The sequence below is a fragment of the Acomys russatus genome, chromosome 11 (assembly GCF_903995435.1).
Source record: "Acomys russatus chromosome 11, mAcoRus1.1, whole genome shotgun sequence".
Lineage (NCBI taxonomy): Eukaryota > Metazoa > Chordata > Mammalia > Rodentia > Muridae > Acomys > Acomys russatus.
The window spans coordinates 32,142,582-32,214,670 of NC_067147.1; the positions used below are offsets into that span (position 1 = coordinate 32,142,582).

Consider the following 72,089-nt stretch of genomic DNA (forward strand, 5'->3'; position numbering starts at 1 on the left):
TTCTCCTATGTAGTGTTGGGAGGTTGGGAGGGAGGTTGAGGCCTACAAACCCCAAATAAAGTAGAGTTTAAAATAATGAGCGCTACAGGGGCCGATGGGAGACTGAAGGAAAGTGTGGGCTAAAGGGTGCAAACTTTCCGAACTGCATGACGTCCAGGCAGGGTGGCAACAGACACCGCATTAATTTGATCTTGGTAATAATTACGTAATGTATCGGATCGTTATGCTATTTACCTGAAGTATATAAAACCTTTGTTAGGAATTTAATATTGCTGCACAGAAGGGGCGCATGCCTTCAATCCCAGCACTCAGGAGGTAGAGGCAGGCAGATCTCTGGGTTTAAAGGCAGCCTGGCCAACAGAGTAAATTCCAGGACAGCCAGGGCTACCCAGAGAAACCCTGTCTCAAAACACAGACAAACAAGCAAAAATAAAATAAAGCAACCAAAAAAAAAAAAAAAAAAAAAAAAAGAAAGAAAGAAAGAAAAGAAAAGAAAAGAAAATTAGGTAAACGAGCCTGAGAAAAGCAGCAAAGTTTCTTTTAGTGAGAGAATGGCGTCTAGCAGGCCAAAATGTTCTTGTTCAATTAAATGCTATTGAAAAACTGGAGTCAATGTCTGTCGGTTGGGCAATGGTTGTCAGTGTGCTAACCTGCAAATTCAAACATTGTCCAAGTATGTAAAAATGCATTGCATAAAATTGTGGTCTGGTGTTAGTTGAAAAAAGATGAAAACATTATCCCTAAAACTAAAATAAATTTTAAAAATGATTTAATAAACGTTTAAAAACAAAATTTTTACTTTATTACTAAATTTAAAAAGTAAAATTTATTTTTTAAAATAAAATTTGGACAGAACTTGATTTAAGCAGTTACTAGTAAAAAAATAGGAATGTAAATATTTTTAAAGTCATTAATTTTACTTTGATGGCTTACGGCTGGCTACTTCTAATTACTTTTATGCAGTGACTCAGAAGCTGACAGATGACAGAGGGAACAAAATCGGGTGCTTTTTGAACCACCAGAATATTGAACACATTGGGCAAATGGATCTCTAGATAACGGCCAAGAAAGGCTGCTGGCTCTGGTAGCACAAGTCCGGGACAGCTACAACTCTGAGGCAGAGGGGATTTTAAATCGAAGGCCTGCCTCGTATAAGGCTAGTCTGGGCAACTTAGTAAAACCCTCTTTGGAACGTAAAAGTACAAACAGAGGGGCTAGGGACAGAGCTCAGTGGCGGAGTACAACCCTGGACACTAAGGAAAAGGAGAAATGGAAGAACTAGTCAGCCTTCCCACTAGTCACCACTGCTGTCACTAAAACCCAAAAGCTAGGGCTTGGAGGGTTGGGTCATTGCAGGGAACCTGGGTTCAGTTCCCAATACCTACACTAAGCCATCCATGGTCACCTAAACTCCAGTTTTAGGGCACCCAACACCAACCTCTTGCCTCTGCAGGTACATGAAACCACATTAAATGAAATTACACATTAAATAAAAATATAAAAATAAATCATAGAAGCTGCCTGTTTCTTTAACTTCTCTGAAACCTTTCTATGAGGCCCTTCAAGTGGAGTGCTGAAGTGCAGCCCTAGACAGGACCAGGGATCCCCAGACTGACCGTTCGGTCCCACTAAACTTTACTTACCAGGAACCCCTGACCCCTGACCCCTGCCCTGGCAGTAGCTCCTGCCAGGCAAGAGCTGAAGTCACATCCATGTCCTTTCTGAAGCCTCTGGCATTGGTTAAAGAGTCTACAGCACTCAGGCTGGGCATAGTGGTGCACGCCTTTAATCCCAGCACTCTGGTGGCAGAGGCAGGCAGATTGCTGCTGTGAGTTCGAGGCCAGCTTGGTGTACAAAGCGACTCCAGGGCATCCAAGGATACACAGAGAAACCCTGTCTTGAAAAACCTAAAAAAAAAAAAAAAAAAGAGTCTACAGCACCCTTGGCGTTCAGTCCACAAAGCCTGCTCAGCCCTTTCTCTGTGGCAGACTTCACATAACAATGAACAAAATGTCTGGAAGTATTTTCAAAGACCCGACAGACATGTTGGTGGTGTGGACCCGCAAAGAGCGTGCAGCCACCACCTAATGGTATCTTTTTAGCAGCAAGCATTAAGAATTTTCCTTCTGCCCAGGTGTGGTGGCACACACCTTTAATCCTAGCACCCGAGAGGCAGAGGCAGGGGATCGCTGTGAGTTCGAGGCCAGCCTGGTCTACAAAGTGAGTCCAGGACAGCCAAGGCTACACAGAGAAACCTTGTCTCAAAAAAAAAAAAAAAAAAAAAAAAGAATTTGTCTTCCTTTTTAAAATTTTCATTGTAGAAAAACACAAAGAATTCAGAAAAGGATGGAGGGGGAAAAAACCTCCCTGAAGTACTGTTATTAAGGAATAAGTATAGACAAGTAGTGGTGGCACATGTCTTTAATCCCAACACTTGGGAGGCAGAGGCAGAGGCAGACAAATATCTGTAAGTTCAAGGTCAGCCTGGTCTACAGAGCTAGTTCTAGGACAGCCAGGGCTACATGGAGAAACCCTGTCTCAGAAAGAAAAAAAAAAGAAATAAGTATAATTACAATTTGGGGATAATCCTTCCTTCCTACGTGCTCACGTCACAAACAGGTGAGAGTTGTGCTCTAAAGGATACGGTTCATCTAAGTAGCAGGCAATCTGTACTGGATCTCTTGAGATGGTCCTGTTCAGCTGTAGCATGGAGTTAGCTATTGCTGCCATCAATATATGCCTTCTGTGTTGGGCTCCACCTTTGACGGAAGCGCCCTAAGAAAAAGGAGGGTGACAACAGAGTCTAAGTGGGGATGGTGGGGGGGAGGGGGTGGGCGGCAGCATGTAACATTCCATTCTGTAGAAAACTAATTAAGCTCAGGAAGTAAATAAGGTAGCTTCAGGAAGTCCCTGAAATGGACCAGATTCACTAGGCCTCTTGCTGTCTGCACGTATATAAACAGTAAGGCGTGCGGGGGGGGGGGGGGGGGGGGGGGGGGAGGGGGGGGTGGGGGGGGGGGGGGGCGAGAGGCTCCCAGACAAGTGGGGCCTGCTAGAAGAGAGTTACATTAGCCAAGCTAGCTGGGAAGACCACTCTCTAACCTGGGGAGCTACCCACAGGCCATGCAGTGCTTCCTCAGCCTTCCAGCTCTCCTGAGGCAACACTCATGCCGGGGTGCATGTGCTTATGTGCTTTAGTGCCACAGCTCTCTTTGAGTCACATCTGTTCCTAAAAGGTAACTTATTAGTTCACCAAATTGGACTTTGGTGAGGTGAATAGAAATTTCTTCACATCTTGCCAGAAATAGTGTCACACAACAACCTGTTAAAGAAGTCTGCAGAGTGTAATCCAAGCCAGTGTCTTCATATTCTCTCTCACTCCCTCCTTCCCTCCCCTTCCCTCCCCTCCCTCCTCCCCTCCCTCCTTCCCTCCCCTTCCCTCCCCTTCCTCCATCCCTCCCCTTCCTTCCCTCCCCTTCCTCCATCCCTCCCCTTCCCTCCCCTTCCTCCTTCCCTCCCAGTCCTCCTTCCCTCCCCTTCCCTCCCCTTCCCTCCCCTTCCTCCATCCCTCCCCTTCCCTCCCCTTCCTCCTTCCCTCCCATTCCTCCTTCCCTCCCCTTCCCTCCCCTCCCTCCATCCCTCCCTGACTCCTCTCTCTCTCTCTCTAGGCCAGAGGTTAGTGTGTCAAGTTTCTTAATTAATCAATTGTTCTCTTTATCTTTTTGAAACGGCCTCTCTCATTGACCCTGAAGCTCAGCCCTTTGACTGGGCAGCTGGTTAGCTAGCCCCAAGGATCAGCCCATCTCTGCCTCTCCATTGTGGAATTTTAGATGCACGCTTTATGTGCCTGGCTCCTATTTTGGTGCCGTCATGTTTGGGCAGCAGGCCCGTTACCGAGAGACCCATCTCCCAGCCCTCAGTGCTCTCCTATCTTACAAGTACTACCTGCTTTTCTGTCCAGGGTGGAAGGAGTCTTTGACGTTTAAAGGGGACCCGCACACAGTGGGTGTTCCCTGCTGGACCCTGGATGAGATCCAAACCACATCCAAACACCTGTTTTCATAGAGAGATCCTTTATTAAGTGGGGAAGACAAGTTACAGTGGCAGCTTTTTGGCTCAGGCAGAAACACAGCAGGTCTATTTTGGGGTGTGTGTGTTTCAAGACAGTGTTTCTCTGTGTAGCCTTAGCTTTCCTGGCCTCACTTTGTAGATCAGGCTGGTCTCGAACTCACAGTTATCCACCTGCCTCTGCCTCCCAAGTGCTGAGATTAAAAGTGTGTGCCACCACTGGCCGGCTAGCAGAGCTAATTTTTAAAAAGAGGAAAACCGGAGGTCTGTGTCAAAATGGGCCAGGATACAGCAGTGTATTTTGATTGGGCATGTTAATTGGGCGAACCAAAGGGGGCTTTTGGTTGCTGGACTTCAATACTTTGATGGCTGGACTTTGATGGTAAGCCTCAGGAGAAGGAAGTGGCCAAATAAGGGAATAAATCTTGGTGGCTAGCTTTAGGAATGTATTAATGGTTTTTAGCAAGGCAGGAGGGATAGGGAGAAAGGTAAGGCCTGCCAGAGCCATGCTCACCACACTGGAGCTGACCACACCACACTGGAGCTGACTCTTTCAACAGCGGCATTAAATTGGCCCATTCTAGCTGGGCATGGTGGCGCATGCCTTTAATCCCCACACTCAGGAGGCAGAGGCAGGCAGATCACTGTGAGTTGGGGGCCAGCCTGGTCTACAAAGCGAGTCCAGAACAGCCAAGGATACACAGAGAAACCTTGTCTCAAAAAACCAAACCAAACCAACCAACCAACCAACCAAACAAACAAACAAACAAAATCCCAGTCTGTTCTAGAGCTGACGCATTTCTGACCCCGACCACAATTCAGGTCCTTTAAGTTCTAAGCTTTCATTTTTGCACAGGGTAGTGTTTGCCCTGTCTTCCTTCCTTCAGCAAAGAAATCTTAGGATTTTCTGAGAATATGCTAGAATAGGGCAGACAATAAGCCACTGCTCACATTGAGGAGACTGCAGGCCGGTGGGGAGACACGTAGAAAATATTATAAAACGCTGTCAAGAGTTGCCCTTGCCCTGTGTCCTGACAGTCTGCGGATCCAGAGTGATTCCTTATGTGACTCACAGTGTGGCACTGCTCTGTACTAAAGCACTGTGGTGGCTATGACCACATTCCGAGTAAAGGCCAGATGTTCACTGTGTTGTGACTGTGTTAAAACATTTCATGTGTGTGAACATGTGCATACATAGCAGCACGACCACATTCAGAACCTGCATATGTGTTAACATGCATGCATATACAAACATGTCACTTGGCTCAGAAATTGCATGTGTGTGTGAATATATGAAAGAATGTTGACAAATGACAATGTTTTGAAACTACATGTGTGTGAACATGCCTATGACAGAAGAGCTATGGTTGATGACAATGCTTAGAAACTGCATTATGTATGAACAAGTACACATGAACATGTGACCACACTTGGATTCTGCATGCATGTGAACATGTGTGTACACACTGCCAGCTCTATCATGTGCCCCGTCCCCAACACCCAGATGTCCTTATCTGCCACGGCTCCTACTTCCTCCCTTTATTCAGCCCCATCACACGGCCACATCACTGCTCCTCAAAACCACCAGGGATAGTTTGATTGTGCCCAGCTAGAACGTCCTTCCCTCCACAAGGCAGGACTCCTTCCTGAGTTCTTTCAAGTTGGTGCCTGATTATGAATTCCTGATATCCCTGTTAAGGCTGTTCTTGCTATCCTACTCAAATGGAAACCCCTGCCCTGGAGGAAGACTCAGCCAGAAATCCCAACGCTTGAAAGGTGGCTACACGATCAGGAGTTCAAGAACATTCTGGGCTATAAAGCAAGTTTGAGGCAGTCTGTATGAGACACCATCCCCAAACAAAACAAATGGAAAGCCATCCTACCCACCACCTCGGACAGGTTCGTGCGTTGTTTGAAAAAGTCGTAGGGCTAAAGTCAACAGGACAGTGCTTGAAAGCATGAAGAAGGAAAAGCACTGCAAGCCCGTCAGCCTAATGACAGTCCTCTCCAGTGGCATTTGCTGACTGTTCCTTCAGGCTCCTCTCTGGTGATACATGCGCACGTGAGGATTCATTTTACGTGAGCAGCATCCCAACGCCCATGCTACCCTAACACATTTCCTTTCCCTTAGTATATATGGCGAGCTCTCCGTGTCAACCAGCACAAACCACTATCTCTTTAAGGCAGTCTGCAGACTCCATTCCTTTACACGTTGGAGGCAAAATAAAACAGTTTTTAAAAGAGTATAATCACAGATGATTTTATTTCCCTCTATATGCTGCTTCTGGATTTGAAGATCTTTCAGCATGAATTACTTTATGAAGACATCATTTTAAAAAAAAAAAAAACCAACTGATTCTCTTTCTCTCAGCCTCTCAGCTTAGGACCACCATTGCCCTTGGTTGGTAAAGCATCCTCATGTGCTTGCTGGTAAACTATTTCTCGATGTTACTGAGTTACCATCTTCCCTGTGCAGAGCACCGTTTTAGGTAAGGAACCAAAAAAGCTCATCTTTTTCTCCAGGAAATCAAAGGCACAGGTGAAGTACAGGTGCACGGTTGTAAAAACTCCACTTGTAATTTGTCTCTTATGTGTGAGTTCACCTTGGTGTGCACGCCTGGGTACCCTGGCCTGCGTGTGCGTGTGGTCAGAGGAGAGCTTGCTGGTTAATCAATGGAGCTTGGTCTAGTGCTATGTATTCTAATGTTAATTATTTTGCTCCCCAAGGTCTGCTTGCTGTCTTTTACAAGCAAACTATCGGGTACCCAAAATGATACTGTGCAACTTTGCCTCCAAAATTATCCCTGATTGGCTAAATAAAGTTGCAGGGCATAAGTAAGGTAGGTGGAGCTAAGGTTGGAGGACAAAAAAAGATCACAGGAAGGAGAGATTGGTACCACAGAGGAGGAGGAGAAGGCAGACCCATGGGTTAGCATGAACAACCAACCATGTGGCCAGGAGGATCCTGCTCTAAGGATCGTGATGCAGGAAAGCAGGCCAGATGAGAAACATGTGCAAGAATTTATGGGATATTGGATGGGAAGTAGTCCAGATAGGAATTATTAGAGCAAGTGGCATGGGATATATTAGCTGGGGCCTGATAGCTTAGGGGGGTTGTTTCTGCCCAGCTCCAGTATATATGAATATTAAAAATCTAATAGGTATCTATCTGTGTCTTGTATTGATATGATATGATGTGATGGCAGATTAAGTATAACCACCAAAGTAATTATATGTAATTAATAATAGATAATAATAGGACATTTTCTACCATGGAACCAGGTTTAGTGGCACTTAGTGGCCTTTTCCCACTGAGCCATCTTGCTGTCCCAACCCTATGATTATTATAGGTGCCTCCAAGTATTCTTTGTGTTACTTTGTGTATCAGCCAAACATGACAAGAGATATTTCCAGAAAACAATTTGTAAATGTCTTTTAGAAGTTAAAATGATATGTAATGGAACCTAAGAATTTAACTCCTAGGCGTGAAATGGAAACTTAGACTGGACCAAGCAATGCAAATCTGCAAGTGACCAAGTACAAAACCGGGCCTGTTAAAGCTGTCAAGAATGAAGCTTCCTTTATGAGCAACTTAGTGAAATTTAGGTGATGTAAACTGACTACGATGGTGATCCAGAACAAAATAAGTAGAACACATCCAAAATATAGAAGGACAGAAACGAATGGGTTACCTATGCTTGTATACGCAAGTTGGTGCAGTGTGTGCACGTGAACTACTAAACTATGGTGCAGAAGTCAGACAAATAAGCCATGCACCAGCCTGTTACACTGGCCCATTGCTGCCTCTCTGCCTCCCAGCAGGCATGGCAGAGAGAGAGAGAGAGAGAGAGAGAGAGAGAGAGAGAGAGAGAGAGAGAGAGAGAGAGAGAGAGAGCGAGCGCATCTGTGAAGGCCAAGCAGTAGGAACTAGAGCTGAACAAGATGTGGGAAGCACGGATGGCCAGTTTGGTGCCTCTACCTGTTATAGAGGGGCAGGCCTTGCCTAGTTATACAACCGGCAGCGAAGCTTATGGAGCTGAAGGAAGTCATGGATGGGGACTGTTCTATTCCTTACAGTGTCTGAAGAGCCATGGTTGTGCTTCTGAAAACAAGGAGTATAACGCAGAAGTTCACCATAAGTACACTATGGCTCTGAACTTTACAGAGTGTATGCATTGCCTGAAGACAGATGAAAACGCTTATAAGAAAAAAACATTGCCAGTATCTGACAACAGGGTAGGTCCACGTGTGATAGGGATGCCTAAGGAAGCCCACACTGCTATGCAAGAGAATCCATTCATAGAGAAGCCCAAGAGGGACGTTAAAGAGGTGGAGCCATCCCAGAATGTCCCTTGCCCAGAGGAAAGGTCAGGTAGTTCAAATAAGGCAAGCTTCATTTGAGCCCAGAAGCAGGCTGCTGAGCAAACGCTACCAGGGTTGCTTTTTAGATAAGAGCAACACATTTGGGCTGTGGAACTAGCTCAGTGGGTAAAAAGTGCTGGCTGTGCAAATATAGGACCTGAGTACAGATCCCTAGTGCCAGCTAAAAGCCAGGCTTGGGCACGCATGTCTGTGACCTGGAAACTGTGGGGGCTGGAGAAAGAGGTAGAGATAGGTGGATCCCAGGAACTTGTTGTCCAGCCAGTCTAGCCCAAATGGCCAACTCCAGGAGAGACTGTCTTTAAAGGTGACATCCTGTCAACCTCTAGCTTGCACACCCACATAGGAGAGTGCATTCATGTGCATGTACGTTTAAAAAATCAGGAATTTTGTTATACCAAATATGTATGTATACGTACATATCATAATAAGAGAGACAGCTCCAGAAATAGGAGAAAATGTTCCCCATTATATCTGTAAGGATATAATATCTAAAATATATATGTAAAAGACAACCTATAAAAAAATGAACAAAAGACCAAAAAGATGTTTCTGAAAATATCTGTCCACACACACATACTGTGGCACACAAGTTCCTAAACACGCACACACAAACACCAAATAAACATTGTTAAAATGTTCATAGCTATGTCCTAATAGTGATCTAGAGTATTCAAACATTTTAAATTAAAAACAAGAGAGTCCATTGTGCTGAGAAAAAATAAGCCATAACTATCCAACTACCATACTAAAAAAGAGATAATATCTATTTTTCTAAACAATATCAGTGAGTTCAAGAATATGCAAGCGAGAGAGAGAGGGGGAGGGAGGGAAGGGGGGAGGGAAAGATGGAGTCAGTATAAGTTAAAGTGCAAAATCATGTGAAAAGAAAAAAATTATTTAGTAGAAAATTAAGCACTTTGGGCTTTTGTTGTTATTTAAGATTTTTATGCTTCTGTTTATGTTTATGGGTATTTTTGTCTGCATGTGTGTCTATGCACATTGTGTGCAGGATGCCCAGAGGCCAGAAGAGGGCCTTAGATTCAGATGGCTGAGCTGGGCTTGATGGCACACGCCTTTAATCCCAGCACTCAGGAGGCAAAGGCAGGTGGATTGCTGTGAGTTTGAGGCCAGCCTAGTCTGCAAAGCAAGTCTAGGACAGCCAAGGCTACACAGAGAATGAAAAACAACCCACCAAAAAGAAAAAAAAAAATCTGACAGCTGTCAGCAGCTATGGGGGTGCTAAGAACCAAACCTCGGTCATCTGGAAAAGCGGCCAGCATTCTTAACCACTGGGCCATCTCTCTAGGCCCTAGAGAAGTTATCTTTTAATGGTGAGGAGGAGGAGGAGGAGCAGGAGGAGGAGCAGGAGCAGGAGGAGGAGCAGGAGAAGGAGAAGGAAGCACATTATACTCAGCACTTTTTAATTACAGGCTAGTTCTTATGTGAACTTGGATAGTTTAGTTTATTTTTCTTTGAAGGTATATTTTTATGCACATTTGTGTGAATTGTGCATGAAATTAAAAGAACACAGTGCATTCATGAAATATGATAGACATATGTCCAGGGCTACCTAGGCCTTTAATTTATTTGATACTAACTTAATTGTTAAGGATAGAAGAAATACTAGTTAATTCCAAGGCAGGAGGAATAGCAATATGAGGTCATACCTCTCAAAAAATAAGTAATAAAACTTTAAACTTTTTTCAAGTAGGTCTCAGCAGTCACTTTACCATTTATTTCTTGGCAGTTTTGTTTTTCGGATTTCATTAAATCCATTCATCTGCCTGCTCACGAATCATGCTTGTCCATGAACAAGTGGCAGTCCTGGGCAGGCTTGGCAGGGGAAGAATTAAACCAACAAAGTAGCCTGAGTCTCAGTGAATGTGGCAGGGGTTTTCCAAACCCAGCTATCTTAAACCTAGGGTTAGCCTAACATGGTAATATGGTACGAGAGAATACAGGCATGACCTGGCATCCAGACTGCCTGGAACACTGTGCTTCTAAATCTGAAGCATGGCACACCATGTTCCTGAACATTCCCAGAAGTCAGGACACTGAATTGTGAAATATCATGAGTAGCCGGTAGCTGGCCCGTGGACGAGTGTGCATGTTCCACGTCGCCTTTAAAGTGTCCCGCGCCCCAATAGAGACCCTCATGGTGTGAATGCTCACTGCCCAGTCTGAGATAATATGCTAACCAATTACAGTCAACAGCTAGGCTTCCACTATAAAAATGGTTGCTCGTGTGCAATGAAGCAGACACTGTTTGGGTGTGGCTCATCTCCCCACCCTTTAGCCCTTTGTCTTGTCAGGAGATGTCCAGGTAAGGACAGCACAACACAGCTGAACTTGATCCAGAGCTGTGGCTGCTTGCTGCATGGCTCAATCCCCGAGACACGTTACAGATCTGCAGGCCTGCCTACCTTTCACACCTGTTCCTGAGACCAGAGCTCAGGACTGCATCTCTGCAAACAAACAAACAAACAAACAAACAGGGCAGTTCTGAGGATGGTTCCGGCTTTCCTATTGAGTTGTTGTCATTGACCACCTTGTCACCAAACACTGCTTTGATCTAACTGTGGATACAACCTTAAGTAGATTTTCATTTTGCTCAAAACAGACATGCAATGAGTAGCAGCGAAGTCAAGTTTGGAAAAAGAAGAGCAGAGCTAAACTTTCTTTCAAAGCTGCTGTACTGTATAGCTTTCCCTCACAGTGACCCGGCCCTCACAAAGAGAAAACAGTCTCTGTGTTTTTCAGTTGCTCCTCTCTTCCTTAATGTCCAGCTTGATTTATTGTGGAAAGGAGTAATGGCAGTCTTTCCAGGGCAGAGGGGACAGAGCTGTCATAAACAGCTGGGCTGACTCTTATCAGCACAGACCAATTGTCAGCTCTGCTTTCTTCTACCATAAATATTTCACTCAAGACCGAACTAGAAGAGTGTGTCTCTATCCACTTTATGCTGGGGAAGACAATATATGTGATTGTACTCTTAGTGTAGTTTTGGTAATTTTGTTTTCTGTAAAAAGGAACCAATTAAGGATTATAAAACCTCCAGCTTCCTGAATTGCTTCGATTGCTTAAATTTATAAACGGCTTTCATGACCTGAATATCCCAGTTATTCAGGCATTTGTTCCACTGTTAAAGACCCGGTGAACTGGTATCTGGGAGTTTTATATGGATAGGGGAGGCACATTCCTGGCACACTGCCTTAATGGAGGTACACTTAAGATAAAGTCTTGCCTTGGGAACGCAAGCTAGAGACTAAACTAGAAAAGTTTGTTTCAGACCGGTTAAAAATGTAAAATATAGCTACCATAGAGCTTAATTGTACAATGGTAGCTTCAACTTCTGCTATCAGGAGACAATGTTTTGCATTTTTGTGGGCTTGGCCTACAGCTACAGCCATATTGGACAGATGTTTTTAACTCTAAACGCAATGCAGAATTACCTATCATTCCTTTGCTATGCAGATTGAATATTTTGCATGAGCATTCAAAAACGCATGTTTATAGTTTTAGCTTTTTAAGTCTATTGTTTTCTACCACCAAGTGTACTCTCTACAGATGGAAATTCAAGCCTTTGATGGGTGGTGAGGAATCGCTCAGAAGTATGAGTTACACACAGATAGACATATTACACGTAATGTTGGGAAAGACTAGGTTACAGTTTCCCAAATATGTAAAGGAGGAAGCCGTATCTGAAAGAAACATTTTAGGAATTCCAGACGATAATCCCCAACAGCTGGCCCTGCCTGCCAGACTTGGTCAATGGGACTGCTGCTGCTTCCCTTTGCACAACTCCCCACCCTTCACTGGCATCTTCGTGACAGCAGACTGGCATCCTCATCGATGCTGCTCCTTATTACATTCAAGACAGCAGCAGTAAAAGCAGGCAAAGCAATTAAGCAGTGTGGCATCCCATTTTTAGTTTACCTTCAAAAGCAGCCAAGGAAATCTGAGAATGTGAGGCTTTACAGCTACAGGGAACTGTGGCAGAGGACATGTTTTTTTGGAACTCAACAATTTTCTTGCAGGGAGGGTACCTAACACTGAATGAGCAATTACAAAGAATGTGTCAAATTTTAACACTGAAGACGTGGTTTTGTGTTGAAAAATTTGATACTCCTCAACCATTCTACTTCAAATACCATAAGACAGGTTTAAAGCAAAATTTGAAGGCATATGTAGTGTAGTTTAGGATTTTCATAATATTAAAACTTAGTTTGGTCAGAGGTAACCAAATCGTCTAGGTAACAGTGTTATGAAGAGCCCACCAGACATGACCACTCAGATACTTTATAGCCAATTGAAAGTCTTTATTTCAGCTGGCAGGGATTATACTCAGGTATTTGGAACCTAAGTGTAGCCCTAGCATTTAGAGTAAGGGGCTTTTAAAGGCAAAACCTGAATTCTGGCACTCTGGTATCTTGCTTGGCAGCTGCCTGTGAAAACTGGGGTGGGGGTGCGTAGCAAGCAGTTTAACAGAAGCTAAGCTAAGCAGTTAGCTGGAGGGGAGGTTTGCACAAGCAGGAAATTTAACAGAAACTGAGATAAGCTAGCTGGGGCATCCTGGCCTCAGGTTCCTAGAATAAAGCTGTGTATTTTTCCATGTGATTTTCCATCAAGGAGATCAAATTCTAGTTAAACCTGAGGTCTCAGCAAGGATACAAGATGGAGGAGCCTCTGCGTTGTCTAATCTTGTCACAATCTCCACTGGTTCTATAGGTATGAGTCAAATTGTTGACTTGTCCTGTTCTAGGGGAAATAATGGGTCCTAGGGGACCGGTAGCTTAATTTGTCATGCAGTTGAGGATGCAGGGCGCCACCATTAGCCTGATCAGTACAAGAATCAACGGACAGTAAGGTGGTCAGCCAGGGGTACTAGGTAAACAGACTGACACCAATTATCAGATCTATGTTTCCTTTAACATAGGCCATGGAGAAAGCATATCAATTGTCAATGTATATGGTAATAGCCTTGTTTTCCCCCAACAGAGTGCTTGAGTCCAAGCTAAAAACTCATTTTGTTGAGCTGAGGTTACTCTGCTTAAAGACTGGCCCAGACAGTCCACACTGTCCTTGTACACCTAATCCCATTTTGGGCAAATCTGCCGCCATCTGTGAACCATACCTCGTCTGGTGTCATCAACAAGACTTCAGTCGGATCAAGCCTGACATACTATATCAATATATCAGGTTAGTCATCTCAAGGCAGTCATGCTGGGGTCACACAGGGTCATCACCTGGCAGGAGACTGGTGGGGTTGAGGGCTGATGTCTTGCAGAAACAGATGCAGGGTTGGTGCAGAAGCAGGGCTTGGTATGGAGTCACTTAGGTATCAGACATCCATTGGGTGACCCTCTCAAGTAGGCAACAGAGTAGAGTGTGGGGACGTCTGGAAGTTTGTGCCTTAATCTGTCAGCTTCTTTTATCAGCAGGGCAGTAGCAGCTATGACCAGTACACATTCTGGCCATTCAGCTGGGACTGGACAGGTCTCTTGGGACAGATATACCACTGGTCTTTTCCATGGTCAAGGCTTTGCATGAGGACCCCTGTAGGCAATGCCTCTGGCCTCATTCACATACAAGGGAAATGACTTAGTAACGTCTGGGATGGCCAGGTAAGGGCAGATACCAGGGCCCTTCTCAAGGCCTCAAAGGCCCTCTGCTCAGTCTCAGTCCATTGCAAAGGCTGCATACCATAACCCTGTTGTTGGCATAGTGAGGCTTAGTAATCTCAGCAAACAGCCTACAATATCTAACCAACCCCAGGAATTTCCATTTTTTCCCATGTTGGGGCAGGGATTTGCAGGATGCCTAAAACATGGTCTGGCAAAGTGTCTGCTGTCCTTCCTCTAGGTTGTAGCCTGGCTATGTGACCTAAGGAATGCACAACTGGGCCTTCTTGGCTGAGACCAGAAATAAAACTCCTTGTTGTCTGTTCACATTCCTCCTCGGCGGTCATAACTTTGAGGCCATCTGCACATGCTGGAGCAGGGTGCTTTGAGAATATTTTTTGTCTAAATTCCAACAGATCTGCACTCAGGTCCCCACCAAATAATGCTGGTGAGAGCAGGGCATGGTGGTGCATGCTTTTAATCCCAGAGGCAGGCTATCTCTGACTTTGAGGTCAGCCTGGTTTACAGGTTTATCACAGCCTGGTCTGAAACAGCCAAGGCTACACAAGAGAAACCCTGTCTTGAAAAGCCACGTCACACACACACAGCAAAACCCAAACCAATGCTGGTGAGTCCGAGCCCCTTCTCATGGCCTTATTTGCCTCATTTCTGGTCTGTTTCCCCAAGGACAGAAATCACATGAGCATTTCCTTCCCTGTTTTCAGGTGTATCTCTGTCACAAACTCTCTGAGCAATTTCTCAAAGTTGACTTATTTATCCCTTTAAATTCCTCTATATCTGGAGCTTTCTTATGTCTGGGGTGAATTGCATGACAAAGGTAGAATCAGTGGCTTGCTGGTTTGGGGGAATCTAGGTCTATGGGGGTAAATAGCCAGTATGTGTCAAAAGCCTTCCCAGAAACCCAGTGTGCAATTCATCAAGGTAACTAAGTAAGTGCTATGTTTTCTGGCTGCTACTTTTAACCCTCTCAATGTTTGTTTTAAAAAAGAAAAAGCACATTACCTTAAAAGTTTCCAACAGGTTTTAAAGGACCTGTGGGTTTTGGGGTCTTCCAATTATTTAACTCACTAATAGAGGTCAGAAACATGAACCTGTAAGTTTAACTTCCAGGTCAGGCAACTATTCTCTCTTCCATGCAGTAGGGTTGAGAACAGGCAGAAATTTTGGGTCTCTCTGGGCAACCTGGCTGTACCACAATTTGGGTCACCAACTTGAGAGCAGAGTTTTGTTTTGTTTTTTGTTTTTCTCCTCTGCATAGGTGTCCTGGACTCACTTTATAGACCAGTCTGGCCTCAAACTCACTCAGAGATCCACTGCCTCTGCCTCCCCAGAGCTGGAATTAAAGGTGTGCGCCACCACAACTGGCTCGAAGGCACAGGTCCTAAGCCAGGAAAAATCGTTGGTTATTAAACTGGTGGCTATGTGTTTACACAGGCATCATATATACTCATACAAATGCATATTTAAAATAAATTTTAGACAGGCAGTGATGACACACACCTTTAATGCCAGCACTCAGGAGGTAGAACCAAGTGGATCTCTGAGTTTGAGGCCAGCCTGGTCTACAAAAGTGAGTCCAGGACAGCCAAGGCTGCACAGAGAACCAAAAGGGGAGAAGTTTTAATTTCAGCTATTATACTGTCAACTTCAATCTCTGATGATTCACAAAGCTCATTAGTATCCTGTATAGCCTTGATGTCTTTTCTATTTAAATGAACTATTCAGAGCTTATCAACTACTAAGATGTATGGGTATCTCCAAGAATTCATGCACCTATGGCTTCCTTTGCAGAATTAAAAAATACTAGCATTAGAAATGACGATCTAAAGCCGGGTGTGGTGGCACACACCTTTTAATCCCACCACTGTAAGTTCAAGTCCAGCCTGATCTACAAAGTGAGTCTAAGACAGCCAAGGCCACACAGAGAAACCCAGTCTCAAGGGGGGAAAAAACAGTGATCTATGGTGCAAGTACCGATCTTCTCAATGTACAAGTAAATTTTCAAGCTTCCAGAGCAGTGAATATAACTTTCACTGCATAAATACTGGTATAAATTACCTTGGAAACACTCTTTTAAGTCAGAGATCAGCTCTCCAAATGGGCAACAAGCCAATTCATCTAAAATGGGGGGAGGGGTGTTTCCCAAGTGACTAAAGTCAGGTATACTCCAGCATTTTCAACAGGTACCACTGTTCATGTACTACATTGAAAACTGTAACTATTTTCAGCTTCATATAGTATTTTTCTCATAGCATGTGTACAATGGTTGATAAAGAATGACCCCACAGGCTCATATATTTGAATGTCTAGTCCCTAGTTGGTATGATGTTTGAACAAGGTTAGGTATGGGCCTGTTGTAGGAAGTGTCACTAGGGGTGGGCTTTTGAAACTAAAGTTTAGAGCTACTTCTCCAGCACATGCCTGCCTGCATGACTCCATCCTCTCTGCAATGATAAACTAAGCCTCTGAAAATCTAAGCAAGGCCTCATGAAATGCTTTCTCTTATTAAGAGTTGCCTTGGTTATGGTGCCTCTTCACAACAATGAAACAGTGACTAAGATGTACATACATATGAATGTATGGATATAAATATGTACACATACATACTTAATTTTTGTAAAATGTCTCCAAATGCTTTTTATAAATTACCTGCCCAGCTCAGCAAATTCAGCATATTTACAATTTTAAATCACAAGGATTTACATTGTCCACCAAAATGTCACATCATTTCTAGACACATGGCAAATCAGTGATATTTTTGAAAAAATCTTTTATTCTTATATGCAAAGATAGTATCAGCAGTAGGTAATAGGAACATACTTTTAAGTTTAAAATTAATCTTCCATTTTGAAAGGTTCAGTACTTGTCTCCTCTTTCTCCCTGCTCTTAAAATACTTTACTCCAACAAAACAGCAGACAAAAGTTTATTCCCTTACTTTCCCTTAAAGCCATATAGCAACAATTATAATTGCTCTTCAGAATTTAGGGTATCATTCATAGTTAGCTGGATATTTAATCACAGAATGGTACATGTAAGAACATACACACACACATTACAAATACACTGAAATAAACAAGGGACATCCTGTAAAAAGAACAAATTTCAGGACACTTCCTAGTTTTCTGGTATACTGACCTCTTGGTGACTTAAAGTTTGTGACTTCAGATACAGAATAAAATAGTTAAAGATCATTAGGGACACTTGTGATATAAACCACGGTGGTTCCATTAAGTTAAGTGGGATCTCCATGTTTGAGGGAAAAGAGCTAATTTAAGACTAAAAAGGCATTTTAAAACTCATGTACCTGGCACATCGGATGATGTACACCCAGCTGTTTCCCTTAGAAAGGCACTGTCCCAGCGCTACATCCCTAAGGCTTATTAGCCCTCAACTGCTCATAAACTGTTACTTTCCTACTTTATACCCTGGAGCAAATCCTGACAAAATGGAGTACAGACTGTAAAAGACTATGGGTACAAAGGGTCTCTGATGTCACAATGCATAATGTCCAATGAAGAGACTACCTAATCTAACAACATCAATTTTCGCATATTCTTGAGATACATTTATGGAACAATTTTTGTGGTTTACAAATGTCAAAATTATCTACTTTGACTGTTTTGGACATATTTTACTTTACAAAATGAAATACAACAGACTAACAAAACTAAAAATATATTTACTCTGTATGCAATAACTAATATTTTGAGTGTTTTTATAAAAACAATTTCTTTCAGGTACTCTGATTAACTTTTAAGTGACATAAAAAATTTTCAGCACTCTTCACTACCAGTATTTTGCACAATTTTAACACAGCCATTGAGTTTGGCATTTTAAGAAAAAAAGGAGTATTGACTAAGAATAGCTTATACACCTAGTGAAGTTTAGTTTGTCTCGGATTCTTTAAAGAAAATTATATCCAGGATTTTAGATATCCTAATTACCATCCCAACCAAATAAATAGGATATATGCATATGTGTGGATTCTAGATAAAGGGTAAAATATTTTGTATAAATGTTAAGACCCACTGATTGGACTGTTAAGAATCTGTTTTCCTGGGTTTAGATAAGAAAGACTTCAATAAAGCTAACTATATGTTGAGTTCCACTGATTAAAAATGCAGTTCTAAAAATTATGCCTTTGTGGCCAATGTTTAGACAAATAATGTAAAGCACAATACTGTTAACACTGTACTGTTCAGGTTGAGAAGTGAAATGCTTGTAGTCAAACTATCAAAATTCTGACCTTTCAAAATAGGTTTATAAAATCCTTTTCTTGAAAATTAGTACTTGCTTTTGAACTCCTAAAATGCCAATGTCAATTAAAAGTTCTTAAGTTATATCTTAAAAGTTATTCCTTTCAACTATCTTTCAATTATCTGAAAATTATTTTTTATCTTTTTTTACTTGCAATTATTTTTTCTTTCAACTATAGTGAACACAGAACCAGTTTCTATATAAACATCTAATGAACAGATTCAACATAAAACTAGGTATCTAATATAACTTCTATATAGAAAGTCTGAGTATGGTTTGTCAAATTTTCTGTACTAGTGAAAACCTTTTAGTCTCTTAATACTCAAAACCAACAACCTCCTGAGACTACAAAGTTAGCAGAGATGATCAGATTTAAGCACTGCCCGACTTCTTCGAAAGTGATGCACTCTCTTATCCTAGAAGACAAAAACAGTGCTTTTAAATAATTGAAAATTCCATAGTACCACTACTGACCTAAGATTACGAAACAATCATTATGTTGTTTTAAGCTTTAATAATATACATGAGGAAAAGGAGATCATTTAGTGGAACTCTGCAACAACAAACGCACCAACTGGTTAGGCTATTAAATGACGAAATTAAAAAAGGAATCCCAGTAAACTCAGGAATAGGCCAGAAGATTAGAAACCAAATCTCTACTAAATCCAAACATTCATATTCTCTTCCACTTCAACTCTGGATCAACTTCTATTTCTTCCTACTTGGCGATTCTCAACCTCAGTTTTATCCCCTCTCCCTCTCTGCAATGCTCAAATATATTAACCACGTAGTTCTTTTGTTCTCTATAGTCCAATAGCTTTGAGTTACATTCTGCTTTCAGATTTCTCTTTTACTGTGGGGTCAAGTTATTATTTTCACATCTGCCAACTCTCACAGACCTTTACATTACTTTTCCATTTCTCTGTGTGTATGCTTGTGTTCCCTATGTGTGCACACTGGAGTAGGTCTGAGGTGAACAACAACTGGAGTCTTTCGGATTGCTCTCTTTTTTTCTCTCTCTTTTTTATGCATGTGTGTGTTTGGAAAATGTATACTTAAATCATTTCTATAATTTTCTTTCCTTCCTTTAAGCTGTCATGTACCCTCTTGTTCCCTCTCAAATTCCTGTTCTCCCTGCCTTTTCAAATGAGAGGTTTTCTTTTCTTCTTTTTCTTTTTCATTCTACCCAGCTATCATGGGTATGAGTTGCTCAGAATCCTTCTTTGCCTTCTGAGGACTGAATTCTAGGTTAGACACTAAGCCCACCTGCCATTTATGTGATTCTGAGTTCAAATTCACACTTGCTTATAAGCACTTGTTTGTTTTTGAGACATGGTTTCTCTGTCTAGCCTTGGCTGTCCTGGACTCCATTTGTAGATCAGGATGGCCTTGAACTCACAGTGATCCACTGGCCTCTGCCTCCTGAATGCTGGGATTAAAGGTGTGTGCCATCAGTAAGCACTTTATTCACTGTGCCCAACCTCTCATAACCTGTTTACCTTCTGAAGTTTACTCCCCTGAAGACAAATTACTTTAAGATTCACACTGCATCAAACACACCACTGGGTAAAACTCAACTACCATAATGATTTACTTGGGGTTATAATAAACACTTTAATTAATCAGTATAAAACATGTATTATGCACCAAAGGAAAAATGATTCTTTAATGTTAACATGTACACACATGGTTTACTCAGCATACTGTTCCTACCTTGAAGTAGTCATCTTGAGTAACAAGAGAGTTTCTCAGTCTGTTCTCAGGGTTAAATAGACAAGAGACCACTGTCTGAATGCTTCGGTCCACAGACTTCTGAAACACAAAATTTAAAGACTACACCTTTTAGTCACCACTAATGGTGTTTTCAATGTATACTAAGCATATCCACTTACTTTTAAGATATTTTCATAATGTCAGACTATTACGTTTTTATATATTCCTTCTAAATTAATGTTTTAGTATCTTAGCAAGATTTAAAAAGCTGGTTTAAGCACTGAATTTATTAAGAGTATGGGATTTTCTTGAAGCATTCATTTTCCTATTACAGAAGAAATTAGGAGCTTTACTATTTCAAGAAAAAATATTCAGAATGAAATCTGTTAAGTGTAATTGTACAGCAAGTTATTTTATTTGTTACATACACATGTTTAAATTGTTATATATATTATAAATGTGTGTATGTATTTATATTTGTGAAGTTGATTTTTTGAAATAACATCTTATGGTAACCCTAAGCTTGCCTCAAAATTGCTATGTATTCAAGTTGTATATTACTGTACTCTGCATTTTTATTAAAAAAAAAAAGATTTATAAAAAAATAAATAAAATTTATTATGTATACAGTATTCTGCCAGCATGTATGCCTGCATGCCAGAAAAGGGCACCAGATCTCATTATAAATGGTTATGAGTCATCATGTGATTGCTGAGAATTGAACTTAGGACCTATGAAGAGCAACCAGTGCTCTTAACCTCTGATCCCTACCTATCTCTAGACCTGTTTTTAAAAATTTAAGACTGTGGATTGGCCAGGCAGTGGTAGCACACGCCTTTAATCCCAGCACTGAGGAAGTAGAGGCAGGTGGATCTCTGTTGAGTTCAAGGCCAGCCTGGTCTGTAAGGCATGTCTACGACAACGAAGCTACATAGAGAAACCTGTCTCAAAAAATCAAAACCAAACAAACAAACAAACAAAAAACCACAAACAAACAAAAACAAAAGGTTATGGATCAAATCAGGCAATTTGTTCCACTATTGTTCAATAGTTTTTTCTAATAATGAGTATAGATGAAGGATCTGTTCAATGAAACCTTTCATTAAATACACATTTCCAACATATCAAATGCTTTAGTCATTTGCCAACATAAGTTAGAAATTGCGAGCGAGAATACAATTAAAGAAATGACTTGTTAGTTCAGTATCAAATAATCACTATTTTAAAAGTTAGTATCATACGTATCACAGAGTACCACAAATGATATGTATTACTATTTAGCTAAATACAAAATTCAAATTATTAAAAAACAAGCCAAATATAATTCATATAAATTATAGAAACCTGGCGATTGAATTCTGCCAAGTCATACTAACCAACAATAACTAAAATATGATTGAAGAAGAAATGTAATTAGAACAGCAGATAGAGCAAGGTAATCATAAACTCTCAAAGTGTCTAAGATTCCATTGTTTTGTACATTAATTGCAGAGTTAAATTCCCTAAGTTCTGTAGGTTGTAACTAATTTTTAAATCGGGGCAAATAAATTTACTCCTCAAGGAACTACTATTAATAAATATAAATATATAAAAATCAATAAACAAAATTAGATGTTTGCCTTTTGTGGGCCATTTCCAGAGGCAGGAGCAGTATCATGAACTGAGCATTCATTTGGCAAAACTTCAGTTCCTGGATCAACTTCGCTGCAGTGGTAGTTAACAGTTGTATAAGCCTATATTAAAATGATGAAAAAGTATGATTAACGAGTAACACCTATATTCTAAGTCATCTTTTCTTCAAAATGCTGTTATTTCATAAACTGCTTTAAATTAAATGGTTAAAATTTTAAGTCTTATTTTAGAATGTTTTCTGTCAATACTATCAGAATCAGTAGGATTCTAAGAAAAGTGACTATAATATGACATAATGAAGTATGTGAGAATCTCTCGGTATATTTTTAAAAATATCTAATCTTTATGAAAGTTAACAAGAGCACAGGTATTTTACAGTTAGCACCATCTTTTTAAAATTCCTTTTACTAAGTAATATTAATGGTAAAATCCTTCTCTCCTATACATTTTCTCTAGGTAGCCAAGTCAGAGGCAGATTTTTACCAAGAACAAATGGCTAATTCTGAATCTAATATAATACTAGCTTTCTTTGATTATGGATCATGCCAACAAGTAATCAAAAACATATTATCTACAAAGCAGCTATTTGTGACTGGGCATAAAAAAATAATGTGAAAAACAAAAAGCAGTTTCTTACTCATGAGTATACAACTGAGATAATAATAAAATATATAATATAAAAGGCAATTAAAATATAGACATACACAGTATGGCAAAAGAAATGTATTAGAAAACACTGTAAGACTAAGAAGAATATGCTCAGCTAATTCTTTTACCGGAGGTATAACATAACTCCTCTGCTCTCCAGCAGGCCACTGCGGTGGCATCTTAAGAAAAGGAAACAAACATTGTTTAAACACGTATTTTTACAAAAGAGGCGATAAGACAATGTTAAGATATGTATTGTGTCGACTCAATTTATCATAAAACAGAACTTCTGACATTTGTTCTTAGTTTCTTCTATATAGAAGCTCTCATTTCTCAGAAGCTGGCATTTAGGAAAAATTAAAAAGACAGAGGCTCTTGGAAATTATTACTATAGCTAGAGTCATAAATATGGTGACACTTATAGGAAGAAATTCATGGAATTACTATTACATAGCATCCAGCAAAATTAAACACTACCAAACAGACTCTGGTGCTCTAAGTATTGAGTATTATTTTTACTTCAACCTATCCTATAAAAATTTACAATAATCAGCCTGGATTTTTTTCAGTTATTTGACAGAATTGAAAGAATGCATATTGATGTAAGAACAGAATATACTGAATCTTTGTGAAAAGTGTGAACAAAATTTTTTCTTGTCAGAATACTTATCTCTAAATAATATTGATGACTGAATTATAGACTAATTCTACTTTCCTTTAATTTTAGGCAGTTTAAATAATACACTCTGGCAATTTTATATAAAGACAGACCACAGTAATATCACTCAAGTTATTTTCCATTCTCTTAACCGATCTGGTAACACAATCCTTCCCGTTAGGGCTCAAGGAACCCTGAGGAAGAAAAGGCAGCTAGAATCTAAGAATCAGAGGGGATGGGAGACACCAAGAAAACAAGAGCCTTCTAAATCAACTCAACAAAGCTCATATGAACTCACAGGAACGAAGGCAACATGCACAGGGCCTGCACAGGTCTGCTGCATATATATTATGGTTTTATATGATTCTTGAGTGTGTCAATGAGTGATTCTCTAATTTTGTGCCTTTTCCTAGGCTCTTTTCATTATCTATTTTGGTCAATTCTGATGTGTTAGTTCTTGTTATTATCTTATTATACTTTACTATTTCATTTATATGGTGGTTTGAATAAGAATGACCCCCTTAGGCTCATATACTTGAATGTTACTAGGGAATGGCATTATTTAAAAGGATTTGAATGTATGGCCTTGTTGGAGGAAGTGTGTGCACTTTGGGGTTTTCAAAAGCCTAAGCCTAAGCCAGGGCCAGTATCTCTTCCTGCTGCCTATGGATCCAGATGTAAAACTCTAAGCTACTTTTCAAGCACCATGTCTGTCTGTGTGCTGCCATGCTGATAATGGACTAAACTTCTGAAACTGTAAACAAGCCCTAATTAAATGCTTTCTTTTTATGAAAATTGCTGTATTCATGGTGTCTCTTTGCAGCAATAGAATACTAAGAACTCTAGAAGCCTGTTTATTAGCAGTGGATCTGAATGAGATGGAAGGTGAGTGGTGGAGGTAAAGAGTATACAGGAAAGGAAAACCATAATTAGTAATATATTATATGTGAGAAAAAAATCTATTTTCAATAAGAAAAAAAAAAAGAAAATCAATACCTGATAATTATAAACAGGCAGCTGATACCCAGTGATGACTTGAACCGGTGAACTTGGATAAGGAGGGTATGTCTGAGAATAAAGTTCACAAAAAAGGAAAAAAAAGTATTAATAAAACACATTTAAGAAAATGAGAAATAGTATTATTCACAATACAACAAAAATATAATTTTCTCTTTTCTATATGTAACAATACAGGAGTCTAAATAAATTTCTGGCTTTATGAAAAAATATTCCTTGTCTAATAATAAATATTGGACAGGAAGAAAAGACAATGTAAATTACTACTTTTCCAAGCCAATATCTATCTTAGTAGGTCTGTGTACACTGACTATAAGTATAGTAATAGAGTTAAATTAATAAATCTTCTGTTTCTTTATAAAATCATCTTTGCAGGCTGGAGAGCTGGCTCAGAGGTTATGAGCACTGTCTGCTCTCCCAGAGGCACTGAGTTCAATTCCCAGCAAGCATATGGTGGCCCACAACCATCTATAATGTGATCTCATGCCTTCTTCTGCCAGGCAGGTACACATGCAGACAGAGCACTGTATACTTAAATAAATCTTTGAAAAACTATATAAAAAAGCACATTCATACAGTATGTATTCACAGCAATAACAACACAGATAATCTCTAATATCCTAAAATGTTTATGATTTTTTTCTGTATTTCATTTCTAAAAGTTAAGGGAATTATGATGTGAAACTGGAAAAAGGATAAATCAACATTGTCTATACATGTATTTATTGACTGAAAACAAGTAGTAGCACAAGATGAATATCTTGTATCAGTAATTACCGTAAATGTTAGGAGTAAGTAGAAATGTTCTTCTAAGTCATATTTAGAGCAAGAAAAAGAAGATACGGTCGGTCTATCTTCCATTCACATAAAAATATACAGGATTTTACTATTATATTTTTCTTTCACACAAAATGTCTCTCAAATTGAAAAAGAAAAATGTACCAAGGAGAAATGTTATTTAGCATCAATACTTAAATGAAAATTTAAGTATTAACATAGCTTAGAAAAATTAGAGGCAAAGAACTTATGATTTATAGATAAAACCTACCAATTATAGAACTAAAATAAACCAAAGTGTCAACAACAATGAGGAAACATTTTGAAAGCACTGCAATTAAAACATAGACAAACTGATAAGTCTTTGGGAAGAATCAAGTAAGAAAACATACAAAGGTGTTTCTGAACATTTAAAGAGCTTTTTCAAATTTAGAGACCTTTTTCCAACCAGAAAAGAAAAAAGGAATAGTAAAAGTCTTGTGTATATATTTTTCTGTGTCTGAAATATTGATCTGTGTGAAAAAAAGGAATATATTTAATGTATATATCAAGGTCCTAGAATAAAGGCTTACAAACTACAGAGGCAGATTTCAGCTTAAAATAAGGAAAAAGCAACTAAGAATGAAAGAGTAGAAACAAACTCCTTATATTTAAAGTATTCCAATAAGAAATTGAGTGTATTATCACTTAACATCCAACTGTGCATATACCTTCAGAGCTTAAGAAGACTATTAACAAATACAAGAACACAAAGGTCGGCAGCTTTTACCTGGACATACTGAGTTATAGGATTCATCATGGTTGGAGGCTGCATGTATGTCTCAGCATTTGGACTACTCCAAACACTCTGAAACTGTGGTGGAGGAGGAGGATTAAAAATCAAAGGACGTGGCTGCACATGATAAGTACCTTAAAAAATAAAAAAAAGCAAAAATTACATGGAGTTCTCTGAAAACAGGAACAGTTTCATCAAGAAAAAATTCTTTACTCACATAAATTTTGTTTCCTGATTGCAGGGCCCAGTTTCAGCTTTTTACCATGGAAATTTATCTGTGACTAAAAACAATAACAAATAATTTAATCTTTCATTTCCAAGACGTGGGCAAACACTTCCGTGCTCAGCCTTACTACTCAGTGTCACTATGCACCAAGTTGAACTTAGTAAAGCCATTCAATCACATTTCTAACCCTGTCTCTAGCTGATAGAGCCATAGGCCTCTAAGAAAGCAGGTTCTGAAAAGTTTCATAAAGATTATATTCTGAGCCCAGTACTCAGGGGGAGCAGAGGCAGGCAGATCATTGTGAGTTCGAGGCCAGCCTGGTCTACAAAGTGAGTCCAGGACAGCCAAGACTACACAGAGAAACCCTGTCTCAAAGATTACATTCTGATTTTAAACAGAAAGGAAGCCTATTTTTCTCTGTGTTTTATATAAGAGTGACTATCCAGGACTTACTCAACACTAAAGCTAAAGAAGAGTTTTCCCAAAAACTATTACTTACTTCTACTATCTTCTGCACATCCACGTCATTATAAAATGAGACAAATCCATAGCTAGAAAGGCAGATAAAATAGGAAATCAAAATTACATAGCACCATCACTTAGACCTTCTAGCATTCTATGAAACAGAAGTGGTGATAATTAAAGGTCAATATGCTGTGATAAATATGTGAAACATAGGAAACAGATCCTCTCTAATATCACTGATGTTTTCTTAGTCTAGTATGTCAGAATGTGTTAATAGTAACATTCATTAACCAAAATTTATTATCTAAGGAAAGACAGCTAAAATTTAAGATGCTGTGAAATGTGCCAAAAAATAATTATTTGATAATACATTTGTGTGAAATAAATATAGAAAATATTGAAATATAGGAAACTGACTAAATAAAAGAACTGACTAAAAAAACTCTATCCATAAAGCAAATTATCAAAAGCAACTGTTTCATTAATGTTAAATGCCCATGTTAACTCTTGTTTGGTTATCTGGGCATTTCTCTGGTCATGCTTAGTTCTATAAACAATAGCCTGTTATTAAGCACGATTACATACCCCTTCGACACACCAGTTCGATCAGTGATTATCTTCACTTCTTTTACTGAGCCATATCTGGCAAAGAAACTCCTGATTTCGGTTTCATCCATCTATGAAAAGAATTGAACTTCAAGAATGAAAATTAAACATTCAAAACTTCTCATTGTAAAAAGAGCTTTGATTGTGTGCAAGCCAATCTCTAATATGCCCAAAGAATTCCACTTTGTTGAGTGTATTTTTAGTCTCTATGGGCTAAAACCAAACCTGCATAAAACTTAAAACAACAGAAAACCCTTTTAGGTCTACACATCAACTCCCATCATCTACAACATTTTAAACAATTAACTTAAGTTTACTGAGATTAGCTCTCCACTATGTTGCCCAGGCTCCTCTTGAACTCCTGGGCTCAAGCACTCCTCCCGCTTCTTCCCACCTCAGCACTACTTGGCTTCTTCACAATGTATTTTAAAGTATGAATGAAATATGAATACAATACCCTAACATCAATTCCACCAACAAAAACAGTGTTTGGCATGATTTTGCCTTCTGGCAAAACGTATCCTTGACTGGTGGCTGCGGAAGAAGACTGGGTGCTGGCCTCCCTGGAGACAGCTGAATTTGAAGCCTCAGAAGTTGTGGCAGACTGTAATTTGGAAAATAGACAATTTAAATATGTATTTAAATATAAACACATATACACATGACAAATTATATAAAATATCTTTTATATTAACACAAACTAATGTTACTCTAAATTAGCTAGCAACACAGCTTAGTTTAGCTTCAGCATTTAAAGTAACTAGCAGAGAACTGGCATGGAAATAAGTAAAATTTCTGAAATATGATGCTTTTTCACTGTCATCTTTTAAAAAACAAGTGTGGTGGTTTGAATAAGAATGGCACCCACAGGGTTCACAGACTTCAATGCTTGGTCATTATTTTAAAGGATTAGGGAATGTGGTCTTGTTGGAAGAAGTGTATCACTGGAGGTGGGTCTCAGAAGCCCAAGCCAGGCCCAAAGGCTCTCTCTCTCTCTTCCTGCTGCCTATGGATCCGTATGTACAAACTCAGCTTTCTCTCCAGTACCATGTCTACTTATATGCTGCCATGCCTCCTGACATCCTGATAATGAACTAAACCTCTCAATCTGTGAGCAAGATCCAATTACATGCTTTCTTGGGTCATGGTGTCTTTTTGCAGCAACAGACTGACTAGACAACACATTTTTAAAAATTTTATTTGGTAAGTATTTTGACTGCTTATATGTATGTGCATCACATACTTATGCATATACTTGGTATTTTGTGATTCTCCTTGAGAACTACCTTACTTCTTTGAACAATTAAGTTCCTTTTCTGATATTTCATGACAATAACAAGGAGTAAAAAGATTATTTTTAAATTTTTCTTCTTTTAATGTCTTACAATTTCATTTTTTTCTAAATGAGGCTTCTATATATAGACTACTTACAAACGGAATAGATTTGCTTTCCTAATAGACAATCTACCTGTCATTTCTCAAAAAATTTTCATTCAAAAAGAAACTCAAAGGCCAGGTGTAGTGCCACACACCTTTAATCCCAGGAGCTAAAAGGCAGAGGCGGGTGTATCTCTCTAAGTTCAAGGCCATCCTGGTCTACAAATCAAGTCTAGGACAGCCAGAGATACATAGAAAAACCCTGTCTCAAAAAAAAAAAAAATAAAATAAAATAAAAATAAAAAAAATAAATAAAAAACTCAAAACAGTAATTCTGTAATTTTTAGAGGAATCTCTCAAGTTCTCCTTTTATGGATGAACTGTTTGATAAATATTATTATTTCTGGTGTATGTACAATATGTGGATATATTTTTCAACTTAGAAGTATAGTAGTACTTCACCAGTTAACCAGAGTATAAGAAATTATATATGCACTGATTCTCAGTACTACAGGGGCACTCAATATCTAGAAACATTTCTGGGTGTCCCCAGTAAGGTTAACTTTTGGCATCTGGTAGACAGCCAGCCAGAGACAGTTTTCAAATATCCCATAATGACAACACCAGCCTCCTACAACAAAGGATTACTAGAACCAAAACCTGTATAGGGATATGCTGAAAAATCCTGGTATGGTAGCACTAGAACTGAAGAGGAAAATAATTGTTGGGGAAGAACTTGCTTTTCACTGATCGCTGTGAGTTCGAGGCCAGCCTGGTCTACAAAGCAAGTCCAGGACAGCCAAGGGTACACAGAGACCTTGTCTCGAAAAAGAAAACAAAAAGACACCCTCAATTGTCTTATAATTATTTCTTTATACAAAAGTAAAATGGATGTTTGAGAACAATTTAATAAAAAGGAAAATAAACCACTAAATATTATAGGATGATAGATTTGTGCTTAATTAGGGTAAATATAAAATTGGTCCCACCTTAATAGTGCAGTATTTATTAAGGAAGGCACACCATATTCTGGTCCTTATCCAGTAGGTGGCACTCAAAACTAACAAAGCAAAGTACTCTACTTCAACAAGACCTGAACCAACCACAGGCATAGTTTGCTTTATATAGTGTTATTTAAAACTGCCATAGATGCTTTGACTATATTTTAAATATGACCAAACCTACTCTACAACCAAATCCTTGTAAGTAAAAGTTTGATGTTCAAGGAAATATAATTTTAAAATTTAGAGACAGTGTCTATTTACTATATAGCGCTGGCTGGCCTGAAGCTTGCTCTGTAGACCAGGCTGGCCTCTAACCCACAGAGACCCATCTGCCTCTACCTCCTGAGTACGATTATTTATTTTTAAAAGCAGTGTCTTATGTTGCCAAGTTTGGCCTGGAAGTTCTGAAGGGCTCATGTGATTTTTTTGCCTTGGTATCTGGCCCTCACTGCCTCCAATAGTTGAGATTTTACACACACACACACACTCCCCCCCCCCTCAAGTCTGGTGGAAAAGTGAAATCTTACCCATCAATAGAATATAATAATGTAAGACAGAATTTACTGATTATATCTTCAAAAGAGCTCTGGGTTTTGCGATGAGAAACAGTAGAATACTAACAATGAACTTGGAGGCTATCATACACAAACTCTTATATACAGTAGCAAATTCCATTATATTGAATATCTACATATCAAATATAGCTAGAAGCTGAGAATACTGTTATTAACGATCCCAGGATAACATCTTTGAAATTTAATTAAATCACTATGCAAGCAAATATTCATGTATGTTACAAATACTGGCCAAGATAAAGTTTGCAGTCATCAAATTTCTAATTCCAATTTAGCAGTGAGAAAACTGTCTACACAATATCCTAATACAGTGATTTTAATTGATAAACTACTTATTTCGCAATTATTCCAAATATTTACACAAAAAGTTCCAACTTCATTTTAACATTTGTCATAAATTGTAAATTGTCTTCTTTTAGCTTTAAAAGGAAAAAAAAAAAAAAAAAACACGAGTATGCAACGTATAGCAGGCTTGTGACTTAATGGCTATCAAAGTCTTTACTACTGTTTTTGAGAGAGTCGCACTCTCATAGCCCAAGCGAGGCTGGAACTGAGAGCCTCTTCTGCACTGGGATTACAGCAGAGCTGTCCCCGCCCACCGCCTCCCCCATTCTCCCCTCCAGTCACCTGCCGCCTGCTCCTCCCCCAGACCACACACAGGCGACGCAAAGCCGCCCCCGCCCCCACACCCGCCCAGGCGCAACTCCTCACAGGGACCCGCCAAATGGCGGCTGGGAAGGTCCCGCGCCTTTGGCCTGCTGTTAGCAGCCAACCCACAACTCCACAGGCCTCTTGGCGCCACTTGGCGGAGGAGGCCGCGCCAGCCCCTAACCCCGGCGCGCGACAGAGGGGCGGGGCTGGGGAAAGGGGGGGGGGATGGGCCGCGGCGCGCCTCTCCCGAGGCCTGCTCCGGCGGGCGCCTCAGGCCAAGGGCGGGAAGGCCACGTCGCGCGACGCCCAGGTCGTGCACGTGGCCCACCCTGGAGCAGGCCGAGGTCCCCAGGACGCGGGCGGCTCGTAGCCACGGGCCTCACGTCACCTCCCTGAGCTTGTAGGCCGCAAAGCCAGCAAGGCCTCGACTCCCAGCCTCCAGGGCCGTACCCCGGGGGCCGTCAGGCGGGGACCCCGAACCAGAAATATGGCCGAACTCCTCTTTGCCCTCTACCCACCCCCGCCCCCCGCCCTTGGTGCTACCCCGAAAAGGCCGAATTTCACCCTCCGTCTGAGGAGTTGCGGCCTCCAGCCGGTCTTGCACCGCCACCCGCCACCCGGGCCTGTCCTCGACTCACCATGATGGCGGCCGGAGTTCGGGTGGAAGGAAAAAAACAACAACAACAACAAAAAAAACTCGAGGTGGAGCAGAAGCCGGCGCGGCGGGCTGCTGCTCCGGGTGGCTGTGGAGTGGCTGAGGCGGCTGCCTGGCCTCCCAACGGGCGGGCGGGAAGAGCCGAGGCGGCGGTGGAAGCAGAGCCGGAGGCCACAGAGACACCGGGAGCTGTGAAGTGAGCGAGGCGGGGGTCGCCGAATCACTGAGGCGTGGCCGGCGTGCCCACGGGGGGTGACTGTGCGTGGCCGGCCTCGTGGTGGGTCTCAGCCAATGGGTGGCAGCGCTCGGCCCTCGCAGGAGGGGGGAGCCGGAGGGGGGGGGGACCCACGTCGCCCACCCGGGTGCGTAAGGGGTGCGCACGGGGCATGCGCGACGTACGGCGCCCAGCGCCGTGTTAGGCCAGATTCTGGCCACCCCACCCCCCACTCTCACCCCACCCCGGCACAGATGGAAGGACAGGCTCATGTGACATATTTAAAGCCCCTTTGAAATAGAGTTGCGTGCTGGGTCGTGGCCAGAGTTTTTTGTTGTTGTTGTTGTTGTTGTTCAGAAAGCGTTTATTTAGGTTATGGCCTCAAAATGGCGCCTTGAATGCATAGCGTTATCCCCGTCCGAAAGGCTTGGCCACCGGGCTAAAATGAGTAAAATGCATGCCGAAATAGAAAATAACGAGAGAGTCTAGAAACAGGCATCGCCTAGCCGGACCTCTTGACGCCTCTCTGCCACATGTGGGAGGTTGAGTCTGGTTGGATGAAGAGAACGCTGCCCAGGCCGCTGGCCAGTCAGGACTTTTTTTTTTTTTTTTCCTTCCTTCCTTCCTTCCTTCCTTCCTTCCTTCCTTCCTTCCTTCCTTCCTTCCTTTTTCTCCCTTTCAAGTAAGTTGAGTGCCTGAATTGGCAAGTACAGCGGACACAGCAGCAAACATACGAGAGACTATTTCTTCCCTCCTGGAGTTTAGGTTGAAATGACAGCGTTTCTCTGGTAGGCTTTACAGAAACAAGCTAGGCCTGCCGAGAGAGCTCTAGAACATTCTCAGAGAGCTAGGGCCCACCTACAGCAAAGCCAGTGTGTGGTGGGTGGTGATAATCCTGCACTGCAGAACCACTTAAACACCCTATACCTTCATGCATTTCCCCCTCCTCCTCCTCCTCCTCCTCCTCCTCCTCCTCCTCCTCCTCCTCCTCCTCCTCCTCTTTTTCTCTCACAAACTTACCTTTTATATAGATGAAAAGTATTAAAATATTTTTTGAGCTAGCAAAACGATAGACTTAAAATTGTCATTAGCTATAGAGTAATGATGGATAAAGTAACTAGCTAACTAGTCCAGGCACCCATTTAAACCGGTGGAAATTCCAAGGCACTGAAAATGAAAACAAGCTCGAAACTGCTGTGGTGACGATCTGAGCCTTCTCTGACCTTTGAGAGGTGGCTACATTGTAGTGTGAGCAGTTGTCCAAAGTGCCTGGACTGTCCTAGTTTTAGTACAGAGAAAATATACCACAAACGATCTGGGATGGCTGGTTAATGAGTGTGAACTACCCAGTTCTCGCCTCTGTAGCTCCCAGCCTAGATATGTGGGGGGGGGGGGGGGGGGGGGGGGTGAGGGGCGCGGTGAATGGAACTGGCCAGGTGGGAGAGTGCAGAGCGCAATCTGGAATGCCAGTACCCCTGAATGGCATCGCCCTAGGAAAGAGGGTGGACTCGAGGGACGAGAGGGTACTGTGGAGACAACCAGAATAAAAATCATTTAACTCTGGTTAGAACTGGAAACTCTGTACATGCATCCACCAAGTTTGACATTTACATCCATGGCGTGTTTGTAACTAGAATCTCAAAGCCAGGAGTGGTGGCGCACGCCTTTAGGCCTAGCACTCGGGAGGCAGAGGCAGGCAGAGCCATGTGATTTCGAGGCCAGCCTAGTCTACAAAGCGAGTCTAGGCCAGCCAAGGCTGCACAGAGAAACCCTGTCTCAGAAAACAAACAAAACAAAACAAAATGATGGAACCCATCTCCCTCACTTCACTATCCTCTGCCCTGCAAAAGATTCCTAGACACCGCATATCTTAAATGATAGGAAAAAAGCAGACATAAGGCAACCTGGAGAGAGATCAAGCGAGCCTATAGACAGGACTTTTCAAAGATAAGCCTACCAGACATGGGGCCTCCACAGTCTCCCAGTCTCCTCCTAATCGTGGCTGCCTCGGAGGACAGGCTGGGGCAAACAAAAGTTCAAGGCCCGCGCTGACGACCTAGTGACACTATTTAAAAATAAGGAGAGAACTGAGGGTGCAGCACGGGGCAGAGAACTTGCCTAGCATGGATGGAGGATGTCCTGGGTTTAACTTCCTGTAAACACGGGTGCGCGTGCGCACACGCACACTGAGAGGGCATAGAGCCCTCACAACAAAGAATTAGAAAGCATTTGCCATGAATAAGAATGGCACATTTGGATTGTGTTACTTTTTTATTATTATTATTTTTTTTTTTCTTTTTTGGTCTTTCAAGACAGGCTCTCACTTTATAACTCTGGAACTTGCTCTGTACACCAGGCTGGCCACAAACTCACAAAGATCCGAGTGCCCTTGCCTCCAGAGTGCTGGGATTAAAGGCATACACCACCACCTCTGGGCTCTTTCACTGCTTTAAATATACTTTAAATAGAAAGCTAATAAATATCTTTTCGCTTAAGTACTTAAGAGGACTTGTTTTAACTAGTAAACCCCTTGTCCCAGTTTGAACTGGTCAGTTTGAGTTTCATCCTTCTGTTAGCCTCCAGTAAGTCATCCATCATGCTTTTAGACCAAGCCACACAGAGAAATAGCGTTTTCCTCATCCTTTATTTTTGTACATTTTCCAGATGTTTCTGGGTTCTTTACCTTCTGCTTGTGGTAAATTCTTTTTTAAAATTTAATGAAAATATAATTGTCATTTATCCTTCTCCCTCCCCCCCCCCAACTACCCCTATGGTGTACCACCCCCTTCCCAAACTCCTGGGACCTCCTGGATCTTTTTAACCATTGTTACATATACATTCAAAGCAATAAATAAGGCTGAGTCCATCCAGTGTTCGCCGCATGCTTGTATTTCAAAGGCTGACCACTTAGTATTGATAACCAATCAGGTGGCTCACCTGCCCTCTCTCTTCACCTAGGGGTGATGAGATTCTCCCCCCCCCCCCAGCCCCCGCCCCAACCCCCATCTTCCTTCAGAGGATGTCAACTGGTGTTGAAATGGCTCCTGTCTTTTTTGTTTTGTTTTGTTTTGGTTTGGGTTTTGGTTTTCAAAGGCCTTGGGATGTTTTAACTAGTAAACTCTTTCTCTCAGTTTGAACTGGTCAGTTTCCAGCCTTGTTTTCTGCCCTGGCTGTCCTGGAACTCTTTTTGTAGACCAAGGTGGCCTCAGACTCACAGAGATCCGCCTACACTTCCCAAGTGCTGGGATTGAAGGCCTGCTCTACCATGCACAGCCCTTCAGGTCTTTTTAAAATTTAATATTATTATTATTATTATTATTATTATTATTATTATTATTATTATTATTATATTTTTATTTAATATATTTTGATCATGTTTTCCCCTTCCCCAACTCCTCCCAGATCCTCAACTCCCTGCCCACCTTAATTTATGTCATCCTGTTTCTCTTTCTTAACAAAAACCATCTCAAAATGAAAATCAAACAAGAAAAATTCCAATAAGATAAAAATAAAAAAGCGAAAAGAAAGCAAAACAAAAAGAAACCACATACACACACCAACACCAACAAAACAACAACCACGGATTTCCTTTTGTCTTAGCCAACTACTCCCAGGCACGGGGCCTGCTCTCGCGTGTGGTTGATAGATCCACTGATGCTTCATAGCAAAACGCAGATCTTCCCTACCTCAGCAGGTGTTGGTTAAAAATGGCAAGCAGATGTGTCTTCTGAGAGGCATCATCCAGCAGCTGATGGAAACAGATGCAGAGACCCATAGCCAGACTACAGGCAGAGCTAAGGGAGTTCTGTGAAAGAGTGGAGGAAAGGATTGAGGGACCCAGAGGGGGTCAAGGAAACCACAAGGAGACCTACCGAGTCAACTATCCTGGAGGCTCACTGAGACTGAAACACAACCGAAGAGCATGCATGGGCTGGACCTAGGGCCCCTACAAAAATGTAGCAATGTGCAGCTTGTTCTTCATGGGGGTCCCCTAATAATTATAGTTGGGGCTGCGTCTGACATTGTTGGTTGCCTTTCCATCCTTCTCATATAGCTGGACTGCCTTGTCTGGCCTCAGTGGGAGAGGATGCTTTGTTTAGCCCTGCTGAGACTTGATGTACCAGGGTGGGTTGGTACCCATGGTGGGGGTGGGTGGGGCTGATGGCCAAATAGAGGAGGGTGTGTGAGGGTAGAACTGGGTATCTACTATACTGGGTATCAGGCTATAAAGTGAATAAAACAAAAAATTTAAAGTTAAAAAAAAAAATCAGGTGGCTCACCCTCCCTCTCTCAGCAATTGTTACTTCGTTGGCACACACCTTTAAATCCCAGCAGTTGGGAGGCAGAGGCAGGCAGATCTGAGTTCAAGGCCAGTCTCCTGATCTAGAGGGCTCTGATGAAAGTATCCCACTTAGGGCTAAATGTTCCAAAGTCTATTCCCCTCGCTCCCCATTGTCCAGTTGTGGGGCTCTATGTTAATTCCCATCTCCTGCAAGAAGCTTCACTGCGTGCGGTGGGCTGAGTGAGGCACTAATCTGTGGATGCAACACTATGTCTCTACGGGTCATTTTATCCACGTGTTACTTCAGCAAATGAATAGTAATAGGTTTCCCCTGGGCCCATGACCTAGCTAGTCTCAGGTTCTTGGCTACTTTAGCAATATCAGGTATGGGTTTCGTCTCATGGAATGGGGTTTAAATCCCCCCCCTTTTTTTTTTAAAGTGGTTGGTTACATATACCCATAATTATTTGTGCCATGTTTACATGAATATATCTTATAAGCAGGTCACGGTTGTAAGTCACAGGGTGTGTAGCTGGGTGATATTGATGATTGCCTTTGTCTTTTAGTAGCCTTCAGAGTACCATCTAGCACCATAAACACTAGTTGGTAGGGGTGAATGGTGCTTTGAATAGGAGTGGCCCCCATAGGCTCATAGATTTGAATGCTTGGTCATTAGGGAATGGTAATATTTGACAAGGATTAGGAGGTGTGGCCTTGATAGAGGAAGTATATCAGGGGGGTGGGGGTTGGGGCTCCAGAAGCCCAAGCCAGGCCTAGTAACTCTCTCTTCCTGCTACCTTTGGATCCAGATCTCAGCTACCATGCCTGTCTATATGCCACCATGCTCCCTGTCATGAGGACAATGTATTGAACCACTGAAACTGTATGCCAGCCTCAATGGAATGTTTTCTTTTTATGAGTTGCCTTGGTCTTCACAGCAGGGGGATACTGACTAAGATGGGGAGAAACTTATAGTTAGGCACCAGCTCAGCTCCTCTATGTTCAATGACTTAAGTGTTGCCTTCAGCCATAGGGCCTTAACATCAGGTTCTGGAGGGCCACTGATAGCCTTGGCAACAGCCTGTGAGGTTTGGGGTGGGGTGGGGTTCCACGGGACCCTTTTGGCCAATGACTCAGCACGATGCATTCCTGGCACTAGAGTAATGTACGATGTTAGTTGGGTCATTGTCTCACCCGTATGCGGTGACCTCATTCATATCCCTTTCTTACATGTGTATGCTCTATAAACTTCCACAGCAGATGGTTTCCATGTGGCTTTCCAGATGCCTGTAGGTTAGATGTCCCTCCACATAGCCCCCCCCCTCTATCCTGCTCTCTTAGCCCTCCCTTTTTAATCTTTCTACTGTAATGTCCTATTTGTCCCTCCATAACAATAAATCCTATTTCACCTTCCTCTCAAGATCCCCTTCTCCACCCTGGTCCCTTAGTGAGCACACGATCTCTGATTATTTGGATTGTGGTACACGTATCAAAAAAATTTTAAAACATATAAAAGCTAATGTCTACATAAAAGAGAAAACAACTGATACTTGTTTTTTGGAGTCAGGGTTATCTTACTTAGGATAATTTTTGTAGCTCCATCCATTTACCCGCACCTTTAATTTTCTTTTTTCTTTTTGGTTTTTCGAGACAGGGTTTCTCTGTGTAGCCTTGGCTGTCCTGGACTCACTTTGTAGACCAGGCTAGCCTTGAACTCACAGAGATCTGCCTGCCTCTGCCTCCCCTGAGTGCTGGGATTAAAGGCGTGTGCCACCGTGCCTGGCTTAATTTTTCTTAGCAGACGAATAATGTTCCACTGTGCTTTTCAGACATTTGTGTTTCATCTTCTGAGAACTCTCTGCTTAGTTTTCTATCCTATGTTTTAGTTGGGCTTTGTTTCTTGATGTTTAGGTTTTTCAGTTCTTTACATATTCTATAGACTACCCTATATCCCATGCTGTAGGCTTTTGGTTTGTCTAAGTGATGCTGTTCCTTGCCATAAGAAGGGTTTTGCCTTGACAAGGTTTCATTTATTAATTTTTGTCTCTGTGCCCGTGCTATCAGTGTCGTGTTCAGAAAGTCCTTTCACGTGCCAGTGAATCAGACTCATTCCCCACTGCAGAGACTCTACTCAGTGTGTATGAAGGCTTTTTTATAGTCATATAGTCAGATGAATAGGTCTCCCTCTTTTTATTGGTATATGTAAATAAACATTTCAAAACTCATGTTAATTGTCCCAAAGAAAGGTCACAGTTCTTAAATGTGCTTTTTTTTTTTTTTTTAGTAATTATGTTGTTTCTTAAAATTTTAGTTATGAACAAAATGAAGTTGGGCCAAGTTAACAGCTTCGGTTTACATGAGCACTTACTTAGATGTCAATCGAGTACTGAGTACATGATGTACAAACCATAATCACATGTCGTCAGACAGGCCACAATCCTAGATAAGATACATTAAAATTTTTTGAATGTTGTTTGTTGAGATTATGTTGTATGTAAATTTTATTGTGAAAAGGAGCTATAACACAGGGATCTCTAGAGATATATGTTAGTTCCAGATCATGCAGAAACAAAAGCAGACATATGTGGCACACGGAAGTCTTGAGGGTGGGGGAGGGGCCTGAAGAGAGTGGGCAGGAACAGCAGGCATTCGGACCCTGTAGAACCTGCTGCAGCACACCCTCCCTGTGGAAGCTTGTCTTACCTCCTTAGTCTATTATAAAAGGGGTACAGTGAGGCCTTGGGGGCTCAGTGGGACTGGAAAGTTTTATGGATGTCTCCATTTTTGGTGCACTCAGCCCCATGATAAAGTAAGCCCATGTCCCATCAGGGCACAAGTCCTCATGGAATCCACATATCACACAGAGTATATGTGGACGGTTACACCCTTTTCTTTTCTTTTTTTTTTTTTTTTTTTTTTTTTTTGTTTTAAAGGTGCTCTATTTGGGTTAGTATGAATACAGGAGACTGCACTATGGCTTTGGCAGGTAGGCCCAAAATAGCAAAATAAAAAGCAAAGGAAGAAATTCCATGGTGTCAGCTCAGGGAAAGGGAAGGAGTTCTTATGTTGCTGTTAGAGTCGCCAGAATCACAGTGCAAGCTCTCGTTCATGCTTGCAGGAGAGACAGGGGAAGGAGGAAGAAATGACAGGCAGTTGTTTCCAGGTGGAGAGTGACTTCCAGCGTGTTTCCCTATGGAATGTGTCCAGCCCAGTGTGAGGATGGACAAAGCGTTCTCGCAGCTCAGCAGTCACTATATGCTTCCTCCCTGACACAGAGGCAGGGGGATTGCTTTTACTTTTGTGTCCTTTTATAGTAGTCATTTTTACTAAAGACATCTCTATATTAAGAGATAAATCACAGTAACTATGCTGGAAATAGTTTACCCATTAGCTGTCTTTAAGGACACAGCGCCTTTATGTTTCATATGTGTGTGTGTGTGTGTGTGTGTGTGTATTTTTTTCTCTCTTTCTCTTTCTCTTGTCACCGAGTCAGGGGCCAGGCTCACCAGCCTATTAACCTCTGAGAGAGATTAGGAGTTAGGCTAGAAGTTTAACCTGTTATATAGAAATGGGGGAACAAAGAGACGGAATGGAGGTAAAAGGAAAAAGGGGGTGTGAAGGTGGGAACTTCAGCATTTGCTGTTTCCTTTGATGAAGGCCTTTAAGTCAGTGAGGATTTGGAAATCAAAAGTATTTGATCCAGGCCAGTATGGACATTGCATAATTGCTACTGGGGCCAGATCCGAACAGAGAATAGTAAGAGTAATTCTGAGGCTGGCTAGACTAAAGTTCTGAGGTTTGATTTTTAGCATGCCAAACAGTGTTCTTGGGCACAGACTTTAGAACTTATCTCAGAAGGCAAAGGAGAAGGACTATAGAGTCATTTCCCAGGTTGTCACCTGGGTCCAGATAGCAGCAGGCGGAGCAGGCATGAATGGCAGAAAGAGGGTATCCCTGGCCTGTGGACCTCAGGTAGCAAAAGCCAAGGAACCCCTGGAGTTCTGGAGAAGGCCTAGATCTGGTCCTCCTGACAGTGGCCAAGGAGTATGTGGCAGTGGGTGTGGCCTACAAACAAACAGCCAGGAGCCTCTGTCCTTGAGGTCAGTAGGTAGTGATGGGCAGAGAGCTAAGAGGACAGATTAGGCAAAGAACCCAAGCTGAGTTTATGTGGCCCGCTAATCACTGCCCAGAATGGGGCTTCCACCACCTATGTGGACAATGCCTCCCAAGCCCCAGAGGTTTCAAGTTGCACCGGGCAGCCATTCAGTTTGTAGTAAGCCAAGTCTCAGTGGATAGTCATCAGAAGAGGGAGGGAGATAGGGAAGGAGAGAGAAGACCACCCGGGGAGTGGGGCGCAGGAGCCCTGAACCCCTCTAGGGTTTCAGTACACAAATGCCAGGTTGGGATTGAAAGCGGTAACATGAAAATAAAAGAAAGAGACCTACCTCAACAGAGGCAGATTATTTGTTTCCCAGAACAATAAAGGGCAGAGGTCTCTCCTTGGAAGTGGAGACACACCTAGGTGCATGAGACTTGAGAGTTTAATAGGGCAGAAAAGGAACATTGGGGGTGGAAGATTCCGTCTGTAGACCCCCCTCTTTTTTTAATCTGGAAGTTGTAAATGCCAATGATGTGACTGACCTTCTTCCAGGACTGTAACTGCCTGCAGATGTTATCAGCCTGTCCACTTTCCTGTCCGGACTTTCCCAGCTCCTCTGAGGCTTTTAGACCATTAACCCTTCTGTAACACCGAGGTAAAAGGACCACATTGTGGAAATGTTGCCAGTCCAGCCATTGCTGTGGTTTGTGGGCCTTATGGTTAGATGGGCATTACAATTGCTCCTCTTGGCTTTCCCCATGCCTTCTGATACTACGAGAGCGATAGAATCAGATGATACTATGATGAGCTCAAGTCCTCCAAGTCCTGTGTCGTGTCTTCAGCAGTAGGACTTTCTCTTCAGATTCTGAGAGGCAAACAATACCAATAGCCTGTATTGCTTTGGGCGTGTCTTAGCCTCCTCTGGCCAAAAACCTGAGAAGAGGTTTCTTAGACATAGTACTGACTGTTTATTGGGTACCCCATGGCTCTTAGGGGAGGGGGCATTGTCATCACAAGGTTGGTGACATTTTCTTGAAATCCTACAAAAACTTTATGTAAGCCAAGGAAGATAATTATTAAGATAAAAGTTGACAGTGAGCATGTCGGTGTGGCAAGGGCAGTGGCATAATTCATATACGCTCAGAAGTAGCTCTCTATACAGCTTCCTTATCTGCCAGGGACTATTAACAGGAAAAATAAGGCCGACACTTTAATTTATAATTTTCATTATATATGTGTGTGTATTAAAATTGTCATAATCTTAATCATCAGTGGCTTCTGGCTGGCTTTTGAATGGTATAACTTAGCCGCATACTTAAACACACACACCCTAGTATTGTCACACCCCTCAGAAGCAACACGGGCTTCCGTTCACATTCTACTGCCCAGGCAGACCTCCATAGCCTCTCGTTCACTCCCGGACTATAGAAGTGGACATGTCAGTGTCTAGAATGAGTTGAATAAGATCCCGCTTGATACTACTTAAGACATAATTAGTGTTAAACCACTGCTCCACATAGCAAGCCCACAGCGCGGCTGCAGTGCTCCTGGTCCTTTAAGTCCTGTGTGGTCTGTGTAGCCTTCTGCTATGAGTGCTACTCTCCTGCATATGGTGCAGGCTCCATACACTTCTTTACATGGCAAACCAGGCATCCAGTACCACTGTGCTGTGCAGTCCTTCTTGCAGGTCAAGGAAGTGAGCCTGTACAGAGATGGCGAGCAGTTTACAGACACCATACTCAGTACTTGCATTGAGGGTCAGACTACCAGATGTAGTAGATGGTACAGCAGGCCAGGCGTGGCATACTGGCAGCAAAGGGATGTGGTAGAAGTGACCCAGGCACAGTACCCCCAGCATGGGCCATTAAGTGCATGTCATCTACCCCTAGTCAACCGATGTGCTGTCTCATCTCTGATGCAAGCAGATTCATCTGCAAAGTGCTTGTCCTAGGCTTCCAGCCCCTGCTCCAGCTCATCCTCAGGCTGAGTGGGTAGTCTTCCCATTGCAGATCTTGGGTACAAGCTAGCAAGCAGTCTGTGGGCGGTAGCCAGAACCCAGATGTTTCCTTCTCCATCTTGGGTGCTTACGGGCATGCCTGCTTACAGGTGTGCGTGCGTGCCTGCGCTCAGTGGCATGCTTGTAGAGATCAGGGGACAACCTGCATGTATCAATTCTCTCCTACCAAGACGGGCTGAAGTCAGGCTGTTAGGCACGTAGCTACAGCCAACTTCTCTCATTGAGCTGGGCCACCCATGCACTTTTAAAGCCCTGTGCCAGTTCTGTGTTCTAAAAGCCTAGAGCTTTGACAGAAATTTTACCTTGATACAGACACTCTGGAAATTCATTCATCTGTAGGCTATTGCCACAATTTCTGTTTTGCCTAACCTGGATCTCTGCGTAAGTTCTTCTATGCTTACGTGGCTAGTTATTTAAGCAGAACTGGCTAAAGCATACTCTGTATTAGTTTGATTTTCAAGCAGTACAAGCCAATCATGTTTCAAAGTTATATTTCTTTCTTTTTATCTTTTTTTTTTTTTAGTCCAGGTTCTTTATTTCTTTTTGTACATTAGTCCATGAATTTGTATAGAACGGGCTCCAGCAGCTCAGGCTCCTTCCCGTTAGTCCCCACGAAGTGAGCTTGTCTGGGTGGCACAGACTGGCGCTTCCGCGGAACCCAGGTGCCCTTCTCCATGGCTTCCTTCTTCTTCTGGTCGTTCTCCTTCACCCACTTCAGGAAGATGTCCCTGTTCTTAGAGTGCTAGATGTGCTCGATGTGCACGTTGATGCTCTTGACGAGAATCTTGCCCTTAACTTGCTTGTTCATAATGATGCCTACAACATGCTGGGTGACATTGTAGATTCTCCCGGTTTTGCCGTGGTAACACTTATGGGGCATTCCTTTTTTAGCAGTACCCATTCACTGGATGTCCACAGTATCACCCTTTTTGTAGATTCACATGTATGTGGCCAAAGGAACAACTCCATGTTCCCTAAAAGGCCTGGAGAACATACAGCGAGTGCCCCTCCCCTCTCCCCATGTGTTTGTCATTTTGGCGAGTTACTGGAAGATGGCTGCCATGGCCAAAAGGAAGGAGGTGGGGCTCAAAGTTATATTTCTAAACGAATCTTTTGAGGCCACTCAGGTTGGTTTAGACTGACATCAAAATTCAGACAATGTGCTTTGGAAACTAAGTGCTGAATGCATAAACAACTGTGCAGGTGCTGGGGTTAAAGGTGAGCAAGCGGGGCTCGGGATATAAAAGGAGTAGGGAAGACAACATACCTTGAAGTTGAAGGGGATTTGGCTCAGAGCCTAGCTCACATAGAGTGAAAATCTCTCCCATCTCCTTAGGAATCCTGGGAGGAAGATTTACGCTCTTGCCGGTTCTAGCCGAGCTTCTGTCCCTGCTGAGTCACCTCATCGGTGGATCACGTCGCAGCCCAGCACGCTGTCCTTGTCTACACCACTTTGCAACACAGAGGGAGGGAAGACCCTTTCTTGCACACCTCACCAAGCAGCCGCCGCCCAAGGCTTTTGTGAAGCCATAGGTGGACTTTTTACTAGAGTTTGGAAACAAGAGAGGGGCGAGAGGTTACGTAATGCAAAAAGGCTGTAAATGTTTCAGCTGTGAGTTTTCTTCTTAAAAATTTCTTTGGCTGGGGCCGTACTCATCACCTCTGAAGTAAGGCAGCTGGCCCAGAAGTTTTGGCCGACTTTAACAGGAAGGAAACTCCTCAAAATGTATTGGGTCCTCGGGGCTGGAGAGGAGCCTTGGAGCTTAGGAGCGTGTACTGCTCCTGCGGAGGGACTGAGTCCAGTCCCCAGAACACATGTCAGCTTGCTCCCAGATGCCTGTAACTCCAGAGGATCTGACCCCAGACTGCTGAGGACACCCACCGTCACGCGCACTTGTTCCCACTCAGACACATAATTAAAAGTAAGAAAAAAATTAATGTACAACAAAATGTGTTGATTAGCTACCCCACAAAGTCTCAAAACAGGAGGGAAGAAGCAGGTTAGAAAGTCTTTGTTCCCAGTCACGGAAACATTGCATGCACCTGGTACCTGCATGGGCGTATATTCATTCAGCACTTAGTTTCTTAAGCAAAAATGCCTCAATTTTGCTGTCAGTCTGAACCAAACTGGCCTAATCGCCGGAGTGGCCTCACAAAACTTATTTAGACATAGTACAACTCTGAAAAGTGACAGACTTGTTAGAAGTAACAATAGACACAGACAGCGGCACATATGTTGCTTGCCTGTGCCGGGCATTATTATAACTGGGCCACTTGGCTTCACTTATCATCATCATCACCATTACAGCATCATCGTCATCGTCATCGTCATCATCGTCATCATCATCACCACCACCACCATTTTGTGTGTGCACACACCCGGCATATGCACATAAATATGCATATGTACTTCTTTCATATGGAAGCCAGAAGAGAATGGGCTGCCTTATTTTTTGAGGAGGGGGGCATCTCTCTGAGCCACAGGCTTGTTGTTTCAGCTGGGCTGCTTGGCGCAAAAGCTGGATCCACCTGTCTCTGCCACCCAGTTCTAGGCATAGGCATTTGTGATCTTGCCCGGCTTTTAGCTGGGTGCTAGGGATTTGAACTCAGATCAACCTGTTTCCCCAGTAAGCGCTCTTATACACTAGGCCATTTCCCCAGTTCCGTAGCTGCTCTAACTAGTCTCATTTCACAGAGAAGAAAGTAGATGTAAGCAAAAAGCACACTTGGTAAGTAAGCATTGGAGCCTCAGCTGAAACCCAGTCTGGCATTAGAATGTTTCTTGGTCATCTGTGACATATTGGCCAGCTATGCAGAGGAAGAAAGGACTAGCATAGACAAAGTGATGTCTGAGTCCCTGGTTTTCATAGCAGGGCACAGTAGGAAGGCTTTGAGGTGTTCTCACTTAGCAGAGTGTTGGTCACTGCCGTGTCTATGTTACTAAGCGGGGTTAGGCTCAGGCTTCCAGACAATTCATCAAAGAGAAACAAATCCTGGGTGTCAGCACAAATCAACTGCTTTCTTCTGTGTGTTTGTCCAAGCCCGTGAGATGGTGCTAGCAGGAGACGGCGCCTTTAGGGGGTGTTTAGGTTCTGAGGCAGCACCCAAAGGAGTTCAGTTGTTTCCCTGTGTGACACCAGCAGACAGTGGCAGTCTAGAAACCTAAGTGGGTACTGGTCGTGCCAGTGCCCTTGTAAGCCTCCAGAACACTGACACGAAAACTTCTGTTTATAGCCACTGGGTTTCAGGTACTTTTGTTAAAGCAATGCAAACGGACAAAGAATGTTCTACAGGGAGTGAGCTGTTGCCATAGAAATACCTAACAACGTGGGAACACTTTTGGAGCTGGATAATGGGAGAGGATGGAAGGTTTCCAGTACATCGCCGTGAGGCAGCTGGCTGCAAATTGGTGATTTGGGTGTGTGTGTGGGGGGGGGGGCATATTCTAGAGTCTTTGCAGAGAACGCCCAGGTGTCCATGAGCAGAATGGAGTAGAGATATGGACAGTAAAGCCTGCTCTGATGGAGTGACAGGTGGAAATGAAGAACTTGTTATTGGAGCTTGGAAAATGGTGAATTTTTTTTTGTCACAGAGTCACAGAGGTTGGATGAATCGTGTTCATGTCCTAGTATTTTGTGGCATAAACAGAGAAGGACACTTTATTTATTTATTTATATTTTGGTTTTCTTTTTTTCAACACAGAGTTTCTCTGTGTAGCCTTGGCTGTCCTGGACTCCCTTTGTAGACCAGGCTGGCCTCGAACTCTCAGCAATCCGCCTGCCTCTGCCTCCTGAGGGCTGGGATTAAAGGCATGCACCACCATGCCCGGCACTAGCAGGACACTCTTAATCCATTTTGTGATGCTATATTAAAATATCCGAGATAATGAATGGCTGTTTCTTTTAGTACTAGACACTCTTACAGCCTGGGACGTTGGTGCTGAAGTGGCAGTGCCCAATAAAGACTTTCTTGCTGATACAATCCAGGCTAAAATGGCAGAGGAGTGCGGACAAGAAGGAAGGAGCAGAAGATGAGTGGGTAAGGGTGCACAAACACAGCTTTTCATCATGAACTCACAAATCTTGATAACTCACTCCTGTAACAATGACATTAATCCTCTCTTAAGAATCAAATGCTTCTTAAGGGTCCCAACGTTGTTGTGTTGGGGATTAACCTTCCAGTGCATGAACTTTAAGGGGCACATTCAGTACAACAGGTGCCAACCTACACCAGTGAATTGAGGATGTTTCCCACTTAACAGAGAGGAGAACCTCACGTTTTCATTGGTGCAGTCTGTCAGTAGCTTTCCCAGTACTTAGCCCAAGTAGCCCAAGTGTAAACGCTTTGACGATCTAACCTTTAGCTTTGGCCACAGCACCAGCTCCCTAATTTATGTACACGTTCTTCCAGGCACTTTGAGGCTATAGTTTCTTCGTGGAGGCATCACTGAGCGAAGATTTGTTAGTTGTAAAAGAAGTAAAGAGAAAAGGATGATAGAATAATTCTGTTTGTTTATCCCTGGTCACTTAGCTTTATTTCTATAGGTTTATTCTGTTTCTCTTTCTTAGACAAAATACTCAGAGCAATAAAATGAAGGTTCGTGTGTCACCCCACCCACCCCCTTGGTCACTAACTCTGCACTGTTGCCAGCTTGATCACTAAGTCTGCACTGTTGCTAGCTTGGTACAAATTCTTTCAGCTCTTCTTATGGATATTCTCTTTTGTACATATATATAAAATACCTGCTATTTATACTTATAGAAAATACTCATTTAAGTAGAGGGTGTGTGGTATTCTATACTTGTAGACTATATATAATAATGCTTTATATTTGTCCTTAGAGGGAATGCTACACTTGTTGCGTTAAAGTTTTCTGGGGAAACATGAACAAATATCCAAGAGGATACCAGTGACAGGCCAAAAGAAATGACTCCATCCAAGACTCTATTGGTGAGCCAATAGATTTAACTGGAGTTTCTCAGAAAGCACTGGTGATGGGTTTCCTACAGGAGCAGGGCAACAGTGTGCCAAGAAAGAATGACTTTCCCCAGCAGCTGTCTGTGTTGACATAGTCTCACTGGAGGGCACGGCCATAAGCACTGCCTCCAGGGTGGTCTCCTTGGTAACCCCATTCACTGCCTTGCTGGCCTAGAGAGCTCTCCCTCCACTCTGGTGAGGGCCTATGATATGGGTACCTGAGCAGCTGCTGCGATGCCCAAATGGCAACAGCCATACCTGTCAGGACAGCATTCCGCAACATTTTTTAAAAAAACATACATTGAATTGTAATATGCAAATGTTGACATTTTGTTATTGTGTCAAAACTCTGCTGTTTGTTTTGTGAGACAAGGTCTCACTTTGTAGCCCAGCATGGCCTGAAATGTAGCCCAGGTTACCTCTGCCTCCCAAGTGCTGAGATTACAGGCATGAACCATCACACCCAGCTCTACAACATGGCACTTTGCTTTTACTAATATAACTCAGAAATTTCTAATGTTAGTATTTATATTTACTTAAGCACTTTTACATGTGACATGCTTTTGCACAATGTAGGCCTGTCATAGTTATTAATCATTTCCTGTTAGTGGTTATTATAATTATAATAGAAATAATTTAGGTTATTTCTATTTTTTCATTGTTACAAATAATACATAACGAATGTATTTCATTAGAGCCATATGAACATTTTCCTGTGATGAACTCCAAAGAGTTATAACTCTCGGGGTCATGGGATATACATGTATGTATTTATGTATGTGTGAATTTATGTATGTATTCAGAAAATGAAAGCACTCCCCAAACTGTGGCAGTTCCATGCTGAGTTTGAACTCAAAGGACAGCCTCTGACCTCCCACCCACAGCCCTTTTTCCTCCGGAAGCTGCAGGAAGGGATTTATGTGAAGTTCTTTTATCTGGCTGAGGGAGTTCCTTCAGGAATGGAATTGTCTCACCTCCTTCCTCCCCACTTATATCCATTAAACATAGAGGATTATCTCACAGGGCAGGGAGGGTTAAGGGTGTGACATCTGGCCCTGAGAGACTACCAAAAGCAATTATCCATTCTTCTGTGGGTCTACAGATGTGAACATCTACATAGCAAGAATGATTTTGTTCACCATGCATCTCACACACACACGCACACGCGCACACATACACACACATGCACACACATACGCACACATACGCACACACATACACAGTGCTCACACATACACAATACACACACATATACACTACTCACAGACACATACACACACATACACAATTCACACATACACACCACTCACACAAATACACAATAGACACGCGTGCACACGTGCACACACACACACACACACACACACACACACCTCTTAGTTTGGCTCAAATTCTTGAGGCTCTAGCCCAGTGGTTCTCAATATTCCTAATGCTGCAACCTATAAATACAGTTCCTCACAGTGTGGTGACCCCCAACCATAATGTTACTCTCATTGCTTACTTCATAACTGCGGTTTTACTACTGTCATGAATCATAATATAACTATTTTTTGGAGACAGAGATTTGCCAAAAGGCTTGAGACCCACAGGTTGAGAAGCACTGCTCTAGCCTAAGGTCACATGGCATCTCTGCTTTAGAATGCTGGCAAGGGTAGTACGTAGTGGCAGAACACATCAGTTGCGTCCTGAGCCAGGAGCACAGAGAAGACAGGTTAAGAGCACACTATCACTGGGGAGGGCCACCCTGAGGAACCATCGCACTCTTCCCACTGTCACTCCGCTCCTCAAAGTCAGAATCAGCCTCCATAGCATCATTCTGGCATGAGCCTGTGAGGTTGCTTGGTGCCCTAGCTGCAGCAGGGGCCCCTGGTCTGCTTCTTCCTCTAAAGTCTCTACTCCTCTGTTTCTTCCCGTGGCCATGGCAACCACAACCAGAAACCTCAGGCCATGTTCTCCTTTAGCTCAGCGTGCTGTTTGAGCTTTTGCTACCTGGGGTCTCTACTTAGTGTGGCTTTCATGTGCTTGTATATTAACTAATTTGTGTTATTTTTTTCCCTCAGTCACTTTGATATTAGTTTGTTCTATGGACCCAAATTATCAAATCAGCAGGAGTTAGAAAGAGAAAGAAAAATAAGTCTTCTATTCTTAACTACACCCCAGATTTTAGTAGCAAGCATGACACTTCCCTTTAAAGTGCTATAAACATCCACTCACATTTCTGCAGCTGTAATGTGTGTGTGGATAGCTTCGATCATCTGTCCACTAGCCAATATTGATAATTTGCCAAACCAACAGGGGTGGGTGCCACTTCAATTTTATTTTACTTTGCATTTCCCTGACTAGTAGCAGAGCTGAAATCCTTTCTGCTGTTTGTCTGCTGTTCAGGTTTCTTTTGTGCAAATGGCTGGTTCATAGCCTTTGTTATGTGTCTCCAGGGCTGCTTGTGTCTCTCCTATTGTGTGTGGGCGTCTGACTTCCTTCTGTATTTCCTGCAGTGATATAGAAGCTCGGGTCTGGCATAGTGACGTAGAGGTGTATTCACTCCCAGGAATTCTTTGTTCCTAAATTTAAGAGATTGAAGGCACGAACAGGAGAGAAAAAGAAATGCCTGGTCATAAACGCCGGCTGTTGAATCTTTCAGCGCCTTTGAGTGTGAGTCTTTTTCTGGACATCCTCCTAACAGACCAGATGAAAGATGTTATTCATGTCTGTTCGTTTCAGACATGCTCTGGAAATGCCAGAGACTTCAGAGAGAAGGTGTGACTTCCAGAGGGAGGCTCTATCTATTCCACTTTATTGTTTTATCTTATTTTTCATCAAAAAACACTCTTTTTTTGTTTTTTTGAGACACAGTTTCTCTCTTTAGCCCTGGTTGTCCTGGATTTCAGTTGTAGACCACACTGGCCTTGAACTCATAGAGATCCTCCTGCCTCTGCCTCTGGAGTGCTGGGATTAAAGGCATGTGCCACCACTGCCCAGGTTTAAAAAATGGATATGGGTGTTTTGCCTGAATGCATGTCTGTGTATCACAGAAGAGGGCATTAGATCTACTAGATAGGTTGTGGGGTGCCATCCATGTGCTGAAAATCAAACCCCCATCTTCCACAGGAGCACCCAGTGCTCTTATCTGCTGAGCCATCTCTCCAGCCCCCATATATTGCATTTAAAAAGGCAATCTGACAACCGAAAGAAATTTGCTAAGGGAACTGATGTGCTGACAACACTTCCTGTGCCTGCAGCCAGCCCTAAATTTAGAGTGGGGCTATGTATAGTGCAGTAGATAGAGATAAGCCAGCAAACAGCATTCACTGGCTTGGTGTTCAGAGGTTAGTGGGGAAGGCTTTATGCAGAAGAATCTATAGTATTATATTTCTTAAAAATGAATAAGCCCAGATTTTCCTTTTCTCCTCAAAAGAGTTTCCTCACATCCATCCTCTGTGGAATTAATCTCTGAACACGTTCAGCAGACGTTTTGTTTTATGTAGCAGCAGCCTTGCTTTTTTGTTTGTTTTTGTTTTATGTCTTCCTTTTGAGTTCTATTTTGCCTTCCTGGTCATTCTCTGACCTGTTCTGAAAGGTCCAGCCCATGAACATTTCTGTCTCTTCTGCCTTGAACTTGTAGTCATGTCAGCACGGCATGCAATGTGTAATTCGGGACTGAGAGATAGAGAGAGGCCCAGCAAGTCACTAGGTTTGTGCCTAGAGATTATGTGTGGATTAGCACTGTCATTAGCACTATGCTTTAAATGTTCCTAGATTTATTTACATATATATACTGTATACATATATATACATATATATATTGCTTGTGTTTCTGGTGCGCACAGAGGACAGGAGAGGGTGTCAGATCCCCTGGAACTGGAGTTATAGATGAATGTGAGCCACCATGAGGGTGCTGGCATCAGAGCCCTGATCCACCAGAGGAGCAAACGCTTTCAACTGCTATGCCGCCTCTCCAGCCAGCCCCCTCCCTTGGCACTGTACATAAGGATGCCGAGCAAGCTTCCTACACTCTGGAGCTGTTTTCTCCTCTACAAGGGAGATGATATTATTTCACCTTAGAGGATCAGAGCAAGTATAGCGTACGTGGAAAGGTTGGCGTGTGGTGCTTCACACCTTGCCCGGCATATGCAGAACTACAGCAGACACATCGAAATGTTCCTTCGTGTCCTTTTAGCTCCTTCTGAAAGAGCCTACCCCAGGAGGCACCCCGAGTTTAAGGCAAGTCTGAGTACATAAGAAAACATTTTAAAAATTTATCTGGGAAAAGAGGGTGGCTGTGGGAAAGACTGTAAGCTTTGTCACAGGTAAAAGCAATATTGGTGGGCTTTACCCTTGGGCACCCCATGGATAAACCCTTGTGATAGACTGAGTGGAGCCATCCTGGGCCTGGAATTCTGGAAGCAGACCTGGGGACTCCGCCTGGACCATTGTCTTTCTAATCGATCCTCAATGGGAGAAGGAGACAGCCCTTCCCACGTGACACCCTTCCCACATGACACAGGCAGGTAGAGAGGAGAGAACAACAGGTTGAGACCTGGCTTGAGGGCTTGTGGATCAGTGAACAGGCTGGACCAGCACGCAGGCCAGAGACACCTAAGGACCCGTCTCATGGAACGGATACCGGAAGGTTCACTCTTTTTTCCCTTTAACCTTTTTTCCCTCTTGTGTAAGCTAGTTGGGTTATATAATAAAGTTTAATTGTTACGAAACAGAGCCTACAGGTGGGAGGGTGGGACCAGGAGGAGAAGAGGAGTGTAAAGTGAACAAACAAACAAACAAACACATAAATGAGAAAAAAAACCTGACTAGCAAGCTACCTTAATGTTCTCATCTTTGTGTCAAAGCTCAATTTGTGTCAAATGGACCCCTCTAGGAGCCAATATGGCTTCTAGTCATGCAGCAGAGCCAAGAGTGTGTCCAGAAGCTAGTTTCTTCCTACAGCTCGTTCGTTTGGGAGGGAAGTCTTTCCTGATGGGCTCTTTTTGGAATCTCAACTTTGCAGAGGTAGCTAGTGTGTTCACCCCCAGTTCAAAGAGTCTGGGAAGCATGTCTAAGGCAAATGGGAAACGCTTTAGTCATGACTAACTTGACCTGTTTTTATTTATCGCTTATCTTAGGCATCTTCTCTTCTAAAGTCAAGTGCTACTAGCAAAGAGGAAGGATGAACGGATGTCTACTCTTTTGAGTAACTCAAGATGCCATGTGGCCTTTCTTCTGGCTATACCAACTGGATGGGAATGAATGTTTATCTAAACTGATTTCTCCCATGGTGATCTTAATTAATCCCAGGACTCAGGAGGGAGAGACAGAGGCAGGCAGATGTCTGCCAGTTCTAGGCCAGCCTCCATAGCCAGTTTCCCCAGAGACTGTAGTGATTTGTGGTATAGCCAAGAAATAGACCCCCATGTCACAGGATACACCCCTGCGTCTTCTCAATACATTCCTATTTACTATACCTCCCTCCTTTCTTCTCTCCTTCTTTTGTTCTTTCTTCCTTCATCTTACTATGTAACCCAAGATGGCCTGGCATAATCTGGGTTGGCCTTGAACTCAAAACCCTCCTGCCCTCCTCCTGCATCAGCCCCTTGAGTGTGGGATTATAGTTATGTGTCACCGTACCTTTCCTTAAAGGTTATCACTACAACTATTTGTTCTCTCTCTCTCTCTCTCTCTCTCTCTCTCTCTCTCTCTCTCTCTCTCTCTCTCTCTCTCTCTCTCTCTCTCCCCACTCCTCACTTTTGGTGTTAAGAATTGAACTCAGGACCTCACAAATACTAAGCAAGCTCTATACCACTGAGCTCATCCTCAACCCAGCTTCTGGCTCTTGAAATGAGATGAACTTTGATTAAGCCACAGACTCAGTTGTCTGGTCTTTATTGACAGTCACTAAAATAAACATGCATTGTCATAGTAACCGTCTACTTCTGTTTAGAAATGATTTTATGTATGTCTCTTCTTGTCCAGAGACTACAAAATCCTTAAGACAGAAGTTAAGCATATACAGTATTTCTTACAGCTCTTTTTTTTCAAGTTTATTTACCTTTATTTTATGTGCATCGGTGTTTTGTCTCCATGTATGTCTATGAGAGAGCATCAGATCTTGGAGTTACAGACAGTTGTGAGCTGCCATGTGGGTGTTGAGATTTGAATCCCAGCCCTCAGGAATAGCAGTCAGTGCCCTTAACCATCTCTCCAGCCCCCTTCCCACAGTTCTTAAAAAAATATTAACAACAAGATATGATCAAGGTTATCTAATGTTTGTAGGTTGATTGGTTGATATCATTTTTGGCTGTCTCATAAACAGAAAGAAAAGCGTCATAACATATTTTTTTGCCCCGGCCTGCGGGGTTCGACTAAAACTTGGGATGGAGTTCACCGGTTGAAAATGCAAGACACAAAGAAGGAGAGCAAGTCTGATTGATCAAACACTCAAACTTTATTAGTCAGGCAGCAGCTTTTATAAGTCAGAAGTCAGGGAAGCATATTGCTATAGCAACCGAACTGCAGGCTTTTCTCAAAACGTAGGGAATTCCAGGCAGGGTCATAATGTCCTGCCACACAGGGCATCTTGCTCTGTCTTCATCTAGCTTTAGTCTAACTGCTGACTCACAACAGGGTCGCTCCATCTCTATCTGTCTTTAGTCTAACTGCTGACTCACAACAGGGTCAGCTAGTTTCTAGTGAAAGGCAAGCTCTGGGAAAGACAGAGACTTAAAGGTACAGACTTGGACAAGATGGCTGAACATTGGCCATATGGCCTATTGTCCCCAACATTTTATATCAGATTAGCAAAATGCAATTCTAACATCTTGGAAACTCAAGTAAAATGGTAAAAGAATGAGAAGATGTACTTCAATACAAAAACAGAGTTTCTCTTACCTTAAGGGGTAAGGTTGCAAGCCCTATCTGTGGGACAGTCCACCTCATTCCACCCAAACTTTCCATCACTTCAAGGATGCAAAGCACCATTAGAGTCTGTAGAAAATTAAGCTAATACTTCTAAAAAGGAAATTGGGGAAAAAAGCACATTTGACAACTTTTAGTACATGTTTCTTATATTTTTTGGTTGTGAGCCTCGCCTTTAATGACAGAGCCATCTCTCTAGCTCTAGTACATATTTCTTAATTCCCATCTTTGTGTTTGAAATATTTGTTTCACATAGCTTTCACCTTAGAGACACCAGCTTGGCCTGAACTGACATGTATGACTTGGTTCCTGTTTCTTTAGGGTGATGTTAACCACAGAGAAAAGCACAATTTTGAGCACAATGATGCTGAGTTGCACATGTTCTCTTAAAGAAGTCTATACATTCTTTTTTTTAAGCTTTATTTATTGATTATGTATATAATGTTTTGCCTGCATGTACACCTACACAACAGAAGAGGGCACCAGATCTCATTATAGGTGGTTGTGAGCCACCATGTGGTTGCTGGGAATTGAACTCAGGACCTTTGGAAGAGCAGCCAGTGCTCTTTACCTCTGAGCCATCTCTCCAGCCCAGACATTCTTATTTAACTTAAAATAGGATTTATAAATGAACATAAGAGCTAGATATGGTGTCACATACTTTTAATCCTAGTACTCACGAGGCAGAGGTAGGCCATCTGTCAGTTTTTCGCCAGCCTGGTCTACAGGATAGTCATGGCCACAGAGTGAGACCCTGTCTCTGTCTTAAAACATAAAAAAAAAAAAAGAAGCCAAATCCATTCAATGGAAAAAGGATAGCATCTTCAACAAATGGTGCTGGTCTAACTGGAGGTCTATGTGTAAAAAAATGAAACTGGACCCATATTTGTCACCTTGCACAAAACTCAAATCCAAGTGGATTAAAGACCTCAACATAAAACCAGAGACACTAAGCCACTTAGAAGAAAAAGTGGGAAAGAGCCTGGAACATATTGGCACAGGAGACAACTTCCTGAACAGAACACCAACGGCCCAGGCCTTAATGTCAACCATTAATAAATGGGACCTCATGAGGCTGAGAAGCTTCTGTAAGGCAGGAGACACTGTCAAGAGAACAAAGCGACAGCCTACAGACTGGGAAAAAATCTTCACCAACCCTACATCTGACAAAGGTCTAATATCCAAAATATATAAAGAACTCAAGAAATTAAACACCACCAAACCGAATAACCCAATTGAGAAATGGGGCTTGGAACTAAACAGAGAATTCTCAACAGAGGAGTATCAAATGGCTGAGAAACACTTAAAGAAATGCTCAACCTCCTTAGTCATCAGGGAAATGCAAATCAAAACAACTCTGAGATTCCATCTTACACCCATCAGAATGGCTAAGATCAAAAATTCAAGCGACACCACATGCTGGCGAGGATGTGGGGAGAGAGGAACACTCCTTCATTGCTGGTGGGAATGCAAACTAGTACAGCCACTTTGGAAATCTATCTGGTGCTATCTCAGAAAAATGGGAATAGGGCTTCCTCAAGACCCAGCTATTCCACTCCTTGGAATATACCCAGAAGATGCTCCAGCACACAACAAGAAAATTTGCTCAACCATGTTCATAGCAGCCTTATTCATAATAGCCAGAACATGGAAACAGCCTAAGTGTCCCTCAGTAGAAGAGTGGATAAAGAAACTGTGGTACATATACACTATGGAATACTACTCAGCTATTAAAAACAAGGAATTCCCAAAATTTGTGGATAAATGGATTGAGCTAGAAATGATCATAATGAGTGAGTTAACCCAGAAGCAGAAAGAATCAAATGGTATATACTCACTTATATCTGCATACTAGCCCAAGGGGCATGTCCCACAAAAGCCTTCACTTACCAGGAAACTGGGACAGAGGGGAAGGCATCCTATTGGGACTCTAAATGAGAGACGCATGGGAGAACAGCAGAATAAAAGGATCCAGAGGGTCCTAGAAATCTACAAGTAGAACAATATGATAGGCAGATTTGGGCCCAGGGGTCCCACTCAAACTAAGGCACCAGCCAAGGACAATACAGGAGGTAAACTTTAAACCCCTTCCCAGATCTAGCTAATGGTCAGAATATTCTCCACAGTTGAGTGGAGAGTGTGATACGACTTTCTCACGTACTCTGGTGCCTCACATTTGACCATGTCCCCTGGAGGGGGAGACCTGGTGGCACTCAGAGGAAGGACAGCAAGTAGCCAAGAAGAGACTTGATACCCTATGAGAATATATAGGGGGAGGTAATCCCCCTCAGGAACAGTCATAGGGGAGGGGATAATGGGAAAATGGGGGGGGGGGAGGAATGGGAGGATACAAGGGATGGGATAAACATTGAGATGTAACAAGAATAAATTAATAAAAATTAAAAAAAAATAAAATATTTTATATTTTGAAAAAAAAAATAAAAATAAATTGACTTGGTGTACATTTTTAGGATCATTTAAATCGTCTTAATATTCCTGCTCATTGTTTTTTAAAAAAGTGATGCAGCATCACCAGGCCTTTTGTGTTAAGCCACAAATTATCCAAATCTGAGTTTTCCCCTTTATGCCAAATATTGAATTTATGTCATATAGAATGAATATCCATGTCTACAAGAAACAAAATTAATATAAGGAAGCCTTTTGTTTATAAAACAATCTAGATCCAATAGGTGCTTGATCTTGCAACTGGCCCACAGATGAATCCAAAACAACGAAAAAGTGAATTTGCTCTGTTTTGATTCCAGCAAAAAGAGTTGACACTCAGGAAATTATAGCACATACACGTATACACACACATACACACACACACACACAGACACACACAGTATAAATGCTTATGGTAAGGAAACACTATTGTTTCTTTTCATCCACTTAGGATATGCTGTCACAGATTGCCCTTCTCATCTCTAAAACCCACAGGTTGTTGATGTTGTCAGGACTGCCAGTGACAAACACTCACCCATGCTTCTTTCCTGAACAGGTAACATCCTTGAGTTTCATCTTCATCAAACCTCTCCCCCAATGGGCTTTCAGAGGGAGGGCAGGAGTCAAGGTGAGGTAAGATCTAACCACCCGTCTTGCTAGATCCCACTCTCCTGTGGAGTTATTGCTCTGGGTTCAGTCAACGCATCTGAGGATTAACTCAAAGCTCCGTACCCCTGGTAATCTTGAAAATGGAAAGTAGTGAGTAGTAGATAGACATTTTAGTTATGCATTTCAATTTCATTTGTTCTTAGCTGGGCATTGTGTGAGGCCTAATGATAGCAGAGGGAGACTTCGGCTTTAAAGACACTTCCCTGGGTTGGTCCTTGGCCGGTTGTCTCTTCTCATATAGACCCGCATCAAGCTGTGGATGTCCTGGCAGGTCCAAGGTGCCAACCCTATACTGTCAATGAGCCCCATCTCAGCAGGGTAAGAGGCTGGACCACTCTGCTCCTCCCTGGGTGTTTCAGCCTTTGGCTTTTTCTTCCTCTGCCTGATACAGCCTGACCCTTGGGACTTTGACCAGAAGTACTGTTGATCTTTTATCTCCTTTCCACTTTCACAGGCCCAGCTCTTCTTTCTTATTAGTGCAAAAATGAGAGAGAGAGAGAGAGAGAGAGAGAGAGAGAGAGAGAGAGAGAGAGAGAGAGAACGTGTGTGCGCCTGAGATCTTATGAGGTCATGCAGCACAAGTAGATTCCCCTAGAAAAAGTCTGCTATTTTCAAGGACAAAACGGCTGACTAGTGAAAGCACTGTTCAGCCATGAATGCTATCTTTTATCCTTAAGAACTAAACTACAACCAAAGCCTGAGTGTCAGGACCTGTGGCTGCCCCAGTGCCCTGCATCTCAAGTCCAGGATAGCACTGCACTTCTGTCCCTACCTAGTCATCTTCTGGGTCTTGTGGAGAAAGTGTCCTCTTGTACATGATTTTTTTTTTTTGCCAGGCAGAAAGAATTGGCACAGAAGAGGACAGGAATAAAAGCTCCCTTTACAACCTCTGTGGAAATTGAGACAGCTTGAGTGTTGAGAGTCATCCAGAGTTTCAAAGGCAAAATGAAGCAGCCCTTTTTTTTTTTTTTTGGTCTCCTGTTTCTGGAATTTCTTCTTTTCTGAGCAATAGATAAAGGATCTGAGGACAACTGCCACCAGGCCACCCCCTCCTGTGGAGTCCAGCAAATGGGAGATAGGCACCAAAGATATTGCCTTCTCCCTCCTCAGCACTGTTCCCTGTGTGCTTCCTGCCAGCTGCTCAGGGGTTAGAGACGCGATGCTGCTGCAGGCATCAGAGAGTTCATGGATAATAGCAGCTTACATGAAAGAGGCTGAATCTTAGATTTAAGTATGGTGCAGAATTTTGAGACTTCAATATGAATCCATTTCCTCATTCTCCATTTTCTCCTGCATCTCAGTAAACCCGAAGGATGCTAGGCCCAGCTACCTGGATACTAGTATCTTTGTGTTTCCCTTTTCCCTTAGCCTTTGTTTACTATTGGTTCCAGCACACAGACTGCTGCCAAAAAAATCTTATTTTCCTACCTACTTTGGAAAGTGTGATAATATATTTATAACTGAGTTATTATTATTCCTAGCACAGGTAGAATTCACCAAGAAAAATAGCAAATTACTTTGAGATAGCTTTTTTCCCTTTAGGGATGAAACCCTTAAAATTATCCTCCTTGACTGTCTAGAGATGCCCATTTTTCTGTGGGAAAAGGGCAATGGAAACTCTTAGTCCCCATTAAGGGCAGGTCCTTTACACAGGATATATGGGCACATGACAGGAAATCAAATAGAGATTCAACCAAGAGCAAAACCTTTAAGTGTTATCAGAGGGTAAATTTATGCTTTTATAAGTTAGCAATCAGAGAAAAACTGAACTTAAATAAGTAAAAAAAGCAAGCATAAAGATATAAGGCTAGACAGTATACACCTATAATCCCACTCCACCCTCAACCCAGGAGTTGAAGCAAGAGCAAAAAAAACAAAAATAAAAACAAACACAAACAAACAAACAAACAAAAACAACCCACCTGCTACACATGAAGACTTGGTGTTAAAACAAAACAACGACGACATTGAAAAATCAGGTGGGTTTTGTTAATAGTATTTCTAGATACAGTGGAAAACAAACATAATCTTGTTGCACATTTTTGATCACCAGAGAATAATATGGCTTCTGTATAGTCAGATGAAAACCACTTGGCAGTCAGACCGCTTACCAAGGGAAACGTAAGGCATCAAGCAAGGGCAACCAGAACAGCAGCTACTCCCAACTATAGTCTCATGGCCTATGAGGAGGTAGGTGCGTGCATTTAGTTTAGGTACATAATTAAATGGCATCATAGGGGCTATACATCCCAGACAAGAAATGCTGGATAAAAACCCTCCAGAAAGTGCTTGTGAAAACCACTGCATTCTGCCTAACCTGAACTCAAACTTTGGTCAATTCTTTCTTCCTGACTTGCACACAAGCTGAGACCAACATTAGCATCTTTTACAGGTGGAAAACCAAAGATGTGCCTCCCATGGGGGAGTCTCCAGAATGTCACTTGCTGCATGACAATATAAAAGGTAGAGGAGAGCACTCCTTTCCCTCTGTGCCCCTTTTGTGACCTTCTACAGGGGAGTGAGGCTTGGAAGGAGCAGGAACCATGGGAAGACCATAAACTGACAAGCATGCACATGAAAATCATCACATTAAAGATGGAGAGGAAAACAAAACAAAAAAACAAACAAACACCGAGCCCAGCTGGCCCGGGAAGCAGGGAAGCTAACTGAAGACTGCCACCACTCCCTCTTCTCCTCCAATTTCCCAGACTCATCCTTAGCTCTGCAACGGAACACCTGCTGCAGCCTGCCTCCCCTCCACCACTACCCCCTGCCTACATCTCCTGTGGATCCCACAGCCCTTCCTCTTCTAACCTCCCTCCTGGCCTTGTTACTTCATCCCAACCCCCAACCCCAGCAGACACACCCACCGCCCATCTCCCACCCCCACTAACCAGATGCCAGTCCTGCCAAGGAAGCAAGGAGATTGCCTGCAGATCTTCCCTTCTTCCTCTGCTCCTCCAGATCGAATCCTGCAGTCTCATCCCCAGCTCTATAGCAGACCTTCTGGGGTGACCTCTCTTCACTATCATCCTCCATTCTAAGAGTAAACAAGCAGATCCTGGTTGAACGCTCTGCTCTCTTCCACTCACAGTTCCCTTCAGATCCCCAGCCTATCCTCAATTCCTAAGTGTCAGCATCCAATACCTAGAAACACATTTTTCCTGTGGCCACATCTATCAGGTCCACAGAAAAATTTCTACCAGGCAACACACAGCCAACACATTCCCTTAAAATCCAGAGAGGAAACCAAGGAACAAAACACCATTCAACAAAGACAAACCCAGATGCCAGCACCTAGGCCTATAGCCATTCCATTCCCCGATGCATAGACACCAGCATAAAAACACAACCAATATCAGACAGGACAGTATGTCTCCATTAGAGCCCAGCAATCCTACCACAGCAGACCCTGAATATTCCAACATAGCTAAAGCACAAGAAAAAAACCATAAAATGGCCTGTATGGAGATATTAGAGGTCCTTGAAGAGAAAAATGAATAAATCTCTTAAAGAAATCCAGGAAAACACAAAGAAACAGTGGAAGGAAATTAATAAAACCATTCCAGACCTGAAAATGGAAATAGAATCAATAAAGAAAACCTAAACTGAGGGAATTCTGGATATGAAAATTTAGGAAAGCAAACAGGAACCACAGAGGCAAGCTTCACCAACAGAATACAAGAGATGGAGGAGAGAATGTCAGGAATTGAAGATATGATAGAAGAAATGGATACATTTGTTGAAGGAAATGTTAAAGCTAAAAAACTGACACACACACACACACACACACAAACCTAGGAAATCTGTAAGACTATGAAAAGACCAAATCTAAGAATGCTAGGAATAGAGGAAGAGAAGAATCCCAGCTAAAAGACCCAGAAAATGTTTTAACAAAATTATAGAAGAAAATTGTCTTAACCTAAAGAAGAAGATGCCTATAAAGGCATAAGAAATATACAGATCGCCAAATAGAGTGGACTAGAAAAGAAAGTGCCCCTGGCACATAATAATCAAAACACTAAACCTACAGAACAGAGAAAGAATACTAAAAGATGGAAGAGGAAAAGATCGAGAACACAGGGACAGATCTAATAGTATCACTTGACTCCTGAGTGGAGACTCTAAAAGCCAGAAGGGTTTGGATAGATGCGTTATAGAGTCTAAGAGACCACAGATGCCAGCCTAGACTACTATACCCAGCAAAACTTTCAATAACTATAGATGGAGAAAATAAGACATTCTATGACGAAAACAATTTAAATATATCCACAAAGCCAGACCTACAGAAAGTGCTAAAAGAAGGTTAATTACAATCATAAAAACACAAAAAATAATAATCACCGACCAGGAAAATCAAAAGAAGAGAAACACACACATACATACATATAAACACACACCACTACCACCACCGCCACCACCAAATCTATTCCTTTTGGGTGTGATTTCTTTTTGTTCTAGAGTTTTCAAGTGTACTGTTGTTAGTATGACATTTTTTTTTCTTTTTAAATTTTGTTGTGGTTTTTTGAGAAAGGGTTTCTCTGTGTAGCTCTGGCTTTCCTGAAACTCACTCTGTAGATGAAACTGGCCTCGAACTCAGAGATCTTCCTATATCTGCCTCCCAAGTACTGGGATTAAAGTCATGCACCACCATGTCTAGCCTTTTGTTTTTGTTGTTGTCGTCGCATTTTTTTTTTTTACACAGGCACTTAGTTGAGTGGAGGAGGGGATCCAGATCCAGAATCCACCTTTCTTGGGGGGCTGGGATATTCTGGGTGAGAGGACATAGTCCTATGAAGGCAAGCTCCTCCTGACTCACTGGGTCAAAGGAAAGTGGAAAGGCCAGTTGGTATAGAGCCTGTGACAGACTACACATGTCTCGCATAAGCCCATCATAAGAGCCCTTATAAAGATCCCACACTTGCTAGACTCAGTCAGGAAGAACCAGGAAGGAAACACCAGTTCCGGCCATGTCAGGACATGCCTATGAGACTAAGTCCACCTAGGGCTCTCTTATCCTCACTATCTACCTAGAAAAAGAAGCTGGCTTGGGAACTAGGAGCCGTAGAAGAAGAGCCTGTGAGTTTGTGGAGCTCGCTGGTTCTGTGAAAGATTCAGAACCGAGTTCCGAACCCCTCCCTATGAGAGCATGTTGAGTGGTTATTAATGTTGGACCCTCGAGTCCAATTCAGGAAGGGGGTCGCCGTGAGAGACCACTCAAGTCACACAGGCTGGAGGTATAGGTAAAATTTATTACTGACACATCAGAAGTCCCAATTGTTGATGTGTCAGGGTCCCTCAGCACTCGGGAGGTGAAGGACCCCGAGTAGCTGTTACAGGCTAGTTTTTAAAGGCTAAAACCACAAAGCAGGTGGGGTTGCTTATCAGGTTAGACCATATGGACATTGGCGTTGGGAGACCTCTTGTGGGGACTTGGGTGTGGGTCCCTAGGGCGGTTACTGGAAACCGTATGGGACCTTTGATAGTTGGGAGCTCGCATGTAGCTATTCTGGGAACTAGGGTGGAACTCCTGAGGCTAGTAGTAACGAGAACTGGGAGAAGCCTCAGGTCTTACATTTTATAATTTTACAATTTTACAGTTTCTCATTAACAGTTAATACTGAATTATTTTAGTGAAACCAGTGGTTACTCCTTAACCAGCTTTATATTCAAATAACCACACAGAGAGACCAGGATCTATTTAATTAGCTTATAGCACAATGCTGCGCAATAATTACTCCCTCCTAAACCTCCATATAGTTTCTTCCCATTCAGGTTTTCCATATTATACTTGCTTTTAAATCATCTCCTAGGCCCGGTTCATTTCTCTTGATGTTTCCCGGTCTCTCCTCTTGGCTCCATCTTCTCCGTCCCTCCCCTTCTCCTCCACCTCACTGGATCAGCATGTCCCACCCTATTCTATGCTATTGTTCCCCATTGGCTAGTTTGTTTTATGGCAACATAGAGAACGAATGGTGACATGTTTACACAAACTTGACACAGGAGATACTTAGAATAAACACCACAATGCAATGTCTGGATTAATCCAGAGAGTCGGGTAGAGAAATCAGCATGTGAATGAACAGTCCACAAGGACATTATGCCAACAAGAGCATCACACATCTGTCATATAATCGTGGCCAGCGCAGCGCAGTCTGGTTGGTTTAGACTGGTGAAATGTGTGTCACTTCTGAGCAATAAGGCTACAGATACAGCGTGTGGCTTCCTTGCTCTCCCTCCAGGAAGCCATGTTCCTGGCTGCTCTGCTAGTGGGAGTCACATTCACAAAGGCATAAAGCAAAGAAAGAAATGAAGACGGTTTCCTATAACGCAATTCCACTTTGGGGTTGTGTCTGGAACACAGTCTGGCTGCTGATCTTACTTAGAGCTATAGACTTACTCAATAACACTAGTCTCATGCATTTCTGTTCATCGGGTGCCTCATTTCACAAACTCGGTTCCATAGAGGGCTAAGGCTATGCCAGGGCCTGACAGGATTTAGCCTGAGGGAAAAAATTCTACTCCTGAATTTCCTGTTAAGTACTAACACAAAGCAAGCAAGCAAGCAAGTAAAAACCAAATGCAAACCCATGGTTACTATGATTTAGTTTCATGGGATAATGTATAGCTAAATGGCGTGATGTTCCTGAGAACACTCTGTGCTGCTGCAATACTGCACATTTCAGCAGATGTTTTCTTTCCCTTTTCCCTTCTACTCCAAAGTTCTGGTCAATTCTAAAGAAAGTTCTCTGGGATGCTGCTAAGAAAGCATATTCTTTAGTGTTTGAATCACCATTAAAACAGCAAGAGAGAAGCAAGGGAAATTCATTTTAGTAATGCATTTTATTTACATCGATTTATCTAAAACACTAGTTCAACATGGAGCCATGAATATATTTAGGCATATAATTCTTCTGAGGTACTAAATATTAAAATAACATTGTATTTTATTCTTCCAGTATAGCTTCTTCCAAATTAGCCACATTGTAAATGCTCGGTGGCCATGATGACTGGTGGCCATTGTATTGATAATAGAGCCCTAGTGTTTTTGGTTCAGTAATGTGGCTCCTAGCACTGCCACAAGTGTGAAATCTCCTTCAACAGATTTGTTTAATTTTTAAAGACTTCATGCATAATTTAGTGTAAAATGATGTTTACATTAATTCTTGCTGCATTAATTATTTCTTCCTCTAGAAAATTAGCTATTGCTTTATTATTTCCTCCTCTAGGAACTTAGATATTACTATATTAATTATTTCCTTCTTTGGAAAAGGAATTATGTTAGGCCCACAGCTCTGTATCTTGGTAGGATATTACCACGAACCCCAAAAGAACTGAACCAGGACCTGGAAACTGCTGTTTAAGGCTTGTATGTGTCTTTGTTGAGCTCAGTTTCCGGAGATGAGACACTCTCTAAGGTGCCTTTGCAAGCCCTGAGTTCGAAGATGCTGGTTAGGGTGAGCTTTCTGTTACTGGGACTAGGGCTGGATTTTTGTTGTTGTTGTTGTTGTTGTTGTTGTTTGTAAAGCGTGTGTGTGTGTGTGTCCGCGCACAAGCATGTGCCAAGGCACACATGTGGAGGTTAGAGGAACATGAAGGAGCTGTTTCTCTCCTCTTACCGTATTGGGTCTGGGGGTAGAACTCAGGCTGTCAGGCGCAGTGACAAGCGCCTTTATTACTGACCTACATCACTGGCCCTGTTGTTGTGATTCGCCAAGAAAATGTGGCCTTCCCTGTGGTCACCTGTCAAGTAACCTGCCAAGTATTTGGAGCCACTTTTTCCAAGGCAGGAAATAGCTCTTCCCTGCCCCACACACCCTGTCCCTATGACAGGCTGTCTAAACATCCTGTGCTAGTTTTTCTTTTCTTTTTTCTTTTGTTTTTTTGAGACAGGCTTTGTAGACTTGGCCATCCTGGACTCGCTTTGTAGACCACGCTGGCCTCGAACTCATAGCGATCCACCTGCCTCTGCCTCCCGAGTGCTGGGATTAAAGCCGTCTGCCACCACTCCCGGAAAAGCAACTCTGTTTCTGCTAGTTTTTCATTAATCTGATACAAATTACAGAGTCTTCTGGAAGAAGGAACTTCAGTTAAGGAAATGTCTCCGTCTAATCTGCGGCATTTTCTTGATTGCTGACACTTGTATGGGATGGTATTATGGGATGGGCTGGGAGTCCCCGCCCACTGTGGGCAGTGCCATTCCTGCGCATGTGCTTCTGGGAGGTGTACAGAGGGTAGCTGAATGTGAGCCTGAGAGTCGGCCAGTAAGCAGCGTGCCTCCGGAGTTCCTGCCTCTGTTACTGCCTGAGTTCCTGACTCCCTTCAAGGATCAGACTTGTAAGTCAAACAAACCCTATTCTCCCAGAGTTTTCATTTTCACAGTGTTTATCACAGCAGTAGATAGCAAACTAGACACTCCATCGCTACTGAACCATCAACTGGCAAAAGGTGTCCCTCAGGTTGAGTGGCTCTGTGGCTTCTAAGCACTCCTGCTAATGAAGGGTTGCCTGAGTTTTTGAGATCTGAAGTCAAGGACTTGCTGGCCATGGCTGTGTGTGAAGAGGATGTCGAGAAGGTCCCATTTTGCCGTTTCAGTTGGAATCTCACCAGGTTGTTTTTCTTAAGGCGGGGATACAATCCACAGCTCACCACCTGCAACTGAGCAGTCGGGCCCTTTGGAGTCCAGAGTAATGATTTGAATATGAGAAGGCTGGGCGGGGGGGCGGGCATCATCTTGCTTTTACCCAGTGGTCAGTGAAATGTGTGGTATGGATGCCAGCACCAGAGATGGGACCTTGCTTCTGCGTCTCTGAGGAGTTGGTGACCGTGGCGGTGTGGTTACAGCTTCAGTGGATTTGGCACAGTGAGGCTTCAGCTAACAAGGGCCTCAGGATCTGTACCCTCTGCAGCTGCCAACCTAGGCGCTCTGTGGTCGTGGGTTCCTCAGCTGCTCTTTTTTTTTTCCTCCTACCAATTTTTAGAGCAGCAGCAATGAAAACAGAAATGTCTTCCTGTGGTCTACACCGCCCATTCACAAGGCAAATTTCATTCTGGCTGGTTATTTACAATTTACCTCTAAGACAAGGCACCAGGGCTAATTAGGAGGAATCATTTATTGTCATCCCTACACATAGGAAGAAAGTGCTGAATACAAGGTCACTCCGTGAATGCTATTCATCATGAATGTGCAGGGCAAATGGCATATTTAGCAATTCTAATAACGGCCTTTGGCAGCACGTAAATTGAGTGCGTAGATTATTTTTATGTTGTTTTTAAAGATTTATTTTTTTTTTATATGTATGAATGTCTGTCTGAATGTATGTATGTACACCAGATATGTGCCTGGTGTCCATAGAGGCCGGAAGAGAATGTCAGCTCCCCTGGAGCTGGAGTTACAAGTGGGTGTGAGCTCCCGTGCAGGCACTGGGAACCTAGCCCAGGTCCTCTGCAGGAGCAGTAAGTGCTCTTAACTGCTGAGCCAGTTCTTCAGCCCCACAGCCGCACGTGGAGCATTTTAGTGAGAATTTCCAATGTAAACTTTTGGGCTCTCATGCAAGCCCAAGGAAACAAAAGGCTGTAAAGCTTTCTACAGAAACAATGTTGTTTTGATTCCAGAATCTGAGTTAGGTCATTGATTTTTATTTTACTTGTACAGGAATGCTCTAACCTTGAACATTTTTCTCACTCCTTTGGGCATGCATTCCTACCCAGGTTAAGTTTCCCCCGGAGAAAGGTCCTTGTGGGTTGTTTTTTGTTTTTGTCTCCCAAGTTACGATAAAGGACAAAGGAGCAGACAGTTTAGCTTTCTTCCCAAGGTGTCTTATCAGTAAATTCCTACACTCTTGAATACGTTTCTGATGAGCAGACAAAATGAACCGTGTCATGTGAGTTCAGGTGAGGTGAAGTAAATCTGCTTAACCAATCGCCTGTGGTTTTGTTCTGTGACAGCTGGACATTGGTTTTGACTCTGAGCAGTGCCAGACTGAATTAACAAATGGGCTGGTGCAGGGTTGAGCACTGAGGCCTGTGGACCAGATCTCTTTTGCAATGGTTAACCCTGATTGTCATCTTGATGAGAGATGCCTAGGGGATGTCAGCTGTCATCAGTTGAGAAATGTCTAGGAGATATGTAAAGAATACTTCTAGGTGAGCCCCAAGGGGGTCTCTAGAGAGGTAACTGAGGCAGGGACGAGCCCTCTAAAATCTGTGGCAGCATCCCATTAGCTGGTCCTAGGATGGAATAGAAGGGCATCCTTGCTTTGCTTCCAGGCTTCCCTGGGTGGGTTTTTTCCTCTCACATTCCCTTGCCATGATGCCTTGCCCCCAGCACAGGTCCAGAGAGATAGACCCAGCCTGTCATGGGCAAACAATTCTGAAATTCTAAGCCAAAATCAGTCCTTCCTTCCTTCCTCCTTTCCTCCCTCCCTCCTTCCTTCCTTCTTTCCTTCTGTTTTTCTGTCAAATGACTGGCTAAAGATGTTTAGTGTGTGTGTGTGTGTGTGTGTGTGTGTGTGTGTGTGTGTGTGTGTGTAGCCTAATGAGGTTGCTTATAAAAGATGATTGTGACCTCATGGGCCAAAATGGAGCGACTTTCTCATCCTAACTCCTTGCCCGGTGTGCCTTGGTTGTCTTAGCGTGCTGCCTGTGCTCTGTGGAGGTTGAAATTATTTGCAGGAACCACAGCTCTGGCTCTCGTTTCTTTTCTCAATAAGGCAGAACTGGGCTCGTTCATCAGTCCCACAAACATTTGCTGACTTCTTCTTCTTCTTTTTTTTGTTTTTTTGTTTTTTTGTTTTTTTCGAGACAGGGTTTCTCTGTGTAGCCTTGGCCATCCTGGACTCACTTTGTAGACCAGGCTGGCCTCGAACTCACAGCGATCCGCCTGCCTCTGCCTCCCGAGTGCTGGGAATAAAGGTGTGCGCCACCACGCCCGGCTCCTGCTAACTTCTTCTTAAAGTAGAGAGTATTCTAGTAAATCCACTGGATGCATTAGAAAGAAAAAAAAAAATGAGTTCAAATCTTGGCTGTGATCTTTAGCTCAAGTGCCCTTTTAGCAAAAAAAAAAAAAAAAAAAAAAATGGGAGCAACAGTAGCTCTCACAGCTCATGACTGTTACGGAGATTAAATCAGATCATGCACATGAAGGATGCACTTGCTTACGGTATGTTGTTTGTGGTTAGCAAGTGTCGGCAGGGTCACAGATGATGTTGGTCAAGGGTCCCTAGACACAGAAACTGAAATAGGAATTCTTTGTGACGGTGATTTTTCCAAAGGGATGTAACTTTAAGAATAGCCCATAGAAAACCAGGGCTGGGAAGAAGCAAATTCTAGCCCCCGCCTGACCCCTGAGGGCCCTAGGGCATCCACAGAGCAGAGCAGCTCCCCACTGGGGCACAGGCTGGCTGTTTTTAAGCCTCCTATTAGTCACTCTGCAGGCTGAAGACCCTGAGAGGGATAGATCTTACATAACATGAAAGGAACCATAAGAGATGAGCGTGGCAGAGTGAAGAAGAAGTTGGGGACAAGATGTTGGAATGGTACACTAAAGACTTTAGAGTTTGAGGTCTGACTTTCATACAAACTCTGGTGCCCCATTTCTGACCACGCCCCCTGATGGGGAGACCTGGTGGCACTCAGAGGAAGGATAGCAGGCTACCAAGAAGAGACTTGATACCCTATGAGCATATTCAGGGGCAGGAGGTCCCCCTCAGTCACAGTCATAGGGGAGGGGAGTAAGAGGAAAGCGGGAGTTGGGGAGGAATGGGAGGATTCAAGGGATGGGCTAACAATTGAGATGTAATATGAATAAATTAATAATAAAAAAAGACTTTAGAGTTTACTCCGCAAGCAGTGGGAACCACTGAACTTTCTTGGCTAAAAGAGTACTTTGATAAGGGGTGACTCAGGCATGTTGATAATTTTTAGTGGCATCTCACTGTTGTCAGCCTAGAGATCACATGTTCTTGCCTGACCTTCAGGCACCTACATGATTTGGGCCTGTCCTGTCCCCATCCCTTTAGGTTCAATGCCCCCAATGGTAGCATTGCACAAGCTGTTCAGCAGCATTAGCTGGTCTGGCCCTGCCGCTCACACACTGTAAGGGTCCTGGGGAAGCTGTTCCTTGTTTATAAGTGATTTATTAGAGACTAGAGGGGGGCTGCTAACTTTTGTGTCCTGAGGAGACTGTAGGAGTCAGTGGCAAAGGGACCCTTAAGCACACAATGGCAGGGCCACGCAAAGGAGCCTGTTTCCACCCAGGGCCAGGACGTGTTTGCTAGCTCTCTTTCCTGTGCATGGATGAGATCGTAACCAGCTGGCTTCCTGCTTCTGTCAGCACGCCATGCTTTCCACCACATTATGGACTCACCTGGGACCTCAAGCCAAAATAAACCCTTTCTCCTTGTATTGTCTTTGTTCATGCTATCTTGTCCCAGCCACAAGGATGCAATCTAGGAATCGATATCTAGGAGCGGGTCTGCTGCTGGGAAGAACAGGCCTGCTGCGTTTTGGAGGAATGCAGAAGAGTTGGGAACTTCCGACTAGAAAAGTAGTTGAAGTGTGTAGGCAGGGCGTAGAGGGCTATCCTAGTAGGAACCGGGGGGAGGGGGGTGCGGGGGGCGCGGGGGGGGACAGGACCGAGAAAGTCCAGCTTCAGAGGTTTCCGGGAGAAACAAGGACTTTACTAGCGAGTAAGCTGCAGGCCTTTCCTGCCGTATTACGGTGAGGAATCTGGCTACCTTCTGCCCATGTTCCAAGAAATCAGCTGAGGGTAAAATAAGAAGTATGGTCTAGAGAGAAGAGGCACAATTTTCAAATATTTAGCTATATCTGCCCTTGTGGAAGATAGCAAGACCTCGTTAAAATACATTGGGAAAAAAAAGAAGAGATAGTTTTAGAGACATGTTCAGTTAAGAAACTGATTAAAGTGAATGAATGTGTATCAAAAATAATCATTCTACTTGGATTACCCCAAGAATATCCAGACAATATATAAAGTTTTATAAACTTTACATAAATGTATATAGTGATGTTACTTCTAATTTTGGGAAATCATTTCTGAGGTGGCTTTTCATTGTTTAAATTTTATTTTAATGTAGTTATATTGTGCTGGAGATGGGAAGAGCCGAGGCTTGTGGAGGTCAGAAGACAACTTGCTAGCGTCAGTTCTGTTCTGCCATGTGGAGCTTAGGGAATTACACTCAAGTTGTTATGCCCGGTGCCAGCTGCCTTCGCCCACTAAGTCATTTCAGCAGCCTGCTTTTTGAGATAGGATTTTTAAGTACAATGATTTCAAAGGTTCCTCAATATGATGGAAACCAAACAGTCACTTAAAACACTTGACAAAAATCACCCCATTGGAATTCTTGTGCCTCCCTTTTCGTACGCAAAGCCGTCAATTATGGGGTCTCTCTCTAAGTATGTCTTTAACTGGTATTCAGGCTCCAACCCTGGCAGCAGAGTGAAGGACAGGCTCCTGCCGCTGTGAGGAGCAGGGACGGGCTGTAGCTCCTTGCCGTGTCTTCTTACCTTCTTGTAACTACTTAGGGGCTATCTAACTTGATGGCAGTGCATGGATCAGTTCACCTAACCCTACATGGTAACCCTGTCATGGATGACTAAACAGGCTCAGCTGAAGGGATGTTTCTGAAAAGTGTGGAGGAGCATGTGTCATTAACTCACTTTCTGTTTCCCCTTCTCGTCTGCTCCACCTACCAGTTTACTGGAGCACTTGGAGTCACTCAAGCGTTTTCCGTCGGCCGCTCTCGCTCTCTTATTCTCAGTGCCTGCGCTTCTTGAGGGAGCGGGAGAATAAGTGTCACCACCCACTGGACAACAAATGGAAAGAGACATTGCAGCACATGGGCTCATGACAGCAACAGTGTGCGCTGTGGCTGGGCAAGCCATATGGTGAGCCTTGCCACTTTGTGGAAGGTGAATGGAATTTCCATGCCGAGCAGTATGGAATGCTTCTGATGTTGTGTTGGAAGGCCAGGTTTTCAAAATAAACCTTTGAAAATGGGAGCCGGCAGGGATGGAGGGCTGTTTCAGCAGCTGATAGCACTTGCTGAGTTTACAGAGGACCCAGGTTCACTTTTCCAGCACACAAATCAGATAGCTCAAAACCATTCCAGTTCCAGGAGATCCAGCACTCAGTTCTGTCCTGTGTGAGCACGTGCACACAAGTGATGTATGCTCATACAGGGCCACTTGAGCAAGTGGGTACACACACACACACAGAGTGAGAGTGAGAGAGAGAGAGAGAGAGAGAGAGAGAGAGAGAGAGAGAGAGAGAGAGAGGGGTGGGGCAGGGCGGGGCAGGGAGCAAAAGCTTTAAAAAGAAGACCCATTGCCACTAGCTGTGGCCTCAGTTTCTCACTAGCAGGATGAGTATACCATGCATTTTGTATATATTTTAAGTATCAAATTAAATTGAAGTGTTTTAAAATACACTATAAAATGTAAGTTACACATCCAGGAGCGGTGGTGCACACCTGTAATCCCAGCACTAAGGGAGGCAGAGGCAGGCAGATCTCTGTGAATTCAAGGCCAGCCTAGTCTACAAAGTGAGTCTAGGACGGCCAAGACTACACAGAGAAACCTTGGCCAAAAAAAAAAAAAAAAAAAAAAAAAAGATGCTCTATGGATTGTGATTATTTTTTTAAACAACCATGGACTGAGACCTCACCTCTGCACTCTTCATGGTACTGTTGGACCCTAGAGTCCAATTCAGGAAGGGGGTCGCCGCGAGAGACCACTCAAGTCACACAGGCTGGATATATAGGTAAAATTTATTACTGACACATCAGAAGTCCCAATTGTTGATATGTCAGGGTCCCTCAGCACTCGGGAGGTGAAGGACCCCGAGTAGCTGTTACAGGCTAGTTTTTAAAGGCTAAAACCACAAAGCAGGGGGGGGTTGCTTATCAAGTTAGACCATATGGACATTGGCGTTGGGAGACCTCTTGTGGGGACTTGGGTGTGGGTCCCTAGGGCAGTTACTGGAAACCGTATGGGACCTTTGATAGTTGGGAGCTCGCATGTAGCTATTCTGGGAACTAGGGTGGAACTCCTGAGGCTAGCAGTAACGAGAACTGGGAGGAGCCTCAGGTCTTACAGTTTATAATTTTACAATTTTACAGTACTATACCATTATTTCATTGATGTCTCATTGAACCTGTGGTTTGGGTAGAATTATCCACATCTTAAGAGTTCAGATGTGTTCTTTTAGTCAGCTTGGGCTGCCACAGAAAAATAAGAAATAAGTGGTGTGAAAAACAGAAACCTATTTTCTCATAGATCTTGGGCTGGGATTTTGGGGTTGGGGTGTGGCATGCGTGGTGGATGTC

The 72,089-nt window shown here is 42.8% G+C and overlaps 1 protein-coding gene and 1 pseudogene across 1 annotated transcript; both read right to left on the reverse strand.

Annotated features, from left to right (window-relative positions):
• Positions 1-18,667: 18,667 nt before the first annotated feature.
• On the reverse strand, positions 18,668-30,435 carry Dazl (deleted in azoospermia like). The gene is made up of 11 exons (XM_051152687.1): positions 30,403-30,435; positions 27,326-27,472; positions 26,848-26,939; positions 26,297-26,348; positions 25,789-25,852; positions 25,566-25,705; positions 23,999-24,070; positions 22,473-22,523; positions 21,684-21,797; positions 20,065-20,163; positions 18,668-18,767 (listed from the first exon to the last, which is right to left on the reverse strand). The coding sequence occupies exons 1-11, from the start codon at positions 30,433-30,435 to the stop codon at positions 18,705-18,707; spliced, it is 927 nt and encodes a 308-aa protein (XP_051008644.1). The 3' UTR covers positions 18,668-18,704.
• Positions 30,436-42,292: 11,857 nt separating this feature from the next.
• Positions 42,293-42,775, reverse strand: LOC127195340 (60S ribosomal protein L21-like; annotated as a pseudogene).
• Positions 42,776-72,089: the final 29,314 nt, after the last annotated feature.

Excerpts from the sequence above, each read along its gene's own strand:
- Dazl (XM_051152687.1), bottom strand. The coding sequence starts at position 30,435 with ATGGGGGAGGCGGTGGGCGGGGACAGCTCTGCT. Across the intron at positions 27,473-30,402 it reads TGGGCGGGGACAGCTCTGCT|TCTGCCACAACTTCTGAGGC; the intron begins GTAATCCCAGTG and ends TCCAAATTACAG. Across the intron at positions 25,706-25,788 it reads AATCAGGAAACAAAATTTAT|GTACTTATCATGTGCAGCCA; the intron begins GTGAGTAAAGAA and ends TTATTTTTTAAG.